Source organism: Tinamus guttatus, unplaced genomic scaffold (assembly GCF_059628265.1).
Source record: "Tinamus guttatus ecotype Peru unplaced genomic scaffold, ASM5962826v1 Tinamus_guttatus_pri_ptg000287l, whole genome shotgun sequence".
Taxonomy (NCBI): domain Eukaryota; kingdom Metazoa; phylum Chordata; class Aves; order Tinamiformes; family Tinamidae; genus Tinamus; species Tinamus guttatus.
In genome coordinates, this window is record NW_028288821.1 from 4,512,888 (window position 1) to 4,583,115 (window position 70,228).

The following is a 70,228-nucleotide window of genomic DNA, read 5'->3' on the forward strand; positions in this document are numbered from 1 at the left end:
TTTGCTGACAGGAAAAAAAGAATTGGGACGGTTTATATTTGGCAATACTTATTTCTTGTGGGTGGCTCATGGCCTAATCCTAATGGAGACATTTAGTTGCTATTGTGTTATGGTTCTAGAATAACAAGATTTCTGGAAAAAAATGTGAAACTTTAATGGTGTGAAGGATTTGGCTCGGCTCTGATCCTGACTTTTATTCTGATGTATTAATAAAATTTGAAAAAAAAAAAAAAGAAAAGAAAACAGATTAATTTTTGGCATCCAACAGCTTTGATGCTGTTTTCCAAAACTTTCTGTTGCTACTTACATCAGTGCAAAAAGGATGTAAAATGCCTCAGTGCTGCACTGGTGACATTTTATGTTTTGTTTTGTTTTGCCTTTCTTTATAGGGAAAGAAATGACTATAAAAGGTGCAGGAGAAGGGACTTGTATGCGTTAGGTTTTTCTGGGTCAAGTCTTGCATTTGAAGGAAGCCCAGAAACTGCGTGTTTTCTTTATGGATGGCAGCATCCAGCAGGACTCTCCTTCTGCCCTCTTCAAGAATGATGAAGTTGATGAAAGTACTCTTGATGAAGATACCTTTGGACTGATCCACCTCTCTCTTCAGCCGCCTGACACAAGTCTTTCCTCCTCATACTCTGCTTTTCAGTTGCATGTTAATCCAGGTAATCCTGCTGTGACAGTAGCAGAGCATTCAGGTGCCCGAGCCGGCTGCTCGAGCCAGCTGCAGGCTGACCCATGCCCTGTGTGCGCACTAATCCTTCAATCCAGTCCAGTTGGTCCTTCAGACTTGCCCAGCAAGGCTGTTGGAGAGGAGAGGTCAAGTTCAAAGGCTGTGCGCAGTGCAGGGGATGCAGTAGCTCACATGAGTAATACGAGTAATAGCTTCTCGGTTGCTAATCTGGCAGGGCTGCTAATCACATTTTTCTGTACAGTAATCAAACCATGCTGTGCAGCCTGAGTGCTCTTTGGTGGTGTGACTGCTCTTTTACAATCTAACTGTTGCTGTGAAGACCAGCATTTGCATGCTGGCTACTGGGCAGGTGAACGCTTAGCATCACTCTCTAACCCTTGAAGATGCTCTAGTGTTCGGTGGTTGGACAAGTTTTAAAGATAGCAAGATTTGGAGAGAAAAAAAAATCCATGTTTTTTAAGGACAAACTCATAAATTGGATCAGCTTCTGGGATTTGCAAAGATCCAGAGGACATTGACTTGACTCTCTGACTCCCTTTCATTCCATAATAGTTTGTGGTATTTTACTGATAGGGAACTGTGGAGCACTACTAAGACGTGTCATTCTAGGCCAAAAATATTTTTGCAAGAAGTGGCTTCTGCCAAGGAATTGGCTCTCTTAAGTCACAGACTTTGGCCTCGAAGTGTTGCGGAATTTCATGCGTCCGGAGCGCAGGAGGAACAACATGTTTGCAAAAATGGGAGACAGGAGAATTCCCAATCCATTATATCAGAGCAGTATAAATAAGTGAATTTCAAGAGCAGACTGTAGTTAGCTCTAATTAAAGGAAGATTTCAAATTTTGCTAAACTAAGTAAATAGTGCATTTGCTCTCAGTCTGTTATAGCCATGGACAAACAAGTCTATTTAGAAGCTAAATTGTTTCCCAGAGTTGTCTAAAAAGATACTCCGTTCTACATATTATTGTACCATAGAAGGTTTGGGATGAGCAAACTGTTATTTGTACCCAAATTAAGGGCTCAAATGATGTTCTCTGTTCTGCAATGACTTTCCTTATAGGATCTTCCACATAAGTTTTTATATCTATTGCATAAAGTTGATATATAGGTTGTCTCTCTATAAGGAAAACCAGGTAGTGTTCATCTCATCTTGACACAGATCTTTTCGGATGTCTAAGGTGAGATGAATTGTGCCCTACAAGGACTCATTTCTCTTAGTTGTAGAGAGAGGCTGAAAATGTAGCCCTCAGGTATTTACATCTACTTTTTACATGTCCAAAGTTAATGAGATTAATCTAGGCCCTGTATTCTTCAGGGACGTCAACAGATAATCCCTCTATTTGGCGCCTTACCTATTTACAGATCTAGAGTATTCTCCCTGCAGATTTTCTTTAATGGGTGGGACTAGTTTCAATCAACTGTTATAACCCTAGGAATAATTTAAGAAGCCCTCATTATTTATGCATGGCTGTAGTGCCACCCAGAAATGTGTCAAAAGAAGACAAAGGAGTCAATTTAAAATTTGGGACAAATGCATGGAATTTGGTAAGAAAATCTAGTGTAGGACTCCTAAAGTCTAATTACTTTGCTTGTATTTTAACCTCTGATTAATGGTACAAGGGTTACTCCTGCTGCAGTGGTGCAGGACTGACAGAACACACATTAAAACCCTTTCAGCTTGCAGGATGTCTGCAGTTAGTCCCTTATACTCATTCCTCTCTTTCTTTCCATGTTTTTCTTCGGAATTAGAAAGCCTTGCCCTGACCCTGGGGTGAGGTGTGAGACTTTTCACAGCTCCGTCACATTTCTTGCTGCCTTCTAGCTGGTGAAGTCAGTTCTCCACAGATTTGGTGGATGTATTTTGCCAATTGTTTGTCCTAAGGCTGGGAAACAAAGATTTTTGAAGGAAACGCAATGGCACTGTCTCAGAAACTTTTCAGTGTTGGATTCTAAAATTAGATTTCTACTAAATCCTGTTTAATAGGACTGTAGTGAGATTGTAGTGGGACTAATTTATTTGAAGTGATGGTTGCTTCATTTCCCCAGGTTGCTGACGACTGCAGATGAAGAGAACCACCTTCCCGGGCCGTCAGAGAGCAGTTTGGCACTGGCTGCAGAGGACTGCAGTATAAAGGCAACCCCAGTCCTACACAGGATGAGAGAAGCACTAGTGTGGAAGCAGAAGCAAGCTCCATGAAAGGTCCATACTCTGCTGACCCGACTGACTTGGCTCTAGGTAAAAAGGGTAATGAGCCCCAAAGCCTACATATATTAGGTCCATATGTATTCCAGCCCCCAGACCTCATCTAGAGGGAGCTACGGTTATTGGGCTCCTTGGAACAGGAGACCAAAGTGGTTTATGAGTGGTTTGCACATCAGCTGTGCTAAGCAGAGCTCAGCTTCCCACACGAGGGTGTGCGGAAAGACTGTCTGTGGAGAACCTTAATAGTGGAAAGTCAAGTTGTAAAAATAAATCTCTTTTACCTTTGGAAACAAGGATGTTCATGGGTTTTTTAAGCAGGAACATCTGGATCTGATTATCCTTTGGTTACCAGTAGGTGTCATTGCAGGTTTGCAGACAGTGGGAATTGACTGGGGGTCACAACACTGATGTGCACCCAGGCCATGGCCTTGCTCCTTGGGACAGACATGCACCGAAGAACAGCCACAGCTTCCCAGGTTCATCCTACAGCTTTAGGTTGGTGCTGAAGAAAAACCTAGTTTGTTCCTCAGGTCTCATTTCGAGTAGATCTTTTCCTATCTAGCATCAATGTTATCCTAATGACAGTCATTTCTTCTGAGCCATAGTGGGCATTTCTCTTTGCTATACATTTAAAGTGCTTGGAGTCAGCCTTGCACCTTGTGTGGTCACTTTGTCTTGTGAAATTTGAGTGAAAAGTGCTGATAAACCATAGCTGTCATAGCTATGGAGTTTGCACTGCATTAAAAAAGTACAAAGTGGAAAGAAACCACCTTTTTATTATTAATATTTTTGCAGAGAAATGTGGTATGCTCTGCCACACATTTTACTGTGTCCTATGACCAAGACTGTTAGTGGAGGGTAGTTAATATTTGGCTCTGTATATGTCAGATCCTTCGACGCAGAGGACATTTCCAGCTATTGCAAACAGCTGTCCTGAGCAGTCCCTAAGGGCAAAGCCTCATTTGAAAACCAGCTGAAGTGTTTGCCCCCCCGGAAGGCTCTTCACTGCTCCCATGGTTAGAAACCAACTTCTAATTCCTTGTCTACTGGGAATTCATGGCCCAACTATTTCCCCCCACTTTATGAAGGCCTATCCATACAATGAGAAGCAATGCAAAGATATCCAAGGTACCATTGACTGGGATCTTCTTGGATTTTAAAATAGACTTGAGTTATTGGACTGCCTAGAGACTTGACCTTGAAAAAAGACATTGTTGTTCCTGTTGCTGCGTTGTTCTTCAGCTGGATCAATTCTCTGACTCCTTTCCCAGGTGACTGCACAAATGCTTGTGTCAGCACAACAGAGAGCAGCGGCCTGGGGGCACGAGCAAAGAGATGGAGGCTCCAGTGAAGGGTAGGAATTGTGTGTGCAGCTCTACCACCAAATATCTGATCATAATCTGGGGTAATATTTCCATATGTCAGGTACTATACCATGTGGACATAAAAACTGGATCTTTGGAGGTTAGCGACTTAATATACTTAATATACATTAATATACATGTGGCCTCAACCTCCTGCCATACCACAAGTTTCCAACCCCCTGGTCATCCTTCTGTACCAGGAAAATGGGTGAGCAGGAAAATCGGAGTGCTGTGTGCAGCACTCAGGGCACTATCTCGGCGAGCCCATATATGGGCCACTAATACTCCCTGTACTCCCTTTGCTGTAACTGTGTTGCCCGATACATCCTCAGATCCCATACCCTGCCTCACAGCTGTGACACGCTGACACTCATCCATGCTACAGTAACACATTTCAGTCTGTAATCTCGCTGACTGATGAGAGCAGAAGTTCTTGTTCTCAGCCCCTAGACACCCCCTACCAAATGTCTAGTTTGCTCTTGCATCCTATCGCTATGATTCAGTTCCTCAGAGGAATGCTGTTCTTCCTGCAGGTCACTCTGATCTTCCTGGACCTCAATGGCCTCCCAACTTTGCATCATGGACAAGTTCTGCTAACATGGTCTGAAGTTCGTGCCAGGGCCATTCATGAAAATATTTAGCAAGGTCGGTTCCAAGTCCAATCCTTCAGGAGTTCTGCTGGTTGGCCCACACTGGTCCGACCCTTTTCAATCCAATCTGTTACCAGTTCTCTTTTAACATGTTCTCTACCTACAGTAAAATCCTTATATCAAACGTTACTGTCTATAGCTCAACTCCTGATTTCCCATCTGGCACTTTGCCAGGTTCTGCGGTGATGGCCCTATAGCCTGGATCTATTACATCTCCATGGACATCTGGTGAACAGCCATACGCTTTCATTAAATGCACAGGTGCTTTCTTGGATGCCTGACTGGCAGTTCAAGCACATGGTTTGGGAGTTCTGCAATGGAAAATGTTGGCCCCTATGTGAGCCCTAAACTCCCAGTTCCCAAGCTTGGGTTATAGGCTGCTGTCAGCCATAAGGAAATGATTGCAGATTGTCGTGCACCTGCCCACATTTTCGACCGAAAGCTTTATGGGGACCATATGACTCTGGAGGCCAATTGCAGATTTTTTCCTCATGATCTTGTAAGTCATCAGGGATCTGGGAACCACAGCTGTGCTGCTGGACAATGTTAGAACTCCTTTGCCCTGCTTTGTAGAGTTGTATTTGAAGTCCCTGTCTAAAACAAGGCTAGAATTGAAAGGAAAAGTGATTATTCTGCAACCTGATCCACTGAGATCAAGTGAAGAAAAATCTCGTGCACACAGGAGATGGCTGGAAATACTGGTATGAGAGAAACAGGTTTAAAGAGGTATATGGAAGAAAGAATAGAGCATTGGCTGAAAATAGTTTATATTGTAGGCAGTGGAAAGGCTGCTTAAAATGCTTCATTGATTTTGTTATACTGGTAGTATTTTTAAGTTGTTTGTTTGTTTGTTTTAATCTGGTACTTTACAAAACTCCCATTATGGACCTACGTTGAATGTCTCCTTGTAGTTCTACTTTTTCCTAGTGCTTTCCTTGCAGATAGTAGGGATACCTTTATTGGAGTGGGTGGAGTTACTGAAGGATTAAAGGTCACATTGGATATTCAATAATCAGAAGAAAGCCACTCAAAGATCTTGATGTTTATGTAGCTGCCAGCATCCTGAGAAACAACAGTGAAGCATGGGGAAGGAAACATATGCTAAAGAAGGAACGTAACCTTAGGCCTGAGCTTAAATAATATGACCTAAATTTTCCATGACTGGTTTCCTTAGTATCTCTTTAACTGCTTTTATGCCCTTGTTAAATAACTGGACTGTAGAGTCCTGTTTATTTTTATGTGATAGCTTCTTTCTTCAACCAGGATTTCTGGGCATGCACCACAGCAGCATAGCCGCTGCCGCCACGGGTGTTTTAATAAATGAACCTGCTCTGGTGAGTTTAGATGTTTACAGAGAGCCGTGTCTGCCACGTCTCCAGTTCCCAGGGTGGCAAGTGCCTAGAAACTGTGAAGGCTGCCCATGCCATAGAGCTTTTCTGAAACACCAGCTGAGCTTTAAAGGCAGGGAGATGATCCTGCTGCTCAAAGTCGATTGTATTTTGCTTGACAAATATTTGTGGTAAGATTATTCCCTCTACTTTTGTTTGCTTGTTTGTTTATGATGCACAAGCAGAGAGGTGGTTCTTTTCGCAGTGCGTTTCTCTGACGCGTCAGCTCTGATCGCATGGGCAGCGCTTGGCTAATTCTGAGCAATTTGGGAACAAAAAGCACTTTGCACTGTCCCTGTGTGAGGGGGCGAGTGTGCCAGCACGACCCGCACAGCCACAACGGGCACGTCCGCAGCGCACAGCGCAGCGTGAGGCCCGGCTCCAGGGCAGTGCCACTGAGAGCAGCCCCGGCACCGCGAGGGCAGGACTGTGCCAGCCGCCTGCTTCGTTTTGTCACTAGGCGGGGTTTATTGGCTAGGAAGCAGCGCTGGGCTAGCAGAGCTCAGCTGGGCTAGCAGAGCTCGTGGGTCTGGTGTTACTGCAGAGCGATGCTGTCCTAGCTGGATGTCCCTGCAGGGCCAGGGGAGCATCTATACCATGCTGCATGGTATAGGAGCACCCGCAGCCCCTCTGTGCTGTCGCTGTAACAGCACCCATGCTTTGGGGCAGCAATCCTGTAGCACACAGGTGGGTCAGGGCTCCTGTGCACTGCGCAGAGGGTCACTGGCACCCTGGAAATATCCATGCCAGCTGCTAGGAGCTCTGCTGCTGGGAAGAATCTCCCTCGGCTATTCCTGGAAAGTGAATGCAAGACTTGCCAGAGGAGTTTCAGGCAAACCGGAGGGATCCTGAACATGTAGAGCTTTTGTTTCAGTGTTTGCTCAGCTCTCAAAACCTTGCCCAGGTGCCCTGACAGAGACCACTCTTAGACAAAAAGACTCGGAACCTACAAAGCTTCCCTGGCTGTTGCAGCGGTAACCCAGGCTTTGAAAAGATGCCTGACCTACTTTCCCTGTAGCTGGGAAGCAACCTGCCTGCCCTCAGAAATGGGTTTTGTGGCGGGCCATTTCTAGGGCATCCTTAGCCAGTAAAATCTGCAAGCGGTCTCTGCTGATCCTCAAGCCACTCATGGAGCTCGGGCACTTGACCCTGCTTGGAAATGTGCCTTAGACCCATCTAAAACCCCAGCTGCTTGATATGGAGCCTGCAGAGTGCATTCGCAACAGGAACCCCTGTGTCAAAACAATCATGTCCCAGATCAGCCCCTCGGAGTACTCACAAGGTGCAGAGGAGGCTGCCTGCCAAACCTGACCTTGTTTTAATTCACGTCCCTGCAAGACATCAATCTGGGTTTCTACTTTGGGGATTCACTTTCCTTACAAACAGTTGCTCGTTCCTAGGTTTGCCCAGAAGCTGCAGGGCTGTCGTTGCTTTTGTTTGTGATTAGGGAGCAAAGTTTAATCCCTGCTTCCTGCTCTATTAATAACAAACCATCAGTCTCCTTCTTGCAAGGGAGCAGCCAGAGAGTATTTAAACCCATGTGACACCTGGCTCGTAGGCAGCAGATTTAATCAATAGGTCTCAAACTCTTCACGAAGGAAGGATGTCTTGTTTTAATTTTATGGGAACCCAAGCAGAGGGGTGGGACAACATGAATAACACCCCACAGTGTCTCCTAGTGCATTAGGTGACATTATCTCCTGCAGTAGCTGGAAAACAGGCCTGAAAGATGGGGAGTGTGAAGATATGGAACTAGATACAGAACTGGTAAGCCCAAAATGCACATTGCAGCAGGGAAAAAAAAAAAAAAGGCTTAAATTTGGATCTTTCCAGCTTGAAGGCTGGAACTATGCGCTGAAAACTCAGATCTCAGACCTAGAAAATTTTGCAGTGGCCCATTTTAGAAATAAAATATTTGGAGCTCTGGGCTTGAGTTTGAGCTTTTCCTAGTTTGTAAGAAGCGGTTTTCACGCAGAGCTATTAAAAAGCCCTAACACTTGAGCAAAGATCCTTGGAAGATCCAACTCTTTCCCCCAGAGGCATTTGCCTGAGGTCCTTGCAGCAGTTTTGCTGCCTGCTGGCCCACAGCGTCACTGGCCATAGCACTCACCAGTCGATATCTCACATTAGCAGCTTGCCTGCTTAAATATTCCTGAATCCGGGGACAAAGTGGCCTGAGGATTTCCTGCCCTGAAAGGGGTTTGTTTTTGCATGTGGCTTAGGGGCGAATGGTGTTGAGCAAGAGAGTTTGTCAGCTGATTCCCTCCTGACATTTGCTGTCATTTGGTGGGAAGATGCAGAATTTAATCATCTTGGGGGCAGGCGCAGAGCTATCAAATCTCTCTGCATCCCTGCCGTGGCTGAGGGATGTGTTTTCTTACCTTACAGCCATGCAAGGACAGGGATGCTTCCAGCGGCTGGTGATTAGATGTTTGTGTTAAATGGCAATAAATTCAATAAAGCAAAATTGCCCCAATGTTTTTCCCATGACAGAGGAGGTGGAGACCGCGGGGCAGACAGACAGACGTGAGATGTGCTGCCCGGCAGGAACGCGCCCCGACACCGCAAGTGACTCAGGCTGTCCCAACTGACCGGTTGCTTTGTGCTTCTCAGAAGGCCTGTGCACAAAATCAAACTACGCCTGTCTCTCTTGATGCAAGAAGAAATGGTTTAGGATCAGGTCGGCCTGAAAAATCAAATTCATCTGAAATTTGAAGCCTTTTTTCAACTCAAGTATATTGTCCTGTGAGGAGCCCTGGGTGTAAGGAGCAGCTCTGTAGCGTAGCAAAAGCTCCACGTGTGCAGGAAGGATAAACTCCCCCGAGGAGCCCCCGCGTCCCCAGTTTGCAGGGTGCAGGAAGGAGCGAAGCTGCAGTTTGCATCCGGGCAGAGAGACTGTGAGAAACTCGAGGCGTATTTTGCAATGTAGCGTGGGAACAGAGCCTGGCGCCGAGGCGCACACATGGGAGAAGCAGAGAGCAGGAAGTCCTTAAAGTTCTACGGGCTCCGCCACTCTCCCCGCAGCCCCTTCCAGCAGGCTGGAGCACTTGGGAAGCGGCCCTCGCATCCCCGCGCGTTTCTCTGGGTTTCCTAGCTCGCCACTCCCCCGCTTTTCCTGCCGTCCTCCTCCCCGCTTTGACCTCACACCACGGAGCTGTCAGAGTGAGGAAACATTTTGAGCTGAAACATTCATTCCACATTACGTGATTCTTGATTAAAGGGCCTGGGCAGGAAGCGTTTAACCCTTCAGCAACCTTCTCCCCTCGCCCGCCAAAGCCTCTGTTTCACTGCTCATTGCAAACCCTGTGTAAGTAGGTTTCCCCCCACCATGAAGACCTGATGTGCTTGTGCTCTCACCAGGAGTGCAGCACAGGGATGCAGGGATGTGCAGGCTTTGGGAACTGCATGGATTTCTGAGCCCTGTGCATGATTCTTGGTTCTTGCAGGTCAGCACTGAGCCATATTTGCAGCAGGGAGGAAATGTGGGGTGCCAAGAGTATGAGGAGATGAACCTTTTGCTCCCTTCTTTTTGCTTCTGTGCCCAGTGCAAAAGTCACAAGTGCAAATGGCTAAAATTAAACATATCAAAATTAGATACAATGAGAAAACTTACTGATTAGCAGGCAGGATTTAAAAACGAAAGTCCTGTTTAAAGCTGCCAGTAGTGCTAGAGAAGAGCATGTGCATTTACAGTGCACCATTTCCCAGCTGGGAACAGATACGTATTGGTCACTTTTAAAAGCTGCTCCCTTGGCAGATCACGGCTGTCCCGAGAGCCCTTTCCTGGTCTCCAGCACAACCTGAGGAGCACCAATCAAATTTGGAACCAGCTCTTGGAGCCCTCATAGGTAGGCACCAGATAAAGGAGTGGAAGCTCTCAGCTCATGGCTGGAGCATTCCCAATATCTATGCTGAGACCAGTCCTTTAGGAGACGTGACTTTGACATGAGCATAAAGTAACCATGTGGGCTGGAATGTGACAAAGACATGAGGTTTTCACCACTGCGCTGAACAGACATCCATGGGAAACGCTAATGGCTCTCCAAGGCCTGGGCTCTCGTTTTCCATTTCAGCACGCGCCTCCAGACACGCAGCTCGGACAAGCCAGCTCTGCTCTGACTCAGAGAGCTCCTCGTTTCCCAGCGAGTGCTTGTTTTGCACTGGGAAAGCTTTCCTTACCAGGCTGCCTCCCTACACGCCCTGGGAACGATGGGCTGGAGCACAGACAGCTTAGCTAGACTTGCCATCACCGCTCACTTTGCCACCAGCTTATTATCTTTCCAAGCGCTTGAGGGAAAGTCAGTCTATATTTGTCTCCTCAAAAAAACCAAATACACACAGGACCATAATTTAGAGATTTTAGGTCTCTCTCTCATTTTCCTGTCCCAGAGCTCCTTACTGAGAGTCACAGAGCAACTGAGCTGTACCATATTATACCTCACTTTGCTAATTAAATAATGAAGAGCCTTGTTAATTTGGAATCATAATGTCTGCTTATAAAGCATGAATATGAGTTCTGGTCCCAGAGTCCCCAGGAAACAGAAAAAACAGCTCTAGCACCCATGGTCTTCATCACAAATGAGGGGCAAGGGAATGAGTTTCAGTGTGATAGTCCAAAGTTGTTTCTCTTTTTCATGATGGCAGAGGTGAGATGAAGTGAGATATGATGCAGAACAGAGTGTGAAGAGTGGTGACTCCTGAGAGCATCTGGAAACCTGGCTCACAATCAAAAAATGACATAATTCAGCTCTCATCGTGGAAGTTCAAAGGCTGCATCAGAACAGGTCCAAGCCCCGCTTATCTGCTGAGCTTTCTCACCAGCAGAGAAAGTACAGCTTGTTTCCAGACTCACTGAACAAAACTCACATCTTTTTGAAATGACCAGTTACTGCTTGCTGGCGTTCCGCATTATTGCCCAGAATGAAGAAAAACATGGTTCTTAGGAACAGTCTCCATGGCCATCCATAACAGCAGCACAGGGCGTGCATGCTCTCGCCCATCACGCTTGGAAAATGTGCAGCTTCCCCTCGACCTGCCGCAGAGGAGACAGTAAGTGTCTGTGTGACGAGACCCAGAGGCTGCGCCGTGAAACCCGTTTGGGTAAAATGGAAAATGTAAAAAATGTATCTTCTAAAGGAAAGAGGATTGGTATGACAGCTCCTAATGAATTGGATCTATGGGTTTACAGAAGCCTACCAACTCATCTGTCCGCTCCAGACATCATGTTTTTTTCCATCTGGAGGAAGCCACGCTGATACACTATCACTTAAGATAAACTTTTGTCCACTTTGCAATGGATTGTTTAAATTAATATCCCTGAAGAAGGCTAAAAGATCAAAGGAGTTGAGAACTAAGTTTGCTGTATCTCTTCCCATGCTCCCAGTTATTCCAAAGTTTTCAAGAACGGGCAAAAATCTGACAGAGCAGAAAATCAGCAGCTGTTCTGAGTGCATCTGTAGCTTGCACAGCTGCTTAGAAAAGAGAACTCGATTCAACTGAAGAGCAGCAAATTATCAAACTTTACAAGAACTAAGCAGGTTTAAATAAACAATGACTAAGCAACACAAATGAGCTTAATGTTGTATGCACACAGCAGCGGATGGATCTGCTAGGCTAAGCCAACAAGAGTGTCTGGGGAAAAATGGGATGAATCCAAAGGTTTGTCTAAATACAGTGTTGCACTGATTTGATTTAGATGTAATTTAAAATGATTTAGGTAAAAAAGGTCAAGAGGCTAAGCAGACACTCTTCTTTTGATATAAACCATGTCTGCTTGGAGTTAAAGTCTTGGGAATAGATTTTAAGCTGAACAGCAGAAAATATGCTTCTAAACTCAAGGAAGAATGACTGCAGAGAGAAATTGCACTGTGAACAGGGATTGAGAAAGTATCAGAGGAACAGGCTTGTGTTGTCTCTAGAGGGGATAGATTGGAGAGTCTTACCTAGGACCACTGTCCCTGCTTCTGAGGTTTTTAGAGTGAATCTCAAGCTCGTTTTTCACTTTTAATAGTGTGGCTGTCTCACGCTCACCACAAAAGACATGCACAACTGCTAAGAACACGTTGACAATCCAGGAGCAACTGAAAACTTAACAAAAATGTCACTGTGTTCTGCAGCGTCAGGGTCATGTCTTCGCTCTGCAAACATAGCTGCAACTTCAAGGGAGTCAATGTGAGTTTGACCCAAAGTCTTCTGGCTTGGGTATAAGAAAATTCATTTTTAACAGTAAGTTGACAGCTTTCAGTTATTAATCTTTTGAAACCATTAACTATCCTGCAGTCCAGGCTAAGCTGAATTGCCCATTTTGACCATATGCTTAGCATACATCGGGTATTAATGTGAGATCCAAATGAGTCTGAGTTGGAGGAATCAGGCTCTGAGTTCAGATGTTAGGATCTGAGACATTCCCGTCGCAAACGCTGTCTATTTCTGTTGTTCATAATGCTCAGTCATTCTTTCCTGCGGGTTCTAAAGCACACTGGAAAGATGCATAAATATTCTTATTCTTAGTTATGGACATGGCAACTTAGATTAAGCAAGTTCGGCCAAGATCACTGAGCAAGTCAAGAAAAGCTAAAAATAGAGCTCGATTTTCCTGTCTCCCAAGTCCCACTGTATTTCCATGGGGGATCTCTAGAATAATGTGTGAGAAACACAACAGAGAAACACTGCAGAAAATAATAATTTACTTCGATAACCCCCAAACCAGCATCAGTATTACTATAACTGTGCACTGTGCCAACAGAACAGTAATATTTCGCCCTGTCCATTCCTAACATAGCTTGTAATTTAAGTAACTTTTTCCAACTTTTAATTACATTCCTCTGTAATGCAACTCACTGCACTTTGTGCATACCTTGAGGGAGGTGTTATGGTCTGGTAGTCGTTGTAAGAGCTTGAGAATTAATTACAAAGGCCAGTTCTTGAGCTCCTCTGAAGTACTTGCTCAGCTGTGTCACCTTGGGGCAAATCACTCAGCTGCTTTGTGCCCAGGGAAACCCAGCTGCAAACCATCTTGAAAACCAGATGCTGCCCAAGATTTAAACTGTGCGGAATAATGAAAAAGAGGCATTAAAAAAACAAGTGAATTCTACAGCTCGTTGCTCTTGGTATTGTTACAAACAGAGTTAATCTGGACTTAATCAGTAAAACTGAGAAGAAAATTTGCCTTGATACCTGCAATAAAAGCTCAAATCCTTTTTCCTTTCCTCTCTTGACTTTATATTAAGCACCTTCCCTCTGCAGGCTTAAAATTAAGTCTTCTGTACAATACGCTTCTCCCTGGCAGCTTGACAACACTAGTTCATGATCAGGTTGTACATGAGGAATCTTTGATATTTTGTGTGATTATTTTTAGGCCCTTAATTCCACATTGGGCTCTTCTCCCTGCTTTTCATGGCACCGCTGTCCTCCCCCAGCCTTGCTCAGCTCCTGTGGCTGCAGCGGTGCTTTCTGGTGTGGAAGGACAGTTCTGCTGTTAAAACTGCCTGTGCCCGTCTTCTGGACTTGGTATGGCTGGCTTAAAACCAGTACCAAAGCTATTAGGGGGCTTATACTGCTGCTCGGTGAACAAAGGAGATACTATCCCCAAGTTCCTGTGGTAGAATAAATGTTTACCACATGTCGGTTTTTAGGAGAAGACTTAAATGTTTCAATACTCTTCAGCCTGAGTTAAAATGTAGATTTTTTTCCCCGCCAGTACAGCAGGAATGTGGGAATGCTTACTTACATGGGAATACAAGTGTAGAAATATCTGTCTATACTTCCAAAGCAGGTTACTAGGATTACTATAGGATGGAAAAAGAAAAAAGGGTTTTAAAGAAACATTTAAAGATGTGAGACTTAAGGGAACCATTTTACATACTAGTCAGCAAAGGCCTTGCATTTTTTTATTAATAGGTACGGAAAATAGAACATTGACACCTTTGAAATGATTTTTTTCTCCCATGAGAAAGGATTAGAGCTGAAAGAGTAAGTTGCAACCATGTTGAGCAGGATCGAGCATCCATTTCTCTTAGGCTCTTCTGAAAACAAACATTGCCAGCAAATTGTCTTCAGGAAATTTAGCCTCTATTGTATCATAGTAGAATGGTAAAATATTTAGTTGCCATTAAAAATTGCTGATATTTTTTCTGATGTAAATCAATTTCAAACAATTGTGTGTCTCTTTTGAACTGTTTGCTCTATTTCATGTTAGGGATTCAGTATTTAAGCCAGGTTATTAGTTATTCAAAATACTGTAATTCTGTGTGAGCAAATGCAATACTGAAGTGCCAACAATGAATAATGACACTTACTATGAATAATGATACTCAAATATAAAATTGCTAATAAACCATAGTCTAAAGTAGAAATCCTGTGGTAGTGTTTATAGTCCTGGTACGGAGGATCTCATTTTCTCTTTGCCCATTATTGCCATTTGAAAGTAACTTTAAAAAATGCCCTTTTTGTGTGTGTGGAGCAGGGAGATGGAGGGAACAAAAGAATTAAAAAATAGTCAGAAAAAAAGATTTTCTCAGATGACCAGCTGTGAAAAACAATAAATAAAAGAGAAAGTGAGCTGTAGATAAAGTAAATCCAGGTGATAAGGAAAATCCTGAGAAGGCTGGTCTAAAACAGGGACAAGAAAAATAATAATAAAAAAATTCAAGCCCTGAGCTGTATAAATACTTATCAGACTCAGTTTACACATTTGCTGCTCACGATGAGTGAAAGGCTGATTTAGCTCTGTGTTGCTCTCTGAAACCACAGCTGAGGGGGTTTTCCTGTATCCATCAAACTGGGATTTTCCCTGCTGCATTCCTCAGCATAAATCACTGAGCTTTACTTTATTCCATGCTCCTGTGAACTTCTGGGATGGTCTATTAAAAAAAAAAAAAAAGATGGACTTTAGCACGGTCCAGCCCAGCTCCCTTCCACTCTCATTAAGTCAGAGTGACGGATGTGTCGTCGTGATGTTATTGCTGCCATAAAATTGGCAGGATCACAGGACATGGCTTCAAATGCCAGTGTTTGTACGTGCTGGGGCCCAACGTAGTGAGATGCTGCCAGTGAAATGTGTATTGACAGGCAGGTAATTTGGTTGAATTGCGACGTATTGAGTAAAGCCTGATCTTGGGGCAAATAAAATGATAAATTCTTGAAGGCAGGAATTTCAGACACCATAAAACCTTTCCTTCTTTAAAAAAAAAGATCTAATGAGTTAAATGAACTCTGTGTGAAGGCATTATTTCTTACACACAGCATCATTTACTTGAATTCTAGCTAGTTTGGAAACAAAAAAAATAGTTTCAGGCCATCTCTGCTCTTGATCAGAACAGTCTATTTTTTGCAAGGTTTACAATGACATTGTTCTATTTTTCCCTTTTTCATTGCCATGCAGGAAACCTACACAAAAATGAGAAGCAAACCATAAAGAAACTGCCTACAAAATGCTGCTGATGTATGTGTCTCACCCTTGAGTCATTTTCAGTGATAGTTCATATGGGTCGAAGGAAAAATAATGTAAGCAAACGCTGATTGTTTTAAATTTGCCTTTAGAGAGACACTGCAAGGCTAAAGCTTCCATATAAACAAATCTCTCCCCACATTGCTAAGAACTCTTTCTAAACTACAGCTTAAAAGTTGTCTTTTAATTATTAGTTTTCACTCTGTATCCTATTAATTTTCTTTTGCCTTTATTTTTTTCCAGTCTTGAGCCTACTAAGCAGATCTTAAAAAAGTTTGGCTTGCTCAGGATAGCTCATGTCCTTCTCCTGGCCTCTTGCTGTGGCTCATTGCCTGTATTCAGGAATATTTCCATCCACAAGAGAAGTCATTTCTCTTACTAGTAAGATTTCATTATTATTATTAACAAAACCTGCATTTTAGGCCTAAGCTATTTGATCGTGTCCCTTTTGAAGAGGAAATAGGCAGGGACAATCTCTTGCCTCAAAGAGCACTGTCAGTAAGTCCCTTTTGCTGAATGAATATAGAATTTCTAAGGCAGAGGCAAAGACAAAATGAAAGACCCTCTTGCACAACCTGACTGTTGAATTTTGGAGATGCTCCTTAACACCAGCTTGCTTTCTTGCCTTTTTTTTTTTTTTTCAGGGCTGTGGGAAACAATTTCCGTCGATCACATCAAAGCGTAGTGGCAGATTTCCCTTTGGAAGTCAGAGCCTGTTTCAAACGTCTCTTCAAGTCCTGCATATTCGGAGACTTGGGGCGGACGAGGTGGAGGCCCCTTCGCTTCTCTCCGTTGCAGCTCCCGATCATCCTGCTGACCTCCTGGCACAGCTGCTGGAAGGCTTCGTGGACGCCCTCACAGTTCTCCCGGGCTGACACCTCGTAGTAAGTGCCCCCCAGCTCACTGGCCAGCTGGAGTCCTTCCTTGGAGGACACCTGCCTGGCTCGCAGGAGGTCTCCTTTGTTGGCCATCAGCAGCAGGGGAATGTTGGCATTGGGGTGGATCTTGCGGATGTGCTGGTGGAGCGGCCGGATGACTCGGTAGCTCTCATAGTCTGTGATGGAGTAGACGAACACGAAGCCGTCTGCCCAGTAGATCGAGCGGTTTATCTGCTCTTGGCAGCAAATGCTGTCCGTGTCGTCCTGCCATGAAAACCAAGAGGGGCGAGATTAGACAACTGAGAACGGGGAGCAGACAGAGCAAACGGTCACACAACTAATCTGAGCTATAGACAGAAACCTCCCTGACCGCTGGGACAGCACCAAGGTTCCCTGTGTGTCAAGAGCACATGAAAGGTAGGTGGCACAGGAAGGGCGAGGGGTTAAAGCCAAGCGATCAAAACTAGAAGAACAGCCAGAATATCAATAACTTTGTGTGGATTAACGTTGCATTCTATTGCAGTGAATCAGTGTGACAGTAAGCTGCCTTATTACTGTGGATAAAATCACGACTGGTGTGATAAGAGCATTAGAAAACCTGCCAACTTGAGCAGGCCAGTGAAGGATTGTCCTCCAAAGCATTTTTCTTAGGGCTTGCCAATGCAGTGTTCAGTGTCTCCCTGTCCAGGGGTTCTCACTAACTCTGTTAGGGGAAGCCTGACATGTTTTATTGCTCTGTAGTTCTCCAGCTATTCAGACTGAAAGTTACTTTGAAAAAGCAATTTATTACAAATAAGCAATTTACTAGACCTGAAAGTGCAGTGAAATCTCCATGTTGATTTGTGGAGCTGAAAGGAGCTTGTGTTAATGTTTTGCTTGTCGCATGTTTGATCAGTCCCTCACTGCTGCAAACCAGCCCTCTCGCTCGCCAGCGTGGGGAACATAAAGCTGAGCACAATACCGTGGGGCTTGAAAAGACATCAGCTCACTTTGCAAGATGAAGCTATTTTCAGCTATCCCTTCACTCCTTGTTGTCTGTGCTGGCCTGCTACCCAACCAGACAAGGAGATTGCTACTGCAGTTAGTGCCAGTTTGCTGGGTTTGATAGAGAACTGACAATCCTGTCAATAGAACAGGTTCTCTGGAGCCTTGTAATTTCTTCCAGATCCAACAAGACACTTCTTGGTGAAGTAAGAGGGAATAAGAGGCCCCCGAGGGGACTTCAACATCATGAATACAGAGCCCAAATTTTTATTATTATTGCTAATAGTAGCATTGATAAATTCTTCTCTAGAAATCTTTGTCCACTTCAGCTGGACTTAGGACAGGCATTTTAAATCCTCTCCAAAGCCCACTAATGTCCGTTAATGTTTTATTAAATTATTATTTTCCAGCATAGCTCATTTGCTCAGTAAACAACTTAGCTAACCGACAAGAGAAAACTGGAGCCTGTAGAACAACTCCAGCGTAACAGGCTGGATAGCCTCTTCCTAAAATAAAACAAGCAGCTTCTTAGATGCTTCACCATCATTAAAAGAGTGTTCCATCATGCATGCTTGATGCCATATTCCTAAGGCATAGAACACCTGGGAAAGCATTAAGAGATTTTATAATAGAAATTTAGTTTGTCATAGGAAAGAGCAGAAAAATAAAATTTGGTAAAAAGGTAACCATTGTTCAGTATTAGCTAGGGAAAGTTAAAATAGTAAAACATATATTCCACTATCTAGGTATATATGATAAACATATAGATGCATATTTACATACATTTAAAATGTGCAGAATATATTGGTGAAATTCTTTAACAGATCATTCCTCCTCCCACCTTCCAAAAAGCTCATCCAAATCACACATGGAGCAAGGAGGGAGGCCCCCTGCTTACAAGGCTGATGAGTGTGAACTCAGGCCAGGGTATGCAGTGAGAGGAAGGGCACTTTGCACTGCTGCTGTCTGGGCTGTATCCAGTCTGTAGCTAATTAGCCACCCCTGGTGTCCTGCTAGCCTCTTTTCACCCACAAACTTCTTTTATGGGTAAAAGGAACTAATTGCTCTGGCAAGCATTTAAAAATATTTTTGAAAAAGATGTCCATTTATAGGGGCCTAATGAGCAGAAATTTTCCCTTACTCTGCTAGGCCCACCCAGCAGAGCCATGGATGGATAATCCCCTTTGGAATGCTTTATTCAGAAGAATCAAAGGCTATTGGGCTACATTTTGAATGGAAATCGCTGCTGGAGAGTGAATTTTGGAGCAGCCAGTCGCTTGCCATGTACAGCTCAAGCAGCAGTGAATCGCCTAACGAAACAAGGTATCTGTTTGCTTCTGTTTCTCTCTCCAACATGAACGTTTCTGGTGTGGTGAGACTCCTGAGCAGTTCCACACGACTTCCTCCAGAAACCGCTGTCCTCAGTGTGCGGATGGCAAACAGCTCTCTCCCCCGTAGGATCTGAGCACAAAATCCAAGCCATGCTGCAGGAACAATCCCTTCCAGTGGCAGGAGACCCAGCAGTTGATACAAACAGAGATGCCAGATAAGATAAGCGCATCTGTGGGATCTGCTGAAGCAGTGCAGACCTTTGACTGGGACAAAGAGACTGAAGCTCCTCCTAGCTAAATTAAAAATAGTTTCTGACTACTAAAAACCTCAGCTGATGGCTCTGTTGAATTTTGCAGAGCTCTGGCAACGGCCATGGCACTTCAGGGCACAGTCTAATCAAAACAGGGAAACAGGAAAATAAAACTATATTTGGTGTGAAAGAGGGCATTGAATTCCTCCCCTCCCTCCTTCCTCCGTGGGCTAGAACAGAAAGGGGATTCCCTTTGCCCTGTGTGTATCTGCCATTCCCAATTGTGCCTAATCACCGTCAACAGCTTCTCTTCCCTGTCCTCTCTAAGCAGGCTGGCATAAAGCCTTTGTGCTAGTAAATCCCACTTGAATATTTGGAGGGCTTCCATGGCTGCCTTTGTTTGCTTTTCAGTGTCCAGAATGAATGAGGGGTCCTCGTTCTGCTCTGCGCACCCTCGGCAGCAGGGTCAAAGCTTCCTGCCTTCCACTTAAACCCACTTCTAGTCATCCAAAAAAATGGAAGTGGTTCGGCATGTATATCGGGTCTTTAAAAGAGATCTCTTAACTTCGGATCCTGCTTCAAGTAATAGAGAGAGGTTCCTAGCCAGCTGTTAAATCTAGAATATCTTAAGCACTGATTGAAAGAGGCATATGGATAAGTGCTGGCACCTGAGAAATAAGAAATGAGTAAAATGTAAAATATATATATAATAAGGGAAAAAAATACATAATAAAATAATAAGGAAGGCATCAAAAAGCATCCCATGAACTCCCTCCTGGAAAGAACATCTTTTTAGAGGAGCCATCTGGGTGCACAGGAGGGTCTCAAAGGAGCCAGCTGGGCCTCTGGGCAGGTGAGAGTTTTCTGCCATGTAGAGCCAGAAACTATCTGACAGGAAATAAAACAAGCAAGGAGTTGGCAGGAGCAAGCCGGTCTATGGTTTTACTGCTGTTTAGGCTTGGGGTGCAGTCATGTATTTCAAATATATTCCTTTTAATTCTGTCTTGTTCTTAAAGAAGCCTGATTTAACCCCTTCAAAGACTCATTTTGGCAGGGCTTTAAATACCCATCTTTGGCTTCATTTGGGCTTAAACTCACACATATTTCTGCTGATAAGGAGCTGCTTACAGATGAAAGTGTTGGCAAAAAACAATTTATGTTTTAAAGCACTGATGCATTCATCAGATATTTTACCTCCAGTGAAACAAAAGGTGTGTCCTGCACCTGTAGGGAGATCTGTTCCCCATCTATGGTGAACTTCCTCGAATACAAAGCACCTGATGGGAGAGGAAGATTATTAGAGTCAATGGTTGTAACAAAGAAGAAACAGTGAATAAAGTCAAGATGGAAGTGCTGCAGCCTAGATGTTTTGGGGCTCCCCCAAAATCTGGATAGATTGAATCTGAGTTCTTGATAACCCAAAGGATATTCAGGGTCCAAGTGCTGCTTCACAATGCCTAGGATTGCCCCAGTCCTTGCAAACCCCTCACTGTTCTGGGTTTGAGTGTTGTTTTGTTACTGGAATGCAGGCCAAGTTTCAAAGAAAACTGAAGTTTTGATCCTAGGAAATGGGTATTGTAGTAAGGATAAATTCAGAGCTTCGTGTCCTTATCATTTTTCTTTAGAGCTTAGTACAAGTCACATGGATCTACAAAGAAATGCTCAATGCACAGCTGTTATGTGAGACCTTTTAATGTTGTCCAAATACAATTGTCCGTGCTACTACTGAAATAAAGTGCTTTGTCTCAGGTCTGCAGAGAAAACATCTGCTAGAGAGCGAGGAATTCACGTCGCTAGTGACAACAAGGCCATCGCTTTGGAAAATTAACCCCCTAAAATTTGTTTGAAGGCAGCAGGTGTTTTTATTTCAATGGAAAAGAATGTGAGCTCCTAGAAACATTCACAATATAAGGAAATTTATTATGGCAAAGTTTGCTGCATGTACCAAATGTTATTTTAGTAGTGACTCTGTGGGGTGATATAGCCCTTCTGGCATTTTTTTTTTCTTTTTGAAAGCACATCAGAGCTTAGGCTGGAAAGAGAGTACTGTTTTATGGGGAAGATACTGTACCCCTGAACCAAGCCCAGACAACATATTATTCCTCCTCTGTAATGCAGTGCAGAAAAAAAAGAGCAGGTGCTTCCACTCACTGCCTTAGCTCTGCCTTACACCAGACTGAACGCAGAGCATGGTTGAATGATCATAAATACCACCAGCTGCTTCATATTCCTGGTATACTTGTTTTTTTCTCCAGCTTGGGCTTGTAGCTCAAGGGAAAACTGTGGTTTTCTGCAGCATCTCTGGCAACAACCTACTGCAAAGCTCTGAAATCTGACTTGATGTACTGTCTCCCATAGAAAAGGTGAGGGGAAAAGAAAGAAATAGTGCAGGCAACCTTCCAGGTTGCATCGGGTCAGCAAGAGGGAGGCGTAAGAAGAAGCTTCCAGGCCGTATTTCATCAGACCGAGATCAAAGGCGTCGCGTACTCCCATCTCCATCCCTAAGTCATCATTGAAGTGCAGCAGTATCTCCAAAGTAACATCCAAGGCGATCACTGCTTTGAATCCAGCCCTGCTTGGCCCCAAGCTGCAGGATGACCTGCGTGTGGATGTGCTGGTGGGCATGAGCTCCGCGTACAAAGGGCCTTTCTACAAGGCAGGCCTGCGCGGCTGGCACTGCGCGCAGCACAGGGGCTATGAATTAAACAGTTGACATGAACGTGGGCTTTGAGGTGTCCCTACAGGCCAGGATTAAACAAGAAACAAAGTAGAGGAGTTTGCCTGGCTGCTTTGCTTATGTCATGGAAATAAGGCTTAAATTTGGCAATCCCCCTTGGCATAAAAGCCACTGAAAAAAGCAAGTACACAGAAAAGGTCCCAAGCTGCCTTTTACGCCCTATACGCAAAGGGTATTGATATGAAGCAGTTCCTTGAGCCTGCCTTTTAGGATAGGTATGTCCCCAAGCAGCCCTTTTACTCTGATCCTTTTCCATCACATTGGGAAAAAAATGGTTGAAAGGATCATAAATAATGAGCCTTTGATTTATTGCTTTTGCAGCTCGAGGCTATTAACTGAAAATATGCACCTTGTGGACATCTCGCACTGCTTGGCTTCCCTGTAATATGCAGCGGTCGCAAAGCAGAGGAGATTGGAGCCTTTCAAGCTCTCTGCAGCACCGCGGTACAAAGCAGACTCACCAGTGTTGGCTTCGTAGTCCCCAATAAATCTTTTTGTGAGAAAGCGCACAACCAGGGCTGTAAAACAATGAAAAAAATATGGGTCTGTAACGTGAACCAGAATCAATCTTTGAAGAACACATGTAATACCTTACTGGAAGACTTAGTATATTCGGAAATCAAGTTAATCTTCCTATTGCTCACATGTTATTCTGCAAATGCCTCTCTCTGCACTCAAAGAAAACAGATTTGGGGCCAGGCTGTGACATCCTAATGCAGAGTTTTTGGCAAGTTGTGTTATAAAAGGTCTCTTAGATTCAGTTAGGCTACTCGGTGTGGGTTATTGAGAACTGTTTGTTGTGGTTGCAGATACAACAGTCTGATCTTTGGTATGAGATCATTCAGGAAAAAATAACAAAGCAAACTCTTAAAATTCTAAAATTAATCCCAGCACCAAATTTTAGATGTCTGTGTCACGTAAGAAATAAGATTGATGGATCTAATGGCTCTTTCCAGGCTTAAAAATCCTCAGTCGTTCTCATGAAGCACATGGGCGATATCTAATCACAGCCCCAAACAAGCTGCATGTGCCCCACGCACAGGGGTCACGCCGCGGTGCTCCGCGCCTTCTTCTTTCATCTTAACCTGTGGTGCTTTCAGGCACTACGGGATTAGAATATTTACCTTATTCCTGATTTCTTACAAGACTTGAAAACCCTTTCTGGCAGTAGGAACTTATATTTTCTACAGTGTACTCATCTCAGCAGATCTGTAATCATCTGCAAAACAGCGCAGTTAATATCTGAATAAAAAAGCTTTCCTCTGCAAACAGCTCTAGCGTAGGCTTCTTTTGTAAAAATAATTTTTCTCATGCTAGATTCACAGCCATCTCTTTGGTATCCTTAGAGGAAGTGGGCAGTGTAGGTATCTTCAACAAGTTGCTTAAAACTGATGTGAAAATGCAGCTCCAGACAACAAAGTGTTTTCCAGAGTGGAACCTCAGATGTAGTAAAATAAAATCTGGCCTTAATCATTTCTGAAATGTAAACCAAAAGAGGAAGTGCTCATACTATCCTTTAGCCTCCTTTCTTTGCCTCTGCCTTAGGAAATAATAAGGAAAAATACATCTTGCATGCTCTTATTTGTCCACAAAGCACAAAACATTTACCACAGAGAATAAAAACCACCCCTCCCATTTTGGAATGTTAAATAATTTGCCCAAAGCATGAGTATCCCTTGTGACTCCAGAGCCCCCAGCGCAGTGCCCGGTCCGCGTAACCGCAACCTCGCACTCGAGCTGAGCCTGCCGGAGCAGCCGACCAGCGTCCCAAGTTATCCAGGGCAACTCCAAACGTTTCAGCTGCTGCCGTTAGGAGTTTGCAGAGCCCGCGCTGGGAATCAGCCGGTGAGTTCACCTGTGCACTTACCCGTCTTGCCAACGCTACTGCCGCCCAGCACCACGAGCTTGATGATCTTGTTGGGTGCGCAGTCCAGCACGGGGTACTCGGGTATGGGAAGCAGGAGGAAGTTAGTGGAGTACTGTGACATAGTATCCTGAGGGATGAGACGCATGCCAGAAGTGAGAGCCGAGCGACTGCCGCGCGGGCTGTGGGAGAAAAGCAGGAGAACGGCCTCTCCGCGGCTTTTCTTGGCTGCAAATCCTTGGATAGAGGAGCCTTCTCATTTCATGCGAGTAGCTTTTCTGAGGAATGCTGGAGCAATGGGCCTCCTCTTCCCAATGCCTCCGCTCAGACAGCAGCTTTGGAAAGTGCAGGGAAACTTTTTGATCAACCCCCGTGAAAACTGACTCCTCCGTTCCGCAGCCAATCACAAGGGAGGCCAGGACATTCCTCGGCCAGCCGGGCACCGCGCGGGTGCCTCCGTGAGCCGCGCGCGCTCGCGCTTTATCCGCCCGCCGCCTCTTGCATGGCTCTCCCTGGCTCTTTGCTCGAGCCTTGTGTTTGTCACGGAAGAGTTTGCAGCAAAACACACTCACCCAGTGCCCTGCTCTGACGCCGCTTTGGATAACGCTGATCTGTAGCTCTTCTGTGTTTTCCCTTGTTTGTAGCCCGGGCACTGCTGTTCTCCCACCCACCATGTCCCATGGTCGGCCCCTCCAGGCGCTGCAGCCCATGGGACCCTGCATGAAAACAAACACATATTTTCCCTCCAGTGCTTACACAGCAGTGGATTATCCCAAAATGCTCACTTTATACCCTCCAAGATGCATTTGGTGCACTCTTTTAGACGTGTTCCTTGTCTTAACAGGCCACCAGAGTGAGGAACAGCATTGGGTTGGGCCTCTCTTGATCCTCTGAATGTTTAAAAGTGAATTTAGTGCTGGTGACAGACTCAGGAAGGACTCACTATCTCTTCCATGGTGTGAGCAAGACAGAGGGGCTGCAGAACGAGCCACTGCTCCAGGGAAACCCAGAGCCGGGGACACCAAGGGAAAGTGTCACCACAGCTAATTCACCCACAGGTGATGGAGACCTGGCTGGGCAGCCTTTTCCTGTCTTCTGCACACTCCCACCAGGCACCCGCCTGCTCCAAAAAGGCTTTTTTTTTGCTTGCCTGCCTCTGTGCAGCCTTCTTTCAATGATTGCATGATCCATGAGCTCTCCTGTGGAGGTTTTTGAGCCTGGGGGCATGGTGTGGAGCTAGCCCAGGAGTTGGAAAATCAGGCTAGGTCTCTAGATTACCACCTCTTCCCAGAGGGATCTTTTACCTAATGGACAGGTTTCCAAAAGATCTCAATTTCCTTGCCAGCATCACGCAGGACCTCAGCATGTTGAGTGTGAGCTTTGCTGTGCAGCAGTCCAGTGCAGGAACACAGGATCCGGAAGATTTATGGATATGTCACTTTTCTAAGGCTCAGTTTCCCCTCTAAAAGCAAATTCTGAAGCAATATTTGGGCTGAGTTGTTGTGTAAGCAACAAGTCCCTCATGAAGTGTGTGGATGGTTATCCAGCTTGCGGTACAAGGAAGGAGACGCCAGGTCATGTGCCTTTCAGGATACAGATCTGATGCAAACAGTTTTTAAATCCTCTGGTATGAATTTCCTTGCAGATTTTTGTAAAAACCCAACCAGTAAATTTCATTACCAGTTTTCTCTAATTGCCCAGAAGTTTTTTAAGAACAGGCAAAATGAGAGAACACTCAGCATCTTGTAGTCGAGAAACAGTGTGCTTTGAGATGTGTTATTGAGTTGGACATATTATAAATCTTGAGATTTGCTAGCCACAGTCTGTTACTTGCCCCTCTCTAACTAGGGAATGTTGGAACTTTTGTTCCCAATAAAAGCATCTGTTAGGGGGTAACATATAAGCATTCCTCCTCTAAAAAGAAGGAATAATATATCTATCAGCTTCTGGGTGGCCAGAAAAAAAATCAGCCTGGCAAAAGAAAGAAAGGAAGAGAGAAAGAGAGAAAGAGAGAAAGAGAGAAAAGAAAGAAAGAGAGAGAGAAAAGAAAGAAAGAAAGAAAGAAAGAAAGAAAGAAAGAAAGAAAGAAAGAAAGAAAGAAAGAAAGAAAGAAAGAAAGAAAGAAAGAAAGAAAGAAAGAAAGAAAGAAAGAAAGAAAGAAAGAAAGAAAGAAAGAAAGAAAGAAAGAAAGAAAGAAAGAAAGAAAGAAAGAAAGAAAAGATAAATTAAGCAATGTCATGGTAAATATTCTATACAACCAGAGATATTCCCAGAAGGATGCAGATTTCTTGACTTGTTTCAATGAGAGGCAACACACTTGACAGAAGCAGAAGTAAAAGTCCTTTTGGGCAGCCATATGTTGTGGCTTTGCTGAGGAACACCAGGAGGATGTCGAGGAAGTGAAGGAGCATGCACAAGGCTGGCAGATGAGCTTGAATGTGGAGAAATGTGAGGTAAAGCAGCTAGAGAGAAATAATCTAAAGGATGCTTCAGTGATGCTCAGCTTGGTAGTGGCACTGTAATTTGCCAAAGAGATCCTGGAGTCATCACTGGCAAAAATCATCAGCTCAACATGCACCACCACCAAAAACGCCAACTCAATGTTGGGTATCATCTCCATCATGTGGAGAGCAGGACAGAGGCTATCCTTCTGCTTGGACATGATGCAGTGTGAGTGGGACTACTAAATTCACCAAGAGAATGGAAGATTTGCTTCACAAGGGGAGGCTCCATAAGCTCTTCCCATGTGCCTGCACGGATGCTGGTGCCGACGCAGGAGAGGAGATGTGTGGGGACAGGAACGAAGGACCCACCGTGGAGGAAACCTTGAACTGCTGCTTTTGGCAGCTGGGAGGGCTTCTGGTTGCTTAAGGCAACTGCGAGAGCTCAGGCTTGGACTGAATCCTGGAGGCAGAGCAGTCCTCATTCCTCTTTCCATCTAAATTTCTTCAATCTAAACTTCTCACACACTGGTCCAGTCTTCTTGTGCAACCTAACCAGAGTGTTTTTCCACTAGCTACAGAGATCTCTTGCCTGAGAGAATATTTTTTAATACTACAAAACACCACCCACCCCAGCATATTCTCCAGAAGTTTTAAATATGCTCTCCAGGGTCTTTTTTTTTCCTCCCCAAGAGTCTTGACTTTTAGACTCTAATTCTGAAGGAATTCTTTTAAGACGCACAATAAAAGCTAGTGGCTCTTTAATCTGATGTTTATCTGATTTTCTAAATCATCTAATTATCTTTTCACTGAGTGAAACCATGCAGAAGGATTCACACTATTTGGAGTTGTATAATCCTTGGCATGAAGAATAAGAATTGTTTTTAGAAGAGATTTTTATTGTTTGTGTACAATGGATTTATATTTAGATGTAAAAAGAGAGCGTGTTTTTAATTCAAATGCTCTTGGAAAAACAATAGCTTAAATTAAAAGGGTGAATGTTTGCAGAACTCGAGAGCCCCTTGGAAAACATTTGGATGATGCTTGAGGCTTCACCAGCCGCTCATTCGGTTGCCCTGTGCTAAGATACATCCCTGTGCACGTGGCAGGGGGATGATGCTACTTCCACACCAAATTACTTACAGATTTATTTACGCATCTGAGTTGTATTTGGCTACGGCTTTTAGATTTTCTATTTTTATTGCTCTTGGGGGTTGCAGCACTGTAAAAATAATATTTTTTTGCAGATACTAGAGGTTTTCCTATGAGGATGTCAAGCCGTGTTTGAGAGAGCTGCAACTCATGCGTTCTGCAGGGAGCTGGGAGGCTCCCCTCAGGATACCACCAAGCGAGAAGCACGTGCTGCCTCGCTCCCTGCCCCTCATCCCGCCGCAAAAACAACGTTTCTCCCCCAAAGCCGTGAGCGCCGCCAGGCCGCGGCCCGGGCGGCAGGGGGGCCCGGCGCGGCGCGGCGCGGGGCGCAGCCGGCGCCGTTTGGGCGCCGCACCGGCGCGGCCGGCGCCGCCAGGCGGCTGCGCGGCGGGCGCTGTCAGTCGCTCGCAACATGGCGGCGGCGGCGGCGGGCGGCGCGGCGGCGCCATGGACGTGCTCATGACGGTGCGCAGGCTCGCCTCCATCTGTACCATGGTGAGCAGCGCCGGGGCCTGCGGGGGCGCCGCCACGGGGGCGGCGGGGCGGTGTGGGGGTGTGTGCGCGCGTGTGGCGGCGGTTGGAACCGTCTATATCCGTATGTATATACACGTATACCGGCGTGTGCGTAGCCACGTGTGTGCGCTTTTCAGCGGAGTTCGCCGTGGTAGCGGTGGTGCCGGAGCCGTGTGACAAACAGGCTGGTGCGCCGCGATGTCCCCGCGGGCTCCCACGGCGGCCGTGTCCGCCCCGCGGGCCGTGGGTGCCCCGCAGCCGCCTGACCGCGCGGGGCTGTAACGAGGCGGCGGGGCCCTGCGGGCGGCAGGGCGCGTGGGCCAGCGCCGCGGCGGGGCCGTGCGGTAACGTATCCCCTCTCGTAGCACCGTGGTGACTCGTAAGGCTGCACGGGGACTCTCCGTGCAGGAATCGAGAGCTGCATTTCCAGCCCCCCGCCTGGGATCTGACGGAGGGTGTTGAGCTCTAGTGCCCGGTAGGCAAACATCTCAGTTACTCTTCACCGCGTGGCCAGAGTTGAGTTGTCCCCTTCGTCTGGGGCGGGCTCCTGTGTGAGCCAGGTAGGAGGCAGCAGTGGCAGAAGCCGCTCAGGTGTATCAGGTTTTATCAGCTTTCCGGGGCTGGTTGCAGGGCTGTGTGCAGGACGTGCAGTTTTGTGCTTCATTATATTGGTTTAAATCCATTTAGGTACTGGGTACTGACTACCAGTTTTGATCCACTTGAGATCCAGGCAAAAAGAACTGCACTGGTGTTATACAAAGCTGAATGTTTGCAGTTTCATAGTAGTATTTCTTAAAAACAAGTCTTTCTTGTTACAGAAATGATAGCTGGTGCTACAGAATCGAGTTAAATATTGTAGAAAACTCCTTGGAGCTACGTAATTCACTGATCTCCCTAGATTTCTCAAATAAAAGTGGATCTTTAATCCCCCACCACCAAGACAAGTGAAATTAAGGTCATGAGAAGTATCTGAAGCATGACTTGGTTGTGGAGTTCCCTACCCCAGAGGCAGGTGGTTGACTCAATCCCATGTAATATTTTAGATGCATTCCTGACATCAGCTGACTGAGCCTCAGATTAAGAGGGCAAATGTCAGGCAGTGCTTTTTCCTGTGGGTGTGTCGCCGAATTTGAATGCAGTCGTTCCAGTGTTTTGCTGATCGTTTTTAGAAACCTTGCCTTATTCTGTGTTGGGTTCACTTCCGCTCTTGCGCTTATCTTAATTTGGTTTTGGAAGCTAGAAGCTGAGGATACTTGTACCATGTTAATGTCCATTCTGAATTACTATTTTCACCAGGAGGAGGTTTTTAACAATTATATTCCCGGCATGCTGCAGCTTTGGGAGGCAGAATCTGCCTCCTGCTCCCGCTTCAAGAGAAGCTATTGTTTCATTTCCCTACAGAGAGAAAGCGTCAAGCAGTGCTGCTAACACGAGGTAGCTGTGCCTTTCTCCCCAGCCAACCTTGCTTCCAGCTGCATCATGCATCTGCTTCATCAGATGCTAGGGAATTTGTCAGGATCGGTATTGCAGGTGTATGTACAGGCTGGCTAAACACACAGGCAAGTTCACTCCTTTTTTCTTCAGCCAGCCCAGGAAATTTAAGATGCTGGGTGCTATGTGTGAAAAATTGGATCAGCTTATTTGCATCTACTTGAGTTAGCATCTGGAATGAAAGTATTTTTTGCTTTCTCATAATGTGAATGTGAAAAATTTAAGATTTCTTTATAAAAAAACAAGGTATACTCGGGAAACTGCTTTCTTCAGAGTTACACTAATACATAGTGTTTGTACAGTACTTCACACCTTTTTAGTAAAATACACAATATTTATGTTTCCAGTCATCTGCATTTCAAACTAGAAAATTGAAACACAGGATGCTGATGCTGCCGGACTCCTTCATTGGTCCGGTCAGCAGTGTAAGGACTGGGGTTCCTGCCTTTGCATCTCTCAGTTACTTCCGTATTCTGCAATGTATCCTTAAAAATTAAATTCAATGCTGTAGCTACGTTACTGCTTACTAGTGAATTCAAACTTCTATCGGATCCTCTCGCTAGAGTAGCTCCCAGGTTTTTGTTGTGTGGATCCTCCCTCCCGTGCCTTGCAATCATTGCGTTTCCTCTCTGCTAGCGCCGTCCCTTTTAATTTTGTTTGCGATTGCTCAACATCCATGTGGCAACTGTAGCGTTGCGAAGGTTGGGAGCTCGTAGGAAAATACATGGTAATTTGGATGTGATTCATTGCTTGGTGAGGAGACTAGCCCTATGTGACAAGACGCATCCATAGCCAAAAGCTACCAGCTAGAGCTTTGCTTCTTTGCTGTGTCCCTCTGGCTTAGTTTTGCTTCCCTTGTGTTTATGCTGTTGGCCAGGAACTTTCCTTTTCGGAAGTGACTGCAAAATTATTTGGGAGACTGAAGTGGAAAATAGTCTTGAAGCTGTTTTATTTATCCCCACTCCTTTAGCTTCATGATGAGCACTTAGCTCTGTTGCAAAAAACGTGTAAAACCCAGTATCTCTGTCATTCTGTGGCTTGTGCTGGTCACGGAGTGGTTCCGGCTCCGTTGTCCGAACTCAGACCTGCCTGTTGAGCTGTAGGGACCTGGTGGCCTCCCGGCTGTGACGGCTGGTTGTAGGACTGAGCCTTAACCCAGAAATCCGAGTCCCGAGTTTTGTTGTTGTTGTTGCATTAGCAGTAACTTTTGTTTTGGCATTTGAAGGAGCAAAACAAAACACTTGTGTAGAAGGAAATGAAAAACGCAGAGCTGATGTTTTCCTTCCTCAGACTGCTCCTTTGGTGACAAGTTGGTAGGAAGGTGTTTGCAGAAGTGTTGGTGTTTCTGGGTGAGCTAATTAGGAACACTTCCCATCAGATCCATGTGTCGTTGTTTGCTAAACCAGCCAGACATGCCTGAAGAGCTCCAATCCAGTCTACAAATTGGTGGTAATCCTATTCTGCTGCCCTGATTCAGGGCAGCGTGGATGTAATTATTAACTTCAGTGGTAGCAAAGAGATGACTGAATCATTTGTAACTAATACATTTCCATTTGGCAGCTGAATAATTTACATTATTCAGTTCCAGCAGGACTTTCATGTCACTGATGTACTATATTTGTCTCTGCTGTTGTTTCACCTACCTTTTTAGGACTTTGTTTTAGCTTCACTAGTAAAATAACATTGGCAGGACAGCACGCAGGTCTCTTGAGCATTTTTTCCCCCTTTTTTAGGATATTATGCAGTAATCTCGAGCTACCACCTGGCTGAGTTTTTGGGCTGTCTCTGTTTGGATCTGAGGTTATCTATAAACTGGAGGAGTTCATGCCTTCATGTGTCATTCTTGTGTCAGGGAGTACCGAGGCAACTGCAAGACATATATGGTTAATTTTTTTGAAAATAGGTATTTATGTACATCTTTCTTGTACATCTATTCCTATTAAATAAACAGGCTTCAGTATTTACTGTTGCGGATGTCAATTTGGGAAATTCCTAGACGTGTTGCCAAAATACAGGACTGCACTGTACATTTTGTTTTATATTTTCAGCTCCTTCTCTAATAATTTATCCACTTGGCGTGTGACAGACACCTGTGTGTTTGTCATAGCTGCATCTGTTCTTAGTTATGTGCAGTGTCACAGGGTGAAATGAGAGATACCCAAGCTGGGGAGAAGCCTCGCAGGGCTCTTCTCAGGTGGGGAATGGTTGTGAAGTTTTGGAAAGATTGGCTAAGAAGAGCAAAGTAGTCTCTTTATAACACCACATTTCTAATCAGTAGTTCTGTATTCCCTACCCTTAATCCAGCATCCTTCCTGCATGGCCTCATGCAGCCTACATGCATCTAATTTTTAAGAGCATAAAATTACAGATTTTCCCAAATGTTTATGTCTTTCTGTGCTGCAGTAAATAAGACCTTGCAAGACTAGCTCCTCATTGAATAAGCATTTATGTGCAGCAGTTTATAAAGCATTCTGCATTTAAAAATGCTTTAATTAGAACTGCATTTCAGATTTGAAATACTCGGTGGTAGTGACTTTTTTTTGAAATGCTGTTCTGTCGCTTCACTGCAGTCCCTGTGGTGTTGATAGCAGCCTGAGTGCTCTGTGCACTTTACTCCCTGTTGAAGAGTGAGCAGAGATGGTCGTTCCTGCACACAGAACATTCAGTGGAGGTTGGGCAGAGCATCTGGTATTTAAAAGCACGGAGCCTTGGGAAGCCCATGACGTTGTACTACCTGCTTCTCTCAAGATTATCAGTTTGTTCTGCCTATATAAGCACACGGAGTGCAGGAATCCACAGCTCAGCTTACCGTAATTTGCTATGCCTGGAGTCACAGCCTGCCTAGATGCCTGCAAAGGGATCATTTCAAAGCCTAAGTCATAGGGTGGGATTGCCAAGATGACAGTGCTTTTTATCTGCCTGCAGTGCTGTGCACAACCAAGACATTTTAAAAGATGGAGATTTAGCATCTAATTCTGAGGTTTAAAAAATCTTGGCCGTGTGTTTTATAAACTGTTTTAGATATACAACCCCTGTTCTGCTGCCTCCTGGACTCTGCCACGTGATCGTCTTAATGTTGCTGAACCAGGGCCGATTATCAGGGCTCCTGTAGGGAAGCAAATGTAGGCAGACCTGATTCAGGTTTCTTCCCTGACAGGTTTGAAGTAGCCCTGGCTTGGCCTATTTGGTTTGGTTGTGTTGTTGTTGGCTTTTTGCAACCATTCTTTAGTCAGGCTGGATATTTAACCATTTTTAATATTTGCAAGCTCTGCATGATGGTGCCATTGGGCCTCTCTGCCCAACTTGAAAGCCATTTTCCAGCTTCCTTTCAAATGCTAAATCTTTTCTCCTTTTTTTATTCTCACTTGTTTTAAAAAATAAAAAGCCAAAAGAATAGCTAGAGAGACTCCAGTAAGACTTGTACACCAGGTGTGTTCTGTGCACTGAAATCTTCCTAGACCTTATTCCCATTTTTGCAGGACAGCATTGTTCCTCAGGGAAATGGCTCAGTGGGAATAAACTGGTTCCAATCCAAAAGCTGAGATGGTTTAGAGCTGTGCCTAACCTAGGGTATCAGGTGCTTTTGTTTCACCAGGCAGTTACACCAGCAGTCATGCTACAAGCCTCTGAGTGTGCGTGCAGCTGTAATAAAAGTCTAGAAATATCCTAAGTTGCAATGCCTTAATTACTTTATTGGAGCTGAATTATATTAATTGTAATGGGAGCAGGATGCAAGGCTTGGAGAAAAAGCATGTAATGCTGAAACGAATACTTTGCACTGAGCTAAAAAATGGCAAGTAATTTACCCTTGCAGAAAGGCTGCATTGTGAGATTTCCATGGACTATATGGAACTGGGAAGGGAGAGCGATTTAAATTACTTTTAATGAACTAAAGAGAAATTAGTTAATCTGCTGACAAAATGAGTCTTGTGTATATTTTATATAGGATTAAAGTAGTTGAAGTATAGGTGAGTGTAGGAAATGACACTTAATACAGTATTCAAATACTGTCATACAATCATTTTTTGAAACTAAGTAGTGATATATAAACTGATGGTTTCAAGAATTTCTTCTCTGAAAATATCCTGTCTATAAATAAACTGTAAATGGAGTATTTAAAATATGGCATCCCCAAAATAAACACAGTGACTTAACCAAATTTTCATAGATTTTGTTAGTTTCATTAATATTTAAAAAGAAGCAAATAGCAAGTTCCAGGTTGTAATTTTGGAAAACGGAAGGGCTTCACAGTTCTCGTTATTTTCTTTCCTTGTCCTTTAAGCAATTGCCTCCTTGCTTTAAAAATCTCTATTGATGTTTAGATATCTGTAGCTTGCCATATCCTTTCTAATAAAGTAGACAAATCATTAGGATTTTGTCCCATTCTGCTGAGCTGGTAATGAGCTGTGTATAAATCCATTGATAATCTGCTCTTACACAGATTTACTTGTATAATTTCAAGAACAGTATATAATTAGAGCATGTCAGAAATAATTCCTGCACTGTAGCAGCATTTAATGAGTTTTACAGTGGGTGTATTTTTCTTTGCTTGCTGCCCTGTTTCTTTCACTGTAGTTTCTCATTGTTTTATTAAAGCGCTTTTCCGACCTGACCCGTACGTCTGCCATGTGTCCATTTGTATAATTTAGAAGATATATCCTATTTCTAATAGCAAGCAGGCTGTGCTAATAACCTGAGACACTCCAGCATGCAGACAAAGCTGGTGTGAAGTTGGCACCCTCCAAAACGTGCAGGGCTGCTGGCTGCACCCGCCTCGTGTGCTTGGTTAGAAACTCCCTGAGCAAGAGGAAGCGCTGCAGCCTGCTCCGGTTCCCAGCGCAGACCTCGGCGCTCTGGCAAACGTGGCAGTGGGGTCTTCCCACTCATGTCCTTTCCCGTTGCAGGCCGTGCATGGGTTATTTTTATTTTTTCCCCCTCATTTTATAGCTTCAGTGCATCTCTGCTCAAGCAGTGTGATGGACTGGACCTGATTATTTTTGACAAGGGTTCAGAGTAACAGCAGCGATAGTGACCCAGCCTCATGCTGATTTTGATCCCTTTTCTCAGTGCAGCTATGGCAGCAGCTGCTTGTGCTCTGCTGGCACGGTGACGAAGAGAGCTCAGCTCTGCATTTGTAACCATTCCTGCCTCTATAAAGTTGCCTCCTTAGCCACAAAATGTAGGGATGATCAGTGGAAGATAGGATTTGTCAAAGTGGAAATGTTAATTTTGACAAAAAAAATGGCTTTTCACTAATAATACTCATTCGTTCTTGTCCAAATTTTGTGGAGGGCAGGGAATCCACTGAAATTTGCTGAAACTGTGGTACTGAAAAGGAAGGGAGAGTTGTAATTTAAAGCTAGACCCTTGTGGATGCTGGACGTGTGAATTGGTCTCAGCAGCAGACTGTAGTTCCCACTCTGCGCTACACAGTTGTCTTCAGTTGCTGCCAGCTATTTGTCCAGGCTTCAGAATTCCTCGGGTCTTGGCCTTGTTATAATTCCTACCATAAAGCTGCTCATGCTCAGGAGAGAAAAGCACTAACTTATATTCACCTTCCAATAGTCATTTCCCTCAATGGTTCTCATTAGACAATCTACCATCCACCTCCGCACAAATACTTTTAGGTGCAAATAGGTTTAAGGGCATCCAAGGGTCTAACCCCCAGGAAGGGCTGTATGTGCTTCCAGTTTCAGCAGTGGGTTTAGTATAGGCCAGGCAAACTATTTGTGTGCTTTGCAGGAATAGTCAGGCGCTGGCTGAGGAGATACTAAGGATCTATAATGCTCGAGCATCCTTCGTCCTAGCCTTGCTTCAGCGAGGCAGTAAGTTAGTGGTGTCATTTGAGAAATACCATCTACTGTGTTTTATTTTCCCCTTGCATGATATATTGAGCTGGAAGTAAATCTTTAAGACTCCTCTACTGAGCAGAAAAGATTTGCAGCTTCCATTATAGACACGTTAGATCTGTTGTGTTTTGATGAGTTATCCAGCTAAAAATTTAGCTGCACTCTGGTATCACTTCGCTTGTGATGACTTGCTTAGACAGCTACCTCAGGCAAGAGTTTTTGACACTGGGCTTTTCACTTCCCCTTTTGCTTTACCAAACTCAACAAAGCCTGCCACCAAAAGAAAAAAAAAAAAGGATTTTTTTGAGTTCTTTGGGTAAACAACAGATTTATTTAGTTACTTCTGTCTTCCCAGCATCTCATGGGCTTCAGATGTGATGTCCTTGCTGAGCTTTTCTGAAAACTGAAAAAAAAACCTTGAATGCTGTCAGCTCCCTGTGCTTGTGCTTGATATTCTGCAACTAAGCACTTGGGATTTTTTAGGATCTTTTTTGATGGAAACCAGTGAATACCAGGAATGTTCTTGGAAAAATTCCCTTCCTTGTGAATGCTATTATGCACAAAAATAAAAATAACTGATGCGGCCAAGATAAGAAATGTGTCATCCTCTGTGCACTGCTGGGGTTGCCTTGGTCATTGTTAGCAGCATTTTTTCTGATGAAAAGCAAACAAAAGCAATGATTAAAGTGCACATATTTTCCTTGCGAGAATTCCGTCCCTTAGAATTGGGTAAAGCCCGATAGCAACACGAATTCTCCTTAACCCCAAACGGGGTTCGTTCAGCTGGGCCAGGCGGCCTCCCCTCTTGACCACAGTGGCAACGCAATTCCATGAGTGTTTCACGGACTTCTGGGAATTCTTGTGGATGCACTTGTGAATTTTCCACTCGCAAAAATGTATCTATTATATACATTTTATACATCTTTTATGCATTTAGGTATATTTCATTGCATGTTATTTGCTTGGCTCTGCCAAGCAGGCTCTATTGCTTTTTAACAGCTTTTTTTTTTGTCATTGTTTACTGTTCCTACAATTTGATTTTCTTTAGTATATAACTATAACTTAGGAAAGTGTTATATACTGTAAGGAACAGACTAGTTTTTTTGCCCCAACAGCAATGCGCCTCTCAATTCACTGAATAATCAGATACAAATTCTCATACTTTGGAGAATTTAATTGGATTTTATTTCCAGTTGAGAAATGAGGCATCGGTGTTAGCGAAATAGCGAAGTGCGCAGTGTTTCCATGTGCAGATATTGCGTGATCTGGGGCCAAAGTGTTTACCGAGCTGGAGAAATCCTTTAGCAGCAATGGGAAAACCTATGTAACGTGGGACTGCAAACAGAGCTACTTGTTGGGCTTCACTGCAGTGCGGAAAGGATCGTGCCCTGCCAGGCTCCGTCCCCACTTGCTCAGTTTGCTCTTTGCAAGTTCAGGTGCAAAGATCACGGGCCCAGCTGCAGCGAGGCGGCCTTGCCCTCGATAGTGCAACCTGCCGATCCTTCCTTTCAGTTCCTGAAGTGCTGACAATTTGAGCCCTCTTGATCTGCGGGATTCTGATGGGATGATTTCAAAGGCCTTCTGATAAGCTAGAAAAAAATTGAAACTATTAGGTCACTTTAGCTTCCGTGGCTGAGTGACTTAAGCATTTAATTTAATAAGGAAACTGTAATTTGCATCTGTCCCTGCACTTTGTTTATCCACATGAAGAAATCCTGGGCAGCAGGTAGGATTAAGCCCTTGGAGGGGACAAGTTGGTGGTTTAGTTGAGTTGTATTATTGCTTTATTTTAGGTTGGTAGATTCTTTCCAGCATACTCTTGTTTAAAAATTACAATTGTTCATTAATTTAATTGGTCAGATATTTATTTATTCTGAAGGTAGCTAATCCTATGTCTAGATTTAGCTTTGGGTATTATTTTAGACATCCTGAAGGGAAAACATGAGTAGTTGAGAGTGAGAAAGGGGTGTGGGGAAACAGATGAGAGGAGCTGCTTGACCTGGCACTGAGGCCTTGAAAAATATCTGTGTAATTGCTGCTTATATAGAGCCTTGCTTGTAAATATATCAGTGCTCAATGGTTTTGGTGTGTTTTTTGTGCTGGATAATTACAAGCTTTCCTTGATTTCTGTCTTTTTTTTAATATATGCTATCCCCTGTAAATCTGATGCCAGAGGTGTGACTGCAGAGTTTCTGTTCTTTTTGTTAAATCAAATGACTCTTTGGGAGTTTTCGTCTTGTAGCAAATTGCTGTGTTCTTTTTTCTTCTATCTCGTTTGGCTTTAGCAGACTAAATACAGGGCCTCTACTTGTCTGCGTTTTATTCTAATAGTAGAGTGCTCATGGAAATGATCAAAACATTTACTTAATGATTTTGATAGTAAATGTTTATGAGCTCCGGGGAAGAAGGTAAATGGAATTTGCCAGACTGAGAGGATTAAAAATGGAAATAGATGCACAGAGCACGTCAAATTTGAGGCGGGCAAAGTTAAAGCAGGAGTGCTGATGTGCTTTAGTTCCTCTTCTCTGGGATAAATGAGACAAAGTGGATGTCAGCGGTATTCCCCAGTCATATCCAGCCTTCTGTCCTCTTGATACTGCTGGAGACTCAGGACTGTCCAGCAATACACTAAGCTTATTAGGTCATAAAGGTAGCAAAGCCAAAGTGAGTTGAATTTTAGGAGTGTCTAATGCATTTCTTCTTTGCATTGTTTTTGTCTGTCACTGTAACTTGAAATCTTAAATGAGAACAACTTCCTTACTGATAATTTTCAAATAAAATCCAATGCAAAAACGCCTTCTGATGAATCTTATAGAGCTCTGCTGTAATTCAAGCTAATAGTCTTTTTTTTTTTTTTTCTTTAAGTGAAACTATGGTATCTTTTGTAATAGTAAATAAAAAGACTGATGACATTTTCAAGAACACAGGTAACACTTTAAATGCTAACTCTGCATGGAAGTAACTTTTTTTTTTCTTTCCTCCTTAGTTTTTGTGGGAACAGTATGGATTCTGTGGGAACAGTATGGAATCTTTTTAGGAAGATTTCCTTTCTCTAACATAAAACTTGCTTTTTCTTTGCAGGGCGCCAATGCCTCTGCTTTGGAAAAAGAGATTGGTCCTGAGCAATTCCCAGTGAATGAGCATTACTTTGGCTTGGTCAATGTAAGTGAATTTTCTTTGCTTTAAATGCTATTGTCCTATTAATATCTTAATAAATTTTAAATAAATTTTAAATCTTAGATTTTCAAATTAACAGGATTCTCTTTCAGGGGCTTTGGGTACTTGTGTTGCATAATCGGAATCTGCATAGACACCACATCCTGCCATATGATGCTGTGCCTTGTTGTTTATAACCAAGATAGAAAGCTCAAATACTGGAAGAATATTTATTAGTTTAAAAGGTGTTGAAAGAAGCTTTCCTACTTAGGCACATTTCTAATTATAGGATTATAATAGTATATTGAAAGGAACATTAAATAATAAAGTATGAATGCTTTTAGAGCATATTTTCTGCTCCTTTTAGAGCAAAAATATTTGATGCGGCACTGATACTATAATGTGTGTAAGCCTTTGTGTTTTTAAAGGAATAGTATGTTTTGGTTTATACCACTCATGGGATTTGTGGTCATCCTCCTATGTGAGGACATAGCCAAGTTTACTTGGCTGGTAATTTGCTAACATGTAGCAATACTCCTTGTTTGATTGCCTCGTATACCAGCAAATCCTTTTAAAATGATTTTTTTAATCTGTTGGTTTGCATACATCTGCCCTGACTAGGATCTGCTGGGCAGTAAGATATGTCTGTCCAAATTAACTGTGGAAAGAATGGAGCATGTGCTTTGGAGGAGAAAGGCAGCTGTTGCTTTTGTTACCAGGGATGTTATTGCTTTATAAGAAATCAGATATAGAAACGGTGGTTCTGTACTGTCCTATTTATGATGTGAATGTACAGTTTTGTCGGAGCTCGCTGTAAAGCCAGGTGTGTTCCTGTTTACTGGTTATCTGGGCACATTTCATAGATCTATTTTATTCACCAAGGAACAAAATGATCTACCTTGTAACACACCAAATAAGGTTAAGATAGCTACCAAAGTGTTAGTTACTGCAGTGCATTAGGATTCATTTAATTGATTTCTGCCTGCGTCTCTAGCAGTTTGTGTTCTTGAACACCAAACTATCTGAAGATATTGAATTATGTTTCTTAAGTATGGTGTTAATGGCCATTCCGAAGCCTCTGAGGTTTGCCCTCTAATGAGAAAAATGGAAGGCATCTCCATTTGTAACATAAATAGCAGTGATGAATACTGTGAAGAAAAAAATAGCGTTCTAAAAATATCCAGAGTTGCTTTACTCACATCCATACTCTGTTCAGAAGGACAAAACATGACTAATACTGTTGTGCTTTATTTCTTGCAATCAACTTCTTGGGGGTAATTGTTTTCATACTGCTGTTCTGGAGAGCTTTTTCCTCAGTTATTCCAAGTTCTCTAATGAGAGCTAATAAATGGGAGCACTTTAAGGAATGTAGTTTCGTGTCGTGCACTGCAATCCTACAGCACAAAGCAGTCCCATTTTACTCCTTGTTCAGGTATTGCCACTCTTGTTTCTCCTTTACATCAGTACTAGGAACTGTGCAGAACACATGAAAGGTGCTGAACTCATGGAAGTTGAGGGTTTTCTTTATTTTAAAGGTCGGATTTCTCTTTGGATCAGTGAGCTGGCCCTGACGTCAAACATTTATAGAGCCACCGCAGTGGGTGGTGTGGGAGAGGGTCTGCCTGCTTCTGTTGCCATCCTGTTGTTAAAATGGATTATGTGTAAGGTGAAACAGCAGCATGTGAGGGCTGGAGCAATGCTTTATCTCCAAACTTTGGTCATGCTTTTAAAAAGCCTTTGTCTTAGAGTGTCTTCAGATTTGAATTTCACATTGCAGTTGTAAAATCCTTGAAATTAGATCGTTGCCTCTAAATACAATCGGTTGTAACCAATATATTTTTGGCAACTATTTGAAAAATGTATTTGTACTAGAGAACCCGTGACAAAAAGCGTTGTTAGATTTTATGTGTTTGTACCTGCATTTTCCTCTGTACTTTAGGTCCCCTTAGTCCACATGAATTTTTTATTTGATCTGTGCCTGCCACTGTAGGATGCAAATATTGAGCAGCCTATGGAGAACTGCCATGCCAGCCTGGGTAACCCCAAAGCTGTACATGTTCAGCTGGTGGATTTCATGTGTTTGACACCTTTTCCCCCTGAATGCAGTCCTAGATCTCACCGACTGCTTGTGTTGGAAACTGAGGGTGCACTGTGACCTCCAGGATTTTTAACAGGGTTAATTCCTAGTTTCTTCTGTCTCTTTAAAACATTTTCTGGGATTATTATAGACAAATATATTAGGTAGGATTGCTCCAACTTAAGTACCTAATCACAACAGATCTTTACTGATTTTGGTACTTACTTTGTCTTGCATGCAAATTTAATTACTGTGATGTTTATTCCATTTTTTACGTCACTAAAAACAGAGGAGTTAGGATCTATCCTAATTCAAATGCTCAGCTTGGTTATTTGTTTTGCTCATGTAAATAAGTTTTGACAGTTGTTCTGTGCTGTTTGCATGCAGTGTAAATTAATGTTAATGTATGTATCAGGCTGTAACCTTTTATGCTGTGTGAATTAATTTTCTGTTTCTCTCAGTCAGCAAACTGATTATTAACTTGCAATCATTCTACTACAGTAATTATACCAAAATCTGGTGAACACTACTGGCCATATTCTCTGAGTACCACTTAATATGATTATCCATGCTGTGTAATCAAATTATTTGTAGGTTCATTTTGTTTATTTAAAATATTTTGCTCATGATGCTCTTGAGATCCATTACCAGAATATCTGGGGGCTGGCAAACCTAAAACTCTCTCTCTTTTCCTTTTTTTTTTTCTTTTTTTCACAGTGCAACAGCAGAATAAATTGCAGAGAAGAAACTTGAGCATGCTCTCTTTCCTTTAGATGATACACTGCTTTGGATGATTTTTCCATGGTTTAAGTGTTAGTCCTTGTTAAGCAATCTGGAACGTTGCCTCTGGAAGTTGTGTTATCACTGCCCTCCTCTGTAAAATGACACGGCTTTTCAGATAGGGCAGATGCAAAACAGCTGCTCTTTGCATTTGCCTGCATCATGTACTCTTCATAAGATTGCACTGTAAACAGGAAATATTTAACATATACCTTGGTATCTCGAAAGACTAATTTCATCTGACACAGGCAACCTAAAACACAAGTTCATGTGTTGAGCTCAACGTGCCGTAATAGAATTGAGATCTCTTTCTTTTGTTACCTTTTAACAGAGCTAATATGAAAATATTTGTTTTCCTTTTGTTCTGTTTTAACCAGTTCGGCAATACCTGCTACTGCAACTCAGTCTTACAGGCACTTTATTTTTGCCGTCCATTTCGGGAAAAAGTTTTGGCATACAAAGTGCAGCCCCGAAAGAAGGAAAGCCTCCTGACATGCCTCTCTGATCTCTTCAACAGTATTGCTACGCAAAAGAAGAAGGTGGGAGTCATCCCACCCAAGAAATTTATTTCCCGATTGAGGAAAGAAAATGGTAAATGAGTAAATGAAATCCTTACGCAGATTTAAACATTGGCTATTTAAGCATATTAAAGTGTAACCACAATTCTCTTTTTAAGCAAGTCCAAATTGTCAAATTTGAACAGATTTGAGAAATTTTTTTGAACTCTAGCTTATGGTGTGAATTCCACCACCTCTAGAGCATAGGAAGAGAGATTAGATCAGAATTAACTGTGCTCTGCCATAAGAGGATTATCTGGCTATCTTTGTTTCTGTACTTAGACCAAGTACAGCATGTGTACAGAAATCTCAGCACTCAAGTTATTGTGTGTTGGGCGCAGTGAACTCTATAGCCCGCTGCAGATCTGCCCACTTTGGTCTGTGCCAGAAGTTGTCATGTGCTAAATATTTGTGCAGTTGGTCAAAATTAATGTCTCCAAGGAGGCTTAACTACTTTTAACCTCCTTTCCTACGTTTGTGGTAGGATGAATTCCTTACAGTGAGAGTTGGCGGTTATTTCCCAGCCATAGTGTGTGAAAAAACGTTCTCTTTGATTTATCATTTCTGTTAGGACTTGAAAAGATAACAAAGTTATGATAGCAGGGGAATTTTTGCCCCTTGGTGCTGGACTTAATGAACTGGTGGCCCAAGGCAACACACAGGAATATTTCTTTTATTTCTCTTCCTCTCATCAAGGAGGGGAAAACAACAACAACAACAACAACAACATGTTTTCCTTCCATTCCAAGAAATGCCCAAAGTTTCCTTTATATAATCTTTCAGCTGTCTACCTGTTTATTGCAACCTGAGGAATAGATAGGGGCAATCTAACATCCATTGCTAGGACAACAACAAAATAATTTACCGTCATATAATGGATTAGAGGAGGGGGAAGGAGATGCACAGTAATGGGATATTTTTAAGTATCTGTATTTTTTTTTTCATTTCCCTCTTCTCTTTCTTCCCAGAATTGTTTGATAATTATATGCAGCAGGATGCACATGAATTCCTGAACTACCTGCTTAACACTATTGCGGATTTACTACAGGAGGAGAAAAAGCAGGAGAAACAGAATGGCAAACTCCAGAATGGCAGCATTGACAGCGAGGAAGGAGACAAGACTGATCTGACGTGGGTCCATGAAATCTTCCAAGGAACACTAACCAATGAAACCAGATGTCTTAACTGTGAGGCTGTACGTTTAAAACAAAACAAAATCTCTTAGATTTTTTTCAGAGGTTCTGGATCATTTTCCCTAATACTAAGCACACTTTTTCATTTATTAGGATAGATGAAATTGCACTCTATTAAAATATGGAGCATAGCGTATTTTAAGACTGTATCACCTCTATGTACAAACCAATACTCATTAAGGTATGTTTCTCAGAAAAAGCATAGTGTTTTTTTCTATTCCTTCTCCCTGTTTCCTTCAAGGCAGTCTGCACCGGCTGATATGAGCTGCCTTTTTGTCTTCATGTTATTTCTTGTGTCAGTGATTGATAGTTTATGTTGTGTTTATATGTGAGAGTTACTCACAATTTATTTAACTCTGGGATTAACTGAATTTAATAGTCCTTGAAATGAAAGCCCATGCTTCTTAGTGTTGATCCATAGCCACTCTATTTGATAGCAAAAGAAGTACCAGGGAGTCTAAAATTAGAAGAACCATAGCACCTTCAGACCAGAAATTTGCAATTACTCACCTGCTGTTTTGATTAAATAATATTCCACCTAAAAAAAAAAAAAAGAAAAAAAGGGCAGATGGGGAGACAAAAAAAAGAAATGACTACAAATGAAGTGAGCACTCTTGGCATTTTGAATCTGAAATTATAGCAATATGGTGAATAGAAACTCTAAAAATAGGGTTAATAAGATTCTGTCTCAAGAATTTTGAGATTAAATGTGGCTTTTGCACAAATGGCAAGATGGTTTCTGTAACTGATATCCCATCCCAGGATTTAGATGAAAATCCAGCTGTCTGTTTCCATGTTTTCTATAAGTATCTACTGTTATACTCTGAAATGGTGCAGAAAGCTGTATTAGTCTGCAAAACAGTGGAATACAGTTAAAACTTCTCCAGCTCCGAGAGCTCTCAGTGGTAGAAACTTGTTTTTGCTGATCAAGTAAGCAGATGTGTCTTGAAGGCTCAAGGGGGAGAGATGTTTTGCAAGGAAGGTCTTAAGTCTTTTCTCTTTCCCCCCCCCCCCTTTTTTTTTTTTAATTACTCCCTTTTGGATTAGAACTGTGGCTCAGATTATTTTTCATTTTTAGTTAACTTCAAGAAAGACCTCTGCGTGTATCTGTAAAATCACAAATCTCTCTGCTTGTAGGCAGGACAGTGCACCATTCCAGGAATTTAAAGCAACTCTTAAAACCTGACAGATTGCAAGCTGTTATGAAATATTTCTTTTTATTTTTTTCAAGGTTAGTAGCAAAGATGAAGACTTTCTGGATCTATCGGTTGATGTGGAACAAAATACATCAATTACACACTGTCTGAGGTAAATGGGAATATTTTGGGATGGAGAAAAAGCTTGACTTGCTCGAAGGGAAGCAGCTGAGTTAGTTGCTCTGTTGTGCTACAACTGTAGGGTTTGAGCTTTTGATAAACTATATTCTGTTCAGAGTGTTGTTTATTTTATTACCATGCTTATTGCATCTGCTATTGGTGGGTTTTAGTAGTTAGTGTGATTTCTTAGGGGCAGGTTAAGAAGAGATTTCACTTTGTTTTATGGGGATTTTAATCTGTTATATCACATAGGTTTTGTCAAAACTAAATATGGTACGTGCGGTTTCATACTGTCATTTTGCTTGTTGTAATACTGTTACTGCATTTCAGTTGTCTGGTCCTACTTTTTTTTTGCTGACACGATTTGCTCCACGTAGCAGCCAGCCAGATCCCCGGCTTATCGGCTGTTGGGATACTGCAAGTTACATGTAGCAGCTGGCGCTGTAAGAGCTGATAACTCGTGTGCAATTACTCAGAGCTAAAAGATGATACAGACTTTGGCCAGTCAGTAGCTGATGGTTATAGGTTCTAAAACTTAAGGTCTAACACCATGTAAAATATGGAATGACTCCTTCTGGAAACCAAACCGAGTTACCTTGGGATTGCTCTGTCTTGTTTGAGTCCTATGCAGAAAGCATGTAGTTGATATCCTGGAGGGTGCCCTTTCCAGGGTTTTCTAGTTGAGCACTATTACCACAGATCAAGGCTGGGACAAATACATCTAAAAAATATTTGGGAGATATGAGCCAGGTGAAAAGAGGGAATTTAATTTTCCCTGTACACTCTTTTCTTGGCAGAACTAGGCATAGCTTTAAACTGGAGGGTATGACTGAATATCACTGCCTATTTGACTTCTCTTTAACCTTTATTTCTACAGAGGCTTTAGTAATACTGAAACTCTATGCAGTGAATATAAATACTATTGTGAACAGTGCCGCAGTAAACAGGAAGCACAGAAGAGGTAAGGTGTAAGTGCTCGGGCTAATATAAATGTTCTCCTAGTACCGACAACTGTGAATCAAATGAAATCTCTAGAAAGAGATCGTAAGACTACTTGGGTCTGTGAGGAATGGGGGTAAGGAAAAATACCTCTGTGGAGAAAGCAGGTAGCTTTATAGCAGCCTCATAAAGGTTAACTTAGTGCTTCTCCCTGAGGGGCTTGAGTGGTGCTTCCAGACACACTTTCTCCTCCATTCGCATTAATCACCTCTATATGTACTAATAAAAAATGTTAATTGTCACTTAATTCTTGGTAGTGGCCAGAGCCCCAAACCAGAGATTTATTACATCCCCTTCTTTCCCTTGATATGATGAAAATATGAAAAATATGATGTATTGTTATAGGCAAACGGCTGTCTTGCAGTCATGTTTCAGTTATATCCTTAATATTTCCAAATAAATGTTGCCTGTTCTCACCAAAATATATCTGAGAAAGCAACCTTTAATGCATATTCCTCACATTTGTTAAAGGTGTTTTAGGGAGCTTCTCCCAAACATATTGAAATGATTTTAGAGCAAGGCTCTGTTTTAGGTCATCTGCTAATATTTGTTCTTTAACATATTTTTGTGGTTCAGAATGAGAGTGAAAAAGTTGCCCATGATTCTAGCTCTGCACTTAAAAAGGTTCAAATACATGGACCAGCTGCATCGATATACCAAACTCTCCTACCGTGTAGTCTTTCCCTTGGAGCTGCGGCTCTTTAACACTTCAGGAGATGCTACAAACCCTGACAGAATGTATGACCTGGTGGCTGTGGTTGTTCACTGTGGCAGGTATGTCTCTGTGCTCTCTAGCTCCTTAAATACATTTCCTTGAAACTTTAAAGTGAGTCAGACATTTTTCTGCTATTTTATGATAGTACAGTGGCTGACAGTATGGGAGTGTGCTAAGCAGAGGATTTTTATATATATGTATTTATTTCTTTATATATATTTTACTAATAACATTTTAAATTGCTCTTGCAGCAGGTAGTCTCAGGCTTGCTCTTTTAACAGCTCTCATATCCTGGCAATTCAGGCAAGTTGTGTCTATGAGACTTTGGAAAGTAAGAGCAACCCTAAAAAAAAAAAAAAGCCTACTTTCCAGGAAAACTAAATGAATTAAAAGCAAATGTTGGAAAAGCTTTTACTAAATAGAATTAATTTATAGATCCCTTGTTGCCACTTGCTGAATTGTTAAAGGTTTCCTTAGAAGCTGGTGCCACCAAGTGGAATAAACTGCATACTACTCATTTTTTTTAAAACAACTTTATGACCTGTTTAGGGCTTGATTAAAATTTATTTTTGGTATTGTGATTTTAATTCTGTTTTAATATCAAAGAGAAAACAATAAGCACTTTTAAGAAAAAAGCAGTCGTGGATGTCAGAGGTAGTATTTAGAGCTGCCATTTGGAACAGTGAATTTTCAAGCTACAGCAAGTTTCAGCAGCATGCAAAAGTGTTTTGAAACATCTGTATTGTGAGAGACAAGACATCAGAATCAACACACTGGTGTTGCATTGATTTAGCACAAGAAACCTGTGCAGTTCTGATTTGTTGTGTGCAATTGTGCTATTTTTTGAATTTATTTTTACTGTATTAGGAACCCATCCTGTGTATTTGCTGTAGATTCTTAATTTGCTATACCTGTAGCTATGCTTTTATGTTTTAACAATGTAAAGAAGCGGTGATTAATAATGTTAAATGTTCTGAATGTGTTTTTGTCCTCAAAGCTATTGTCTTGTATGAGGCTTTTAGGGGTTCTGTGTGACTTCTGGTTTTAATTCTTACAAAGAACTTAATAAAGACTTAAGATAGATTATATTTTCTAAATAATTGACTTTCAGAACTTGTTTTAGGTATTTCGGTTTTGAAATTTTACTTTTAATTTTTTGACTCTGAACCAGTTCTATTCTGAGAGATGTATTGTGTTCAAGAGTATCAGTAAATCCAGAGGACTAGAAAAGTAGTTTCTTTTGCATAAAGGCCAGATTAGTATAGCTTGGCTTTTAAAAATATTATTTAGCTCCTAAGCAAAAAGTAAATCCAGAAACATTGAAAAAAATATATTTTTTTCTCTTTGTGGCTCTTGATTGCTCTCTCAAAGTCTGAGGTTAGTAGATGGAGAGCTTATATTACAGTAGGCATACACTTCTTATTCAAACTACTTTTTTGGGGGGCTCTGTCTGCCTTTGTCTGTCGGTCCCTCTCCCTTTGCATTAGATCATTTTGTTGTCCCTATCCAGCAGGGTAAGCGTTCGGGATGTCGGAGATGGAATCAGACTAGGAGAGTGCCCCAGGACCTGGGACTTGCAGTGGCAGAAAGCCATCCCCATTGAAAAATCTCTCCTTTTTTTTTTTTTTTTTTGCATTTGCATTTGCAGACATTTTATTTGCAAATGCAAATTTATTTCAGGCAGTTATTAAAAGTTTTGAACAGTAGTCAAAATACGCAACAGTCATGAATGTGACAAAACAGTGATTGAACTAACTGTTTTTTAATCTTGTCTTTTGAAATATATAAATGACTATCTGAAATATTTATGCAATTGTGTATTTCGAAGAGAACATACTTAGCGATGGAAAAAAAACATCTAGTTTTAATTTGAACAGTTTAGCGAAGTCTAAGAAGCTAAACAGTCTTATGGGTAATAGGAGACAATATTCAAAGCTGGTAAGTCTCACTTTGCCAGGAAGGCCTAGAAAAATTTGGGAGAGCAGAGGATCCTGCCTTTGCAGGCACAAGATTAATACATCTTCAATCCTTTCTCTGGCAGTGGTCCAAACCGTGGACATTATATCACCATTGTGAAGAGCCATGGCTTTTGGTTGCTGTTTGATGATGACATTGTAGAGGTGGGTATTGCTTTTCCATAGTGAGAACAGTGCAGACAGCATCGTCCTCAGCTCCCTCCACAGCTGGCAAAGCAACCTGAGGGCTCTAGTGACAGCTAGAACCTAGGGTGATGTGCAGCTGTTCAGTCTAAAATACTTCAGGGACCTTGTTGATCGCATCAAATCTTTAAATTTTGGCCTGCCTCTGGGCTTCATTTTGTTATTTAACTTGCTTTATGATGGCCGTATTGCATTGCTACAGTAAGATATTTCAGCTTTACTTATGCAAACAGTTGACCACAACAAATAGGATTGTAGAAAGAGTGTTAAAAGACTGGGAGGTGTGGGCTGTGGTGGTTAGATCCTAAGGATATATGTAGGAGTTTGGACCACTGGTGATTATTTTTAAAAAGTCTGCTCCGATAAGCTTTTTCTTGGCTTTTCCATTAACTTATCTGTAAATAGTAATGTCCAAAAATTTACACATCCATATGTTTCACATAGTTATTAAGCAAATGTCAAGTACCACATTAGAACTGCTCACTGTAAGGATGAAAATGTACTGTTTGCCTCTGAGATTTTATGATCAGATTCAAGACCCAGTGCTAAGTATCTAAATGGGTACAGCAAAATCCTTGCTTATGCTGAAATCTTTGCTTGTGCTGAAGAAAGATGTTATAGTAATTTCCCCCTTTTAAAATCTTTGGCTAATTTTTGAGCATTAGGGGTGCTTACCTAGTGATATGGACAACTTGTGTGACTATGGCAAGTTGTCTGTCCTGTGTTACTAAATTCTGAGTGTTAATTTCCTCTGTCATGGCTGACGTATGTGATTGTGCCAAGTAATTTTTAAAATAAGGTTCACTTTAATATTAGAAATGTAAGTATGCACTGTATTTTCCATTCAGGAAATAAGCCTGTCATTTTAAAAGTAGCTGCAAAAAACGTCTTGCTGTTCTATATTTGTTTTCTGTCAATCACTTCTATGTTGTATCTTAGCTTATAGGTCAAAACAAAATTTCTTTTTATCTGCAAACACTGTTGGCAGTTTTATAGATGCATCATCATAGAGCTTTTACATGTGTGCTGTCTGGTATTGGATAATAAATTCAAGGAACTGTCACAAGGAAGATAGGATGCAGTTTTTCTGTCTTGAAGGGTTGCTTTTTTCTTAAGTTGCTTTTCTAGGTTCAGTCATGGCTTTTTTTTCCCCAATTTCATTTTTCTTTTACATAGTTCACTTAAAATGCCGCAGAAATGAAGTGCTTTGATCTGAATTTTCTACTTTTTGTGTTTTTTAGTGTTTTCCTTTGAGATTTTGCCCCCCTGGTTAGGGTTAGGAATGCTAAATATAGTCCAGTCCTATGGCACTCCCTGTGCCCCAGCTGCAGCTCTGGGAAGCTGCAGATTCATTTTGCAGCTAGAAGGCTTTCCCTGGCTACTGTGTGCTCATGTTGTTTGTTTTCTATAAAATTTGGGCTTTGTTTCTCTTCATTATGGCGGGCATGGAAAATTGCATGAGAGTATTGCATGAGTCTTCAGAGATAGTTGGGCCTTTGATAGGAAAAAAGTTGCTCCTTGAACCACTTCAGGGAGTGTCACGTAAGGATTCCTGCTGGGTTTGTCCCGGGGGATCTTTTCAGTGACTATCCATCGTATCCACGCCTGCCTTCTAGGCGTCTGATAGACAGGAAGCTCTCGCCCTCCTCTGCCCAGGCAGGATCAGCTTTTCTCTTTCCTAGGCTCTCTAGAAGTCACCTGAATTTCTGTAGATTCAGTGATCAAGGGGAACAGGAGAGCGGAGGCTGCTTCTCTTCTGCCCATCATACCAGCTTCTTGGAGAAGTAGCTGCAGTTTTGCTCATCTGTTCTCTCTCTCCCCACTTATCCTCAGCTCTGGAGACTTAGTTCCTTATCACTGCTCTGGCTTTTACTGAAAAAATAAAGTGAAGCTGCAACTACTGTTGCCCACGGAGATATAAATATTTATTCCAAAGATGAGCAAGTACTATTTTCAAAATGTCTTGGAAGTGTATTGCTCTGTGTCACATTAGTTGTTCTCAGAGGTTGGGTGACTCCAAACCCCCCTAAGATGTGCATTCTGCAGATGTTTGAGGGCTCACCAGGGAAGCCTTTTGCTCTTCAGAGGCTAGGAGAACGTACAAACAATTTGGGTCTATTAAGCTTTGGACACTTAACTTTCTATCTACAAACCGACACATAGTGGAACAAGTATCAGTCAGCAGACTTGAGAAGTGGATTCTGAGCTCACATAGTTCAGGGGTAGAGATACTGAAAGTGAAACACAGCACAGGAAAAAACATTGGCTTTCCTCTTCCTTCCAGTGAAGAGATTTGTTGCGAGTGATACAAATAGCTCTGAAGTGTCAACAGAAGTGTTGTGTGCTGCCCTGGAAGCCTTAGTCTTGCTCTTACTCCCTACTTACTCTTACTAGTGCCATGGAGGTACTAAAGTCACATTTATCTGTTTGGGCTTGGTTGGAAGGCCAGTCTTGAATTAAAATTGAAGATAGATGATAATGAAACATGCTTCAGTGCATGTGAAAAGCAATTGCACCAAATTCAGGAGACAAATCAAATTAAAGGTGATAGTGTTCCAAGTAAAGGAATGAAGAAACCTGAATAACTGATCTCTGGTTAGTTGTTTAAGTTGTCATTAGAGTAACTGAGTGATGCATCACATTGACTATGTTTACCTGAAAGGGGAGAAGTGTCTAGCCAAGGTGTTCTTCGAACTGAGAAAAGGGCAAAAATGCTTGTATGTCTTAGCTGAATGCTGCAAATCTCTGAACAAATTTTTAGGCTGAGTGTTGTGAAGGGTACACAAGGAAGAGATTTGGTTTTGGAAGCCCAAGTAATTGTGTAGAAACGAACCAAGGAAATTAAAGCTTGGTGACATGAAAAATCATCTTAATGCCAGGTGAGGCTATGCAGCCCTAAAAGCAGATGTGAAATGACTGACTGATTGTCACTTAAAAATGGCAGCTGGGTAAAACTTTGCTACGTGTGTTGCAGAGAGCAAACTAAGGATGGCGAAAGAGTGAAGTCCATGTAATCATCTTTCACTTCCATTGTGTGGATAATGGAATGCAGAAAGGGAGTCAGTTTGCCATAATAAAATACCTGGAGAAGGAGTTAATCTATATAAAATGTTTGAATTGCATTCAGAATGAGTGGAAGTGGTAGTGGAAATTAGTAAAATATTTGAATTGTCAGCTAAATACATAATAAGTACTAAAAACTTTTTTTTTTTGCTATTTTTCCATTAAAATATGTTTCTAACAATTTTCAGTGGACATTCATCATGTTAATAAACTGTGTGGAAATCCTCAAGCCCCCACTGTAGTAGCGCAACTTCAATAAAGTGCTCAAAGGGAGAGAGAAAACAACAGCGTCTGATTCCCCACATCACCACCCCACCCATGGCTGAAACCAAAACTGTTCCAGGGAGAAATATCTGCTGTTACATCTTGGAATTTATGTATCTTGCAGCAGCCTTGAGCAGCGGTTCAGCACGCTGCCCCGTGCCTCCTGCAGCGGAGCGCGGTCCTTCCCTCTGAAAACTTTGCAGAGGTTGCTCTCTGCTATTCCCTTCACAGTCAAAACAGTGCAGTTATAAGAGAGACGCCGAGATGGTTACATATTCCGTACATTTTTGTTGTTATTTCATCCGTTGTATTCTTTGGAGAATAAAAGAAAAGATGCTCTGTTATTTCTAGGCCAGTCTCCCGTTGGTCCTACACATCAAAGTCTTGCTATTTTAGCATGTTGCCTCTGCGGATCTAGAGTCTAAAGGTGTTTTCAAACACCTCAGTGGACTGCTGAGTAATATAGGTCAGGGGGAGTATTTTATTTCAGTGCTGCAATCTCTGTCAATTCAGTAATGTGAAACCAATCGTTCTGAGGTTTTAGATCAAGACCATGCAACTGGTGTCTTTAAAACATAATGCCCTATGGGCCTGCCTGCTTGGAGTATGAGAGGAAGCCTGCTTTTCTGCACTTCAAATATAAGCAAGGCAATTATTTCTGTTAATAGGGAGAACAATTTATCTTAAAGCACAAACCCTGTCTCAGCAATCTGATCATCACTGTACCAGCAAATCATAATGCAAGGAAAGCACTCAAAGCTAGATGGTTGTCGGATGTAGTCCACATGCTTCGGGGTATAGTCACTAGGTGCTGTTGCAGGACTTTTCCAGATAAGAGAACCTCAAGAATTTTGAAGTAGAGAAAATGTTTGTTCTATCTATTTGCTCTATTAATACTGTGTGGCTTTCCAGCATCACCCCCAAAAGAATGAGAATGAAATTTGGGAAGGGGATTCTTAAAGTGGTATTTTAACTGAGCCTAATTCTAACTCTCATTAACTTTCAGAAAATCGATGCCCAGGCTATTGAAGAATTCTATGGGTTAACATCAGACATTTCCAAAAACTCAGAATCTGGATATATCCTCTTCTACCAGTCAAGAGACTAAGAAAAAAGATAAATGTGTAAAAATAAAAGGAAAAAAAAAAAAAAAAAGGGGGATCAACATATGTCCAAATGGAGCGTATTTGTGACAGCAGAAGCAGTTCCTCGTTGTTGTTGTAGGACCAGGACAGATCCAGCAGGGCGAATAAAGTTTTCTCTCTGCCATTTCTTGGAGGATGAGTGCTGACTGCCGTAACAAGAAGAGCTTTTGCTCCAGTTTTCTTTCTGGGCTTTTTTTTTTACATGCTATCTTCCAAAATCTGTGTTACCTCTACTTGAAACCTGGCTGCTTATTTGTTCATGAACTGAAGAAGAGTTTTAAAAGTAGCTTTGTAGAATTTTTACCGTTTAATGTTGGGCTCAGGCTATACCTTTGTTTCTATCATCATCGTTTTTCTGTATTTTAGCAGAATGATTTCAATATTCAGTGTCAGCTGAAGGCATATTTTAGGATATGAACAGCAGCTGGTTGCTGGATATTTTTGGTGACTCAGACTTGAGAATCAGTACAAAGCTAAGACATATTGGAAATGTCAAGTCTGTAATTTAAAAAGAAAAAAAAGACAAAAAACTCTCCCTGCAGCATTGTAAGTTCCCCATTATGCATTATCTTGGTTTTAGGTAACACTAATAGCACTGTTTCTTTTTATATTTTATTTTTCATTGTTCTGTTTCTCTTATTCAGGAGGTATAGAACTTTATCCATATTCAGCCTGATCTATTGTACCTTTTTCTTTTGTAGCAGAAGTTTAGATACAGAGCTACATTGCTGCAGATTCAAGGAAAGTGGAAAATCAATTATGTTTTGAAGAATATGTTTGGCAACCAGTTGCTGTAGGAAGTTTGAATTTACAGCATTTCTTGGAGCTATTGCATAAACCCAAAGTGCCCTCTTTCTGGAACAGAATCTGTTCAACATTTCACTCAATACCTAGTAAACTGATGCAACTAGCAATTGAATCTATGCTAACACACAGAAACAGCACTGATTGTGAAGGCTTAACCAAGGGAAGTATTATTTACATAACTAATCTAGTTGTTCTTAATCTTCAAGAGAATGATGTCAAAGAATGAAAAAAAAAAAAAAAAAAAAAAAAAACCTTGACATTACTGTGCTAAATGTTGCTCATCCTCCTTTGGTGATGCTTGTGTTGACCTGGGAATCGTAACCCCCTGAAAATGCTTCTGATTGTTTTACCTCTATAGGCCTTGCTTTACGGAGGAGAGTATGTTAGTCTTTTGAAGACTGAATTTAAGTAATTATCCGTTATGCGTGTATATATTATAACCTCAAGGATAACTAGAATGAAAGGACTAAGGGAGTTTGTAAGAAATCTCTGAAAACTTTGCTTAATTTTCTTTTCTGAAAAGTCCTGTTACTGTGCCAAAGTGTGTTGCAGCTGGCTCTAAACTTCCAGTGGAAAATACCATTTTTTTTTGCTTTCTTCAGTCTCGTTAGAGATCACAAGAGCTGTCTTCTGTGTGGTTGTGCCTACTCCAGCTGCCCCTACGTACACTAGTGCTTCTTGCTCCTGAGGACGTTTAACTTATGCAATTTTGTGGCTTGTACAGGATATAGAATATTATACCAAAATACTGTCCTCAGGAAAACAGCAGCTCACAAACAGTTTCTTGTGGTGTCTCTACGTACCTGTGTTCCCTTACCATGACCAGAAACATCTTGTTAGCAAGTAACTCCTCTCTTCAGAATACAAATTGGTCGTTATTGCCATGTTCCTGTAGGGTGCAGGTCCTGTTCTCGCTGCACATCTCCTCCTCCAGCAGATACAACGCGGAGGTTTGTTTTAATTACACAGAGTACTGTCGTTTGAAGAGGCATACTGAATAACAGCAAACCTTTTGTCATCTTGTTCCTACTGTGTGAAAATTGTTCTTGGCTAAGAGTCCTCTCCCCATGTTCGTGCACAAGTCATAAGTCCTCCCTTGTGGCGCCAACAGAAGTCTGTCATCAGTAAGTCTAGCAAAAAATAAAAAAGCACTGAGTTAAAAATAATCTAAACAGTAAATACAAAAATTAATGTAGTACACTAGACATGTATTTTGTATATCTGGCGTTACATTTTTACACATAAAATACCTGATTGAGAGAGAATATTGAAAGATATATACTATAGATTAAAAACTGTTAAAAGTGCACTTTTGCTACAGATTTATAAGGAAGCTAAAAGGAATTAAATTGGAAGAGAATGGTGTGATGTTACTTCTGTATAATAAATGACCCCACCTGTCTCCAATAAAGGTCATGGATGGTCAAAAGCACATGGCCCACCTGCTTTCCTTGGGTTTCAATCAGGAGCAGAAATAAAATAAGTGGTTAGTCAGCGGCTCTCCCTAGTTCCTCTCGGCATGTTGGCTGGCTGAGTGCTTCTGACTCGTAGATTTTTCGTGCGTAAAACCTCTGCGTAAGCAGTTGGAGATAAATAATTCAGCACTGCACGGGGAAGGGGGCGCTGGGAGAGCGAGGGGCGCTTGCCCAGCACCCGGACCCGGCACCTTCCCACCACCCGTGTTCCCAGCCTCCTCCTCCGCCCCTTTGCACTGCTGTTTCTGTTCCCTACTATTTCCTTTTCCCTTATCTCTTCTTTACCCCTGGCTGTTGGACTCTGTAAGTCTGATTTGGAACAAAAACACTTAAAACCGCAGATAGTGCTGCATGTTTGGAGCTTTTTAGGTTCATCGCAGGGCAGGGCTTCATTTCTGTGCCCAGCTGGTTGCTTTTCACCGACGTGCGGTTGTGTTTGTCTCGGTCGCTTCGGTCTCTGCCGGCGCGTGGAGCGGCGCGCGGGTGAGGAGCCCCCGTGCAGCAGGCACAGGCTGCTCCCCCTCCTGCAGATCCTCCTCTGTGCGGGGAGCTGCTGCCCTGCGCGCTGCAGAAACGGGGATGGGTTGTGAACGGGTGTCCGGACTGTTCCGGGTAGCAGCAGGAGCGTTTAATGTCACCGTGCCAGCTCGGTTTAGGATGTGTTCAAAACAAATCACGTTTGATTGGTACCAGAAAGAACACAGGCTAGCAAAGCCCCTGAGACAAGGAAAACCTTCCCGTTGCAGTCTCTGGCCTCCATCAGAAGGAAGCCATCCTCTGAAACACAACCAATTCCCCACATGTGAAGCCTTGCTGGTGTTTGCAGCCCACCTGAACCCATGTGTCTGCTTCCCTCTCCTGTTTGGCTGCCCCTGGCAGCTGCAGAGCGGGCTCAGATGCCTGTGGGACATAGTCCGGAGCATGTAAGGCTAAAAGGGCAGCAGTTACAGGGCTTCCTTCAAAAGGGCCCCAGTGGCTTGGGGACACCAAGCAAGGAGATTGTGGTGGTGGTGCTGCAGTGATGTGTAACGTGGCAATTCTGGCCCAAAATGAAGAGACTTGTCTGAAAACAGGACCCTGGCACTGGGCGGAGGTGAGGAAGCCGTTTCTTTTCCTTTCGTGGCTGTGGACACAAAGGAAAACAGGAGGTAGTTTTCAGTAGGAGTTAAGCAACTTCCACTGTAATTAAGTGGCCTAATTAGCACTCGAGTCATGCGTGTATTTCCCTTCGTGAGAAGTAGCCTACATACGCGGTGAGTCAGCAGTGCTGTAGAGCTGAAAACGGGGACGGGGTGGCTGTGATCCATGGTGCCTGAACTCCCGAAGCCGTGCAGGAAAGGAGGGATGCTCCGAAGGAGCCAGAAGGCACTGCGGTCACTCACAAAGCAGCTTGACCCCAAAGCTTGGATTTCCTGGGGAGACCTCGTCTTGCCTGCGTGGTATCACCTAGGTCTGAGTCAGATGAGCGCCGCAAAGGCCATTCCTTCGCCTCTACGCAATGCGTGGTTTGCAAGGTGCTTTGCCCAAGGATTGGGAAAAAATCCTGCTTGCAGCAGCGTCCGGAGAGCCAGGACTCTGGTTTCGGCAACGCAGCCCTGTCACTGGCAGCCGCTGGCTCTGCTTATCCCTGCTCCTCCCTGTGCGTGTTGAGGGGGCTGGAGCCCAGCTCTGCTCCCGGGCGAAGAATAAAGGGCCCTTTTTGTTTGTTTGTTTTGGGGTTTTTTTTGCCTTTGGGAAAGCTCCATCACGGCGAGCCCTGCTCGTGGCTGTGCCGCTCGCTCTCGCTCCTTGCAGCTCGCTGCGGCCGCGCTCCGTCCGCGCAGGCCGGCTGGGCCCGGCCCGGCCTCGCGAAGCGCGTGCTGGGAGCCCAAGGTGCCCTGGCTGCCAGAGAAACGTTGGGAGGCAGCGCCGTCCTGCACGGATCCACAGAGACGCCGGCCTTTTCCTCACGGCTCTTCCTCCCGCTTATATCTTCCCCCTTAAAAAAAAGCAACCAAAAAGAAACACCACAGAAAATCGGCCCCAATGGCTTCTCCGTCTTCTTCTTCCAAAGCCATGGAGCTGCTGGGGGATGACAGGTAGTCAGAGCCTCCCCAGGCTCGTCCTGTGCTTCCCGGGGGGTTATATATTCCTGCCCACATCCCTGATTGCTCATGGAGACTTTTTATGTCACACAAACATCCCCAAATTCTGATTCCAGCCCTCCAAGGAGCAGGCACTTTCTGGGAAATCTGCACTCAAAATCTTCCCAACCCAAAGCATCACCAGGACCCCAAACCATCGGAGCAGGGGTCTATGTGGCAGTGGCTGGAGGGGGGCCGTGCCCCCAGGGTGCCCCTGGGTTCATCCCTTGGGTGTCCATGCAGAGCCCCTCGCGTGGCCATTGACTCCTTCCCCTCCGTATGCAGCAGCTAAGGAGCTAAATAAAGCAGCTCTGCTGAGCGACCTGCTGGCAGGGGAAGCTGCTCAGGGGAGTCAATCAAACCTGCGCGCCCGCCTCCCCGCTCTCCCGCGCGGTGCGTAGTGAGCGTGAGCAGCAGCGAGTTCATTGAGCTGACGGGGCCGCCGTTCCTCCCGCCCCTGCCCATGCGGCTCGCGCCGCTGCCTTGTGTTGCGCCCAGGCTGGCCGAGTCACGCGGCCCCCTGCGCCAGGTAGATGATGATTCAATTCCCCTCGGACGGGCTGCGGCCGCTATTGGCAGCCAGAGGCTCCAAAGTGGGGCACTGGGTTTCCAAGAGAAGCGCCGACACAGCCCCAAATGTCTTTGCCGGGTTGGTGCTGAAAACTCTCCCTAGCAGCCCTCAGAGATCCAGCCTGGAGGACAGGGGGGATGAAGGAGTAAAGCTGGAGCATTACCAGTGCGAAAGGGGGAGAAGTTGTATCCGAAATAGCCCTAATCCGCAAGCTGAGCATCCTTGCTCAGAAAATCGAGCATCCTCCACGAGTCGCTGAACCGTTTGCGGCCACAAAAAACAGTGCCTTTGGGATTTCTTCAGAGGTCAATCCTTCTCTGAGTGGCTGGAATAGGGAAGGAGCAAAGGAGCAGCCTCCTCCTCAGGCATAGGAAGCCGTGGATGCTGCGGCAGCGCATCCGAGCGCATCCCCCCCGCCCCTGCTTCCCATCACCAGCTCCCTCAGCACAGGCGGTAAAAATAAACCGGGCGCTTTGTGAGCCGCGGGGCCTGGCTGGCGCCCAGCGCCACAGCCACGGAGCGCAGGTGCGAAGGGCGCCGACCTTGGGGCGGTTTGGCGGGCAGCGAGCGCATGAATGAGCGGCGGCGGGAGCGCGCCCGCGAGCCCGAGCGCGCGCTCCGGGTGCGCAGCCCCTCGTGCCGCTGGGCGTGCGTGTGGATGTGGAGCCGGGAGCAGCCTCGTTGTTATTCTGATCACAGCGTCTCTGATTCACAGCCTTGGATCATGAATATAAGTGAAGACTTTGACGTCAGAGTGGAGATTTATCAGCAGATCCAATGGGGCAGGAATATTAAGTGCAAGTCGGTACCAGCGCTCTGGCAGCCGTGTTAGCGATGCTCAGTGAGGAATGAGGCTCAGCGCCCTGCTCTGAAAGGACAGGGACGGAGGGAGGGGAAAAAACAGGCAACACAACGGAGGACGCAAGCTGATCCTCGAGCATTAAAGCAAGGTAGGACACAGAGGGGCGGCGGATGCGAGCGGGGGCCGGGGCTTGGCGCTTGCGGCACCTCGCAGCGCTCTGCAGCCGGCAGCAAGCAGCTTGCACCAGCATTTGGTGGAAGGGAGGGAGCGGGGAGAAAGTTGCCCTAGCCGGGCTGTAGCCGCTGCCCGCTCCTTGCCTCCCGCAGCATCCGGGGCTAGTATTTATTTTTATGCATGCAAAAAATAGAAAGAAAGAAAAAGAAAAAGGGAGAAAAAACAGAGAAAGGAAAGAACGCCACAGCAAAGGGCTGCGGGGTGGGGGCTGCCGCCTCCGTGCTATAAATAGGCGGCAAGGTGGCGCGGAAGGCGCGGGGGGAGCCGGGCTGCGGGAGCACCGGGACAGTGCGGGCGCAGGGAGCCGGGGCTGGGATGGGGATCAGACCGGGCTCCCCAATGGGGATTTTTTGGGAGGGGGGGTAAAAACGCACCCTGGGGTGGGCGTGGGGGATTAGGGGGTGATACGGGGAGGGGTTATCGAGGGAAGTTGAGCCAGGCTGGGGGGAGGCAGATGGGGATGCGCCCGGTGCGGAGGCCGGTCTGGGACCCGGAGCGGACCCCGTTGCGGGGTGGCCCGGAGGCTCTCCGCGCAGCGTGTCTCCCGTGCGCCCCTCACCGTGGCCTCGGTGCTCTCTCCGCAGCGATGCTGCGCGGCGCCGCCGCCATGGGGGAGCCGCAGGCGCAGCGGCTCGCGGCGCCCGGCAACGCGTCAGTGCCCAGCGCAGGGCCCTCGGTGGCACCGGGCGGCGACAACGGGGTGGCCGTGAGCCCCTGGGACATCGCGCTGTGCGCCACGGGCACGGCGGTGGCGGGCGAGAACGCGCTCGTGCTGGCCGTGCTCTTCTACACGCCGAGCCTGCGGGCGCCCATGTTCCTGCTCATCGGCAGCCTGGCCCTGGCCGACCTGCTCGCCGGGCTGGGGCTCGTGGCCAACTTCGCCGTGCGCTACCTGCTGCGGCCGCCCAGCGAGGCCGCGGAGCTGGGCGCTGCCGGGCTGCTCCTCGCCGCCTTCTCCGCCTCCGTGTGCAGCCTGCTGGCCATCACCGTGGACCGCTACCTGTCGCTGTACAACGCGCTCACGTACCACAGCGAGCGCACGCTGGGCTTCACGTGCGCCATGGTGCTGCTCATGTGGCTGCTGTGCCTCGGCGTGGGGCTGCTGCCGCTGCTGGGCTGGAACTGCCTGCGGGAGCCGAGCGCCTGCAGCATCCTGCGGCCCGTCACCAAGGACAACGCGGCCGTGCTGGCCGTCACCTTCCTGCTCCTCTTCGCCCTCATGATGCAGCTCTACCTGCAGATCTGCAAGATCGCCTTCCGGCACGCGCAGCAGATCGCCGTGCAGCACCAGTTCATCGCCACGGCACAGGCCACCTCCACGCGCAAAGGCCTCTCCACCCTCTCGCTCATCCTAGGCACCTTTGCCCTGTGCTGGATCCCCTTCGCCATCTACTCCCTGGTGGCTGATTCCAGCTACCCCGCGGTCTACACCTACTCACTGGCGCTGCCGGCCACCTGCAACTCCCTCATCAACCCCATCATCTACGCGTTCAGAAACCCCGACATCCAGAAGTCCCTGTGGCTGGCGTGCTGTGGCTGCGTCCCCTCCACGTTCTCGGCCAGACCAAGGACATCCAGCGATGTGTGAGGACTGAGCGCACAGCGGGACCCGCTCCCGCGCTCTCCTCCTCCTCCTCCTCCTTTTCCCCTTCGTTGTTATTGCTTCCTCCTTGGGAGGAGCCCCCCCAGCCAGCACATCTCGTTCCATGGGAAGATGTCCGTAAGGAAAGGAAAACAAGAGGGAAAAAAGGGGGAAAGAGAGAGAGAATAGAATGATAATGGTTTCCTTTAGAAATGTTATTTTCTTACACATTTTATTTTTTATTTAAAAACACAAAACACCAAAAAAAAAGGAAGACGAGAGGATCACCATACGTGCAGCGGCGTCGGTCTCGTGTTGGGGTAAGGAGCAGGGGGTGCCCCCCGGCCCCGCGCTCGGGTCTCGCTCGGCTATGCAACCCTGGGGGGCTCAGCGCCGCGGCAGCTCCGCGTGCCGGGGCGGCTGGATGGGGGACGTGGGGGCTTACACTGCCTCGGTGTTTCTTTGTGAAGCACTTTGAGAAGCTGAAAGGCACTTTAAGGCACCGCGCTCGCTGCTCGCTGCCGCGGGGGTGGCGGTGGGAATCCCGTTCCCCATGGGTGACAGTGACAGGGTGTGTGGGCGGGGGTCCCGCGTGTGGTTGGGTGCCCCGCGCGGGGCTCTCCTGCCTACCTCGGGGTGGGAGCGACGTGCGCCCCAGTCGCACCCACTTCCACGCTTGTCGTTTACAGGGGGTGGGATTTTGATCCAAAGACAGATCTGGGCTCACTGGGTCCCTGGAAGGAAGCCTATGGAATGACACGGATTATTCCGGACGCTCCTGGTTAAACTTGTTTTATTAGAGAAGCTACCGTAGCCTTGTGTTTCCCAATGCATCCTGTGCTGGGTGGCGTTAGTGAGACCGTGACGAAGTGTCCTTGATCTTGTGCTTTTTTTTTTTTTTGGCCAAGAAGTGGAACAGTGCATTAAAATAAACCCTCAGAGAGAAAGTCAGGAGAGGGCTCAGGGAGGCCCGGGAAGGGGTGGAGGCCAGTGGTTCTGCACGGCAGCGTGCCCGGGGTCCCAGGCACGTAGCTCTCCTTTGGAGATGACACTGTGCTCTCGAGCACCCAGAACACCCCGATTCTGCTCGATTCTGCAGTACCACGGGCAAAGCAGACCGAGGTTCCCATTAGCACAACCCGGCAGCATCGCTGCCACCAAACCACAGCAGGGGCACCGTGGCTCTTCAGACAGAGCTGTTCCTGCTGGGGGCTGTGGCAAACGCAAAGTGGCTTCATGTCTGTGCCCAGGTGCAGCCGCGTGTCCTCTCTGTGCAGTGAATGTCCCTGTGCTGCTCCTTGGAGCTGAGCGCGCGGAGGAGCCGCGGGGCTCCAAAGCACCATCCTCTGCTTCGCAGGGCGCCAGGCCCTCCTTTCCTCATTTCCTTTCTTTCTGAAGACCTTGGGCAGGGGCCGAAAGGCACAATGTTGAGTCAGTGTATATATATGCACACAAGTATATAGATATATATATTTATAAATATATATACACACAAGAGAATTATATATAGATTTTACATATATATATTTATACACACATATATAAAATACCTTTTCCCCATTCATCTCTTTTCTCTTGATTTCCATAACTGCAGCTAGATGCCTGCAGTTGCTCAGTGTGAAAACTCAATAGAGAGTTAATTTAAGCCATTTTTAAACCATCTTGTACGTTTTTGCAATGTTTTTATACAACCTGATCTAGAAGGCAGGAATTTGTTTCTCCGGGCAGCTCATTTTGTATTTTTAAATGAGATGTAGCATTAACCAATGAGCTCTAGAAAACCTTGGCATGGAGTCTTGCATTTTATTGTGTTTCCACTCAATTCCACATTTTTCTCATATACATATTTTGTCTTTTATTCAGCTTCCTCTGCTATTTTCATGAGCGGAAAGAGGGAAATGAAGGAAAATACACAGAAGTGAGGAAGGAGATGAAAGGAACTAATCTGTAGTGCTCAGCATTAAGGAAATTTCTGACTATTTTACTGCAACTTACTTGTGGGGAAGTTGATTGTTTCTTTAAAGAGCACTTTTCACCAAAAATAATTTTTAAATGCCATCAAATGCCATACAGCGGCAGTGGGTAAGGAGAGCTGCCCTACCTTAAGATCTTTGCCAACTCAGCAACGCTGTGCGCAGGGTGGGAAATCACTGATGTTTGGTATCTTTTGGTGCTGCCTTAGGGCACATTTAGGTACCCAGTATGGGCCCTGGTGTTGCACGTGGTTGTGCCGCCCTAGAGGGAAGCAGCTCCCTTGGACATCATGGTGCCCATGAGGTGCCATGTCTGTGTGGGGCACCCGCTCTCCAAGGAGACCTGTGGACAGCGGGTGGTTTCTCCAGCACAGAAAAAACTTTGTGCCATTCTGAGGATCTAAAACGTGGTGCAGGTGGCCAAGCAACCTCTCGTTTTTTACACACGGCACAAAAAAAGTGGAGCACTGGTCCCAAGCAATTACACTTGGTTTCTACCCAGACCTGAGCCTGTGACAGAGTTCAGCATAACCTGAGAAATGTGAATCTGCTTCCCATTAGTTGGCTGGGTAATCTTTTTTTACAAGTTTTCTGTCTGCCTTTTGCTGCTGTGAGTTTGGTGCAAGCAGAGCGTATGTATGAAATGCCTTCTGAGCTGGTGCGGGGTCAATGTGAGCTTGTGCATTTGTCCCTCTCCGAGGTTGCTTCAACAGAGGAATTAAAAAAGTAACAATCAAATGTATAAATTCTACCAATGAAATAGCTTAGATTTTTTTTCCCTCTCCATCTTGCTCAGCTTTGATTTTTGATGAGTGAAAGCACAGCTGCTCGGTTTGCTCTCCTTGTGGCCCAGCTCATCTCAGTAACCAGCAATTAAATATCTCGAGGGTCTCAGTCCAAATGTGGCAGTCACAATTCGCTCATCTCAAACAAAAACTTTTAACTGAATTTAGAATTTTTTTAAAAAGAGAGAGAAACCATTACTGTTCTCAATAGGTAATAAAATACCTCTTTCTTATAGAAGCATCTGATACTGGGAGTAAGAGGGTGGTCTTCAAAAAGCCTTTGATCTTGATTATTATTTGTATGAATGTATACTTACCAGCACTTGGTCCTTAGCAATTAATTAACAGTTCACTTTGAATTGTCAGGAATAACTGTTCGATACTGCTATGGTATGTCCTGCTATGGTGTGTCCTTGTAATGCCTTTCGCCCACACTAGATCATTCCTCTCGGTGAGGTAGTTGCGTTTCCAACCTGTTAGCTGTGGCCCAATACTTCTCTATCCCTGACTTCAAGGAGAGTGACTGAACCTGCCTCTGAGTCTAAGCCCACCCATGGGGCTGCAAAACAAATTCCATCCATCCTCACTTGCCAAATATTCCCTCTAGGGTATGATGATGGTGGCTTAGAAGCACAGAAAATTTGGGAAATGATCTTCAGATCATCCAAAAAATGTTAAAAGTGAAAGTACATGGGTTAAAATATGAGGTAGAGCTTGGTGATCTCTCTGGCTGGAAAGACTGAGGGAAAGAGTTGCTGTGTTCATAAATTCTGCTCAATGTCAAGCGTAGTTGTGTCTAGGCAAGGGTTATTGCCTACCAGTTTGAGCACCCCACCGCGGCCCGGACGAGGTGTCCGGCAGCACATTAACATATCAATAGGCACCAAAATCACAGACACGGTTTTATGACTTTATTGCAGGATCAGGGAGTTGGAAAACATCTGTGTTGTCCTAGAAAATGCTCTTTTTTTTTTCTTCCCAAATGCACAGTATTTCACCACTCCTACTGCAGCAAAGCTGGTCTTTGTCACTGGCAAAGCAAACGGCCCTTGCAGCTTGGGGCAGCCTGGCCTCTAGTGTCTGCCCTGCCCTGCCAGCTTGCCCGGCTCCGCGCTCGGACCGTGGGGCCAGGCTGGCCCCGCGACGCGACGCGGGCGCTCCGGAGGGGCGGCCATCCAGGTTTCTACAGGGACAGGGAGCCGTCGCAGCCCGCATGAGGCTTTGGGGCACCCACAAGAGCTCTCAGGCTGCCTGGTACCAAACACCAGCCCTTCCGCGCACGCAGGAAGGGGCTCGGGGGCACTGCTGACGGGGAGGGATGCAAACACCGACCTCCGCACTTCCCCGGGGTTTCGGCAGGACGTGCTCCGTGTATTGCAGCTCTGCCCAGCCCCGAGTGATGCTGGCTGGAGCTGTGAGAAAACAGGGCATTTCTTTAAAGGCACAAGCTTTCTGTGCAGGGTTTTGTGCAGAAGCCTCCTCAAAGGCAAGAAAGGAACCACGTACGGAGAGGCTCGGGGGGCTGAGCCCACCTGCCTTATCCCATAGCTGCTTTCCCGGGAATGAGGAGCTCTCAGCATAATCAGGATGGCAAATTATTCTGATGTAACTGTTCTCATTAGCCTTTTAACTTGCCTGGGTGAGTTGCTCTTGAAGGTAGATGTACAATGTACAATTACTGCTCAATTATGGTTAAATAAAGCCCCTACAATGCACTTTATGAACAAGTGAAAACAAATCAATGCTGTTATTGCACTGTATCTCTATTGTGTATAATATTATACATTCATCTGTAAGAGTAATTTATTTTTATTACTGTAAATAAAACTGTTCAAGTGATTTGTCAAGAGAATATCCAAAAAAATGGGGGGAGAAAGGGTTAAAATTAAAACCTTTGAAGATCTGGGTGTTTGTCCCAGGTATGTGCCATCCTCTCTGTGTCTGTGGTTTTCTTCCAGCTGAGGCCGTGCATGGGCAGGGGACACTGGCATGGCCACAAATCCGCCATGGCCTCCCACGGGGTTCATTGCCAGCCTTGGCCAGTGGCTTCTGTGTGTCCCTTCCTACACGTCCACAGCATGTGGTGGCAGCCTTGGAGGACAGCAACATCCCCTCGTGAGGAACTCATGGTTGTGAGGAACTCATGTTCATGAGGAAGGGCCTAAGATGGGCAAAGCCTTTGATGACCACCCTGAGGTGGAAGCAAGGCGGAAAACTTGGAGTTAAGACCAAGAAAAAGGTGTCACCCATGAAATCCCTGAGCGAGAGCTGGTTAAGGGGATCTGGAGAGGAGGTGGGAGAAAGGCCCCCAGGTGATGAGGAGCACCTGAGGGGTTTATAACCTGCCTTGGGCAGGTTCAGCTGGAGGGAGGTTTCTATCCCATCTTGATGGGAATTCAGCAGGATGACTCTGAATCCAGCTGCCCTGAGGGGAGGGCTCAGCTGGGGCAGGCTTGGCTAAGCCCTTCCACCAGGCTGATGATAGCAGGAGCCCTGTGTTGCTGCCTTGTGCCTGGGTGGGCACTTCTGTGTCCCTGATCCATGGCTGCCAGGCTCCAGTGTGGCCTAAAGACAGGCACCAGCTTCTCAGCAGCTCTGTTGGCTGGTCCCATCATGGATGAGCACCCACCATGCAGCCTCCTGCTCCCCAGCGGGGTGCTGAGCACGAGGAGCAGGGTGCCTGCTGCTCTGCTCACTTCTACGGTGCCGCATGGCCACACAGGTATGTTACTGGACACACTTTTAGTAGTCTGGAGTTTTTCTTCTATCTACCAGAGGGAGGAGGGAAAGGGACGTATTAGAGATATCAGTTTAGCAGGAGAAAGGACTAAAACTTGGTGGTAGAGCAAATCCCAAGGAGATGGGGAGGAAATCAATGTCCAGGCAAAGGAAGTGGGAGAAGTAGCTAATGCATCTGCCTGGCCATTACCTGTGGTTCTCCCCTCAGCTGAGGTCAGTGCTGGCTCAGACCTGGCTTCCCCTGCTCGGGTTTAGGTTGCTTTCATGCTTTTAGGTTGCTGGTAAGGTCAATCTCGGAGGATAAGAGGTGGCAGCGGGTGTCCCAGCGCTGTGACTCTGCTGGGCCTGGGGCAGCCCCGGGGGAGCTCGTCCTGCCTGCAGTGTCACCGTAGGCAGGTGCTGATCTGTGCTCCAAGACTGGCACCTGGCATCTGGTGCTGGGCTGGCAACTTGGCCACCAGCCTTGTGCTCATGGCGTACGGATCTGCCATCCCTCTTTGACTCTTCCCAGCCAGAGCTGGGGACACGAGGAGCACACGTGGCCTGGAGGGACTACTCCACCCAAGCAACTTGCTTGAAGAGGAAAGCAGAACTCCGGTGGTTTGGGGTAACTGCAAAGGTTTCCGAGGTGCGTGAGCAGGCTCAGGCTGCCCCTGAGCTTGGCTTCTCCTCCAAAGCAATCCTCCTCTATCTAATTGCCCCAATAGGCTGGGATTAGATGCACATGGGAGCTAACTGATCTCAGAGAGCTGCTTCAACAAGCTCAGGGTTGCGGGGATCAGGCTGTTACAACCTCCTCTCTCTCTTCTGGGAATAATAATTGGGTATCGCAGGGCTGTTAATTCCTCCGGTTTTGCTCAAAGTAAATGGACTCAAAGAGCAAACTGACAGCAGGCCAAAATGTAATATACATTAACCTCTGAAAATCTTTATTTTTCTTTTTCTTAGCACATGCATAAAGTGTCAACAGTTTGGGATTACGTTGTATAACATTTTTCAACAAATGTAGTTACGAGCAGTGTTTCCGACCTTTGCAGGCTTCCTCTCTACCCTGTACAGAAGAAAGTTCACTTGGCCACCAAAACAGTTCCTACCTTCCTTTCCTAGTGTCAAGACAGGCAGAACCCACAACACCAGGGAGAATTGTTAGAAACCTAAACACTTGTTCACATTTAGCAACTGTGTACAGTAGATAGATACAAGCAGCAACATATACTCACCTATTGACTAAGTGCACATGGTTAAAAGACCCCATTAGACAGTGAACACCTCTTTTTTTTTTCTTTTTAATCTTTTTTTCTTTTAATACCACCTATATAATAATGGAAATTGAGTTGTATCATGTGACGTGAGCTCCCTTGCGTGAGAGGGACGCCTCTCCCTCCTGTCAGTTGCTTCTCCCGAATGACAAGTCAATGGGAATTGGGATAATCCTCCATTTGGTGCGAGCGGATGCGCGTCATGCGAGTGGAGGAGCCTGTGGTTCAAACCCTCCAGGAGGGCAGCTCAAGGTGATAGAGCTGCTGAATCTCTCCCAGCTCCAGACCTGGCTACAGGGGGACGAAACCCCTTTCCTGGGTGGATGACCTGGCCCCTCTTTCCCTGCCCTGTCTTGGGGATCAGAGCCCCCAGCTTATGGCTCTTGCCTTTGGGTGCAGTCTGCTTTTGGGGGTGCCTGAGTGGCTCCCTGCCCAGCCTGGGCTAGCTGAAGGCAGCAGGGACCCTGAGAGGACCCTCACCTGGCTTTTCCATCCCCCAAATTAAGGCTCCCATAGCTCCCAGCTTTGTGCAGAGGCAGCAATGTAGATGTGGACAGGAGCTGCTAACCCAGCAGCACGGAGCAGCCTGAGGACACCCTGTCCCGTTATGGTGTTTTACATCACCCCTGTGGTCTCGCAGAGCCAAGCTCGAGAGTAGGAAGGGGAGCAAGGCCCTCCTGCCCAAAAGGGCCCCCTGAACGCACCGCGTCTGCACTGCACAGGTGTCAATATTCACCTCGAGACCCGTGGTTGCCAAGGCAGGTTTCCCTTGGGCTGGCCAAGCTCAGCACGGTGGCGACTGGCCACGCTGCCACTGTGCAGTTGGAGCCTGCAGCAAAGCATGAGCTGCATCAGCACCTGAGTGGCACCAGGCTTGGGGGTACAGGTCTTCCCCCAGGTGAGGGCACCCCAAAACTGTATCCAAAATGCTCAGATCGCTGCCCCTCTCCCTTCTCCACCCAGGCCAGCCCTTGCAGAGAGAAACGCAGCAGAGCCAGGCACATCTGCACTGGCTGGAGGAGCTCGTGCTCCTTGGAAATGCAATGGAGATGTCCGTAAAAGGCACTTGTATCAATCCTGGATTCCAATACAGCTGCATTTCCACTCTCCTTCCTGCTGAGATGCAGGAGCCCCTGCATGTGTGACACAGAGCAGCCTCTCATCACGAGGGAGAAAAAAAACCAACAAATCCCACGAATGATGTTTCATAATCAACTCAAATGCACGCTGTGGGAATACTTTGTTTCAGATTTCCCTGGGCACATCAAGCCGCCTAAAAACGAAGGGAGCCTGTTAATTTGGCTCTATTAAGAGCCATCAGACTTGAAACCCTCCCACAAGAGCATCTCGGAGCGAGCGCTTTCTTGTTGGCAGACTCAGTTTGTTGGTTTGCTCATTTGATTTAATCTGCTCCAATCTGGGATGAAAGGCAGCACAAAGGGAGGCCCATTTGTGAAAAACCGTCCGTAACAAAATGTAGGTCTGAAATTTTTCAGTATAAAAATATTTTAGAGGAGGAGGGATCAATGCTTGTAACAGTAGGATCTTTGGAGGCACAGAGGGCCTTGCCGAAGACACCTCTCCCAGCACCCCCCATATCCGCAAAGCTTGAGCTAAGGAGAACCAAGCAGCGCCCTGGTCTTGCTGGGAGCACCGGATTTCTCCCCTTGGCACCGTGTTTTCAGCCTGGCTTTTGTTCCCACGCAGCTACTGGGGACACAGAAGTGCCCTGGTGGGATCCTGCTCTGGAAAAAACTGCCCGGCAGCTCCAGCGGCCCAGCAGGAACCCACAGAGAAGCAGCAAGAGCAAGAGGAGAGCGTGGATGCGCTACCCACCACCTGGGATTGAGCACGGGCAGCGCCGTCTGCGCGTCCCCGTGTTTCCCTCGCTGGCTTCCTTCCCATCCGCTTCCTGCCAGCGCATCAAGCAAAGAAACAACCCCCGGGGAGCCTGGGGCTCCCCCAGCAGCTGTTTTCAGGGACCCCAGACAGGCGCTAAACTGAGCGGAGCCAGCACAAGCCTGACCATTACTCCTGCCTCCAGTGAGCCCTGTTTGGAGGAGCAACATGATACAAAAGCAAGGTCTGACTTCTACCGACTGACTTCTACCCTGCCTGGTTTCCCTCTCGCTGCCCCTCAACAGCCTCTCCAAAGCAGCAGCTGCTCAGACCTTGGGAAGAGTTTCATCCACCCAGAAAAATTATTTTTTGGCTTTTCAAGTAATTTTTAATGCTTGTCCCTGCAATCAGTAGAAAACTAATTGCATGTAAAGTGCTCCAGAAATATCTTCCCTGCAGTGTAAGAAAACCCCCGTAGCACAAAAGGAGAGAAATGCACATATAGATACAGACTCTCTTCTGTATAAGGAGAAATGCTGACATATTCCTTATTTCCAAACTCCGATTTAGAGCAATAGCACCTTTCACCCTCAAGTCTCACCTCAGTAGAAATTAGCAAGTCCTCAGTGTACACCATGGCAGCTTCAGTAGGCTCAAAGTCCACCTAAAGAATTTTAAGATTTTTTTTTCCAGATAAGCGATTTTCTTTGACAGGTGTTCCTGGTTGAAGTACCAGCAAAACTCAAACAGAGGTAATATGTAAAAACCAAGGTGGGTTGAAACCAGTGGGGTGGGATGGGCCTTCTGAGAAAAAGCAGCTCCTAAGATGGCAGGAGGCCAATCTAGCTGCTGAATTATGATCTGATGTGCTGCTTGCTCTGGTCTTATTTCCCTGCTGCTTATAAACCAGTTTTTGAAAGGGGTTATGGTGACAGCTGCTCTATTTTTCAGTGGCCACCTGGGCAGCACCCGCAGGTCAGATTTTCCTTCAGGCTGGAAACTCGCAGCTCTAGTTGAAGGAGACTGAACAGCTCGGTCCTTCTGGAGATTACGTGTAAGCTTTAGGGACAGTGGAGCTGTGCCAGATCAGTGAATCATTTTCAAAGGTGTTGGCCTTAACCTGAAAGAAGGGAAGCTTGCAAACTGTGAACCATCAAAGAAACACCTATGAAGAACAGGCTGCTGGAGCCCCTGAACTCGTTGCTATTGAAGCACTCCAGGAACAGCCACACAGCCTCACTTCCCTGCAGTAGTTTCTCATCTTTCCCTCCCAGGTGTTATTCTGGAGTAAATTTAACCTTTGTTGTATTTGAGGCTCTGCTGTCTTCAAGGACACCTTGGCCAAGCACGTGCCATCTGGGTGTTAACTGCATGGTTC

General features: G+C 44.9%; 3 protein-coding genes and 1 long non-coding RNA gene across 4 annotated transcripts; 3 read left to right on the forward strand and 1 right to left on the reverse strand.

The window, feature by feature from the left end:
• Positions 1-16,381: 16,381 nt before the first annotated feature.
• On the reverse strand, positions 16,382-24,042 carry LOC104566098 (ras-like protein family member 11A-like). Its single transcript, XM_010212845.2, has 4 exons — positions 23,795-24,042; positions 22,389-22,445; positions 20,385-20,467; positions 16,382-16,888 (listed from the first exon to the last, which is right to left on the reverse strand). The coding sequence occupies exons 1-4, from the start codon at positions 23,937-23,939 to the stop codon at positions 16,421-16,423; spliced, it is 753 nt and encodes a 250-aa protein (XP_010211147.1). The 5' UTR covers positions 23,940-24,042; the 3' UTR covers positions 16,382-16,420.
• On the forward strand, positions 16,473-21,592 carry LOC148594187 (uncharacterized). Its single transcript, XR_015913538.1, has 2 exons — positions 16,473-16,630; positions 21,446-21,592. It is a non-coding gene; the product is annotated as an uncharacterized LOC148594187 (long non-coding RNA).
• Positions 24,043-27,790: 3,748 nt separating the features above from the next.
• Positions 27,791-53,289, forward strand: LOC104566096 (ubiquitin carboxyl-terminal hydrolase 12). The gene is made up of 9 exons (XM_088527527.1): positions 27,791-27,879; positions 38,319-38,399; positions 41,628-41,841; positions 42,776-43,002; positions 44,232-44,308; positions 45,194-45,277; positions 45,892-46,089; positions 48,072-48,150; positions 52,523-53,289. Exons 1-9 carry the CDS (start codon positions 27,832-27,834, stop codon positions 52,622-52,624), a joined length of 1,110 nt encoding a protein of 369 aa, XP_088383653.1. The 5' UTR covers positions 27,791-27,831; the 3' UTR covers positions 52,625-53,289.
• Positions 53,290-59,259: 5,970 nt separating this feature from the next.
• LOC148594188 (G protein-coupled receptor 12-like) lies at positions 59,260-60,283 on the forward strand. Its single transcript, XM_088527530.1, has one exon. The coding sequence runs from the start codon at positions 59,260-59,262 to the stop codon at positions 60,259-60,261; it is 1,002 nt and encodes a 333-aa protein (XP_088383656.1). The 3' UTR covers positions 60,262-60,283.
• Positions 60,284-70,228: the final 9,945 nt, after the last annotated feature.

Excerpts from the sequence above, each read along its gene's own strand:
- LOC148594188 (XM_088527530.1), top strand. The coding sequence starts at position 59,260 with ATGCTGCGCGGCGCCGCCGCCATGGGGGAGCCGCAGGCGCAGCGGCTC.
- LOC104566096 (XM_088527527.1), top strand. The coding sequence starts at position 27,832 with ATGGACGTGCTCATGACGGTGCGCAGGCTCGCCTCCATCTGTACCATG. Across the intron at positions 38,400-41,627 it reads ATTACTTTGGCTTGGTCAAT|TTCGGCAATACCTGCTACTG; the intron begins GTAAGTGAATTT and ends TGTTTTAACCAG. Across the intron at positions 48,151-52,522 it reads TTGATGATGACATTGTAGAG|AAAATCGATGCCCAGGCTAT; the intron begins GTGGGTATTGCT and ends ATTAACTTTCAG.
- LOC104566098 (XM_010212845.2), bottom strand. The coding sequence starts at position 23,939 with ATGCGTCTCATCCCTCAGGATACTATGTCACAGTACTCCACTAACTTC. Across the intron at positions 20,468-22,388 it reads GGACTACGAAGCCAACACTG|GTGCTTTGTATTCGAGGAAG; the intron begins GTGAGTCTGCTT and ends CTCTCCCATCAG. Across the intron at positions 16,889-20,384 it reads CACCTTTTGTTTCACTGGAG|GACGACACGGACAGCATTTG; the intron begins GTAAAATATCTG and ends TTTTCATGGCAG.